General features: G+C 34.5%; 3 protein-coding genes and 1 pseudogene across 3 annotated transcripts; all 4 read right to left on the reverse strand.

Annotated features, from left to right (window-relative positions):
• Positions 1-13,733: 13,733 nt before the first annotated feature.
• On the reverse strand, positions 13,734-22,677 carry LOC132055274 (phosphoinositide phosphatase SAC2-like). The gene is made up of 16 exons (XM_059447008.1): positions 22,074-22,677; positions 21,201-21,405; positions 20,944-21,109; positions 20,159-20,381; positions 19,834-19,910; positions 19,355-19,542; positions 19,184-19,281; positions 18,953-19,086; positions 18,719-18,847; positions 18,049-18,370; positions 17,608-17,729; positions 17,392-17,505; positions 16,630-16,806; positions 15,901-16,077; positions 14,889-14,997; positions 13,734-14,219 (listed from the first exon to the last, which is right to left on the reverse strand). The coding sequence occupies exons 1-16, from the start codon at positions 22,167-22,169 to the stop codon at positions 14,100-14,102; spliced, it is 2,457 nt and encodes an 818-aa protein (XP_059302991.1). The 5' UTR covers positions 22,170-22,677; the 3' UTR covers positions 13,734-14,099.
• A 6,483-nt stretch (positions 22,678-29,160) lies between these two features.
• On the reverse strand, positions 29,161-34,888 carry LOC132055275 (GDSL esterase/lipase 5-like; annotated as a pseudogene).
• Positions 34,889-35,876: 988 nt separating this feature from the next.
• On the reverse strand, positions 35,877-37,204 carry LOC132055277 (uncharacterized). Its single transcript, XM_059447010.1, has 3 exons — positions 36,483-37,204; positions 36,222-36,314; positions 35,877-36,077 (listed from the first exon to the last, which is right to left on the reverse strand). The coding sequence occupies exons 1-3, from the start codon at positions 37,011-37,013 to the stop codon at positions 36,012-36,014; spliced, it is 690 nt and encodes a 229-aa protein (XP_059302993.1). The 5' UTR covers positions 37,014-37,204; the 3' UTR covers positions 35,877-36,011.
• A 2,455-nt stretch (positions 37,205-39,659) lies between these two features.
• Positions 39,660-42,543, reverse strand: LOC132055276 (ethylene-responsive transcription factor RAP2-12-like). Its single transcript, XM_059447009.1, has 2 exons — positions 42,229-42,543; positions 39,660-40,865 (listed from the first exon to the last, which is right to left on the reverse strand). Exons 1-2 carry the CDS (start codon positions 42,458-42,460, stop codon positions 39,979-39,981), a joined length of 1,119 nt encoding a protein of 372 aa, XP_059302992.1. The 5' UTR covers positions 42,461-42,543; the 3' UTR covers positions 39,660-39,978.
• Positions 42,544-72,089: the final 29,546 nt, after the last annotated feature.

Here is a 72,089-nt window from a genome sequence, read left to right on the forward strand (position 1 = left end):
TACAAAGAAATAATGGAGCGATTGTTGTAAGGATTTTAAGTTCTCACGTATAAAAAAACATCATTTAATTACTTAGAGCCTGTTTGGATAGGCTTAAAAAAAAGCAGCTTATAAGCTGTTTTTTTTAAGCTAAGTCAAATGGGCCAACTTATTTTTTTGGGCTTCTTTTAAGCACAAAATGGCTCATAAGCTGGCCAGCCAAACACTCAAAAAAGCTAAGCCAAACGGGCTCTTACTAAGATTATTGGGAAACGTAATGATCGACGATATTCTCTTATACAATTTTTCATTTGGCATTAAAAAAAAAACGCAATATCTGAGTGGAAATAAATTGTAACTGAGGGTAAGTCTGTGGGGAGAGAAACATTAATTAAGGGTATACTTGTTAGTGTCATCTCCAATGGCAGTGATTCATCCGATAACAAGTCTGATGAATTCACGTCGTCGACCAGCAAAGTAGTTGAATTTAACTCTGGTTCCCGCAACTCTCTATATGAGTGGATGAATGCATTTATGCGGTGCTGCAACGGGTAAACTTGAGTCTAGCTACGGCGCCGGCGAGTCTCAATATGAGCTTCACAACTGGAAACTCAAGTTCAAACTACAATTGAATCTAGCAACGTATTTTCCAAAGGATAATCCAGTTGAAATAATGTGGGACGATGACGGAAATGAACCTTCATCATCGCTTATCAACTTCGACTATATTGCATATGAGGAAACGGTAATCGATGACGTTGATCGGGAAGCGATAATCAATAATGAGGACAATATAACTGTTAGGATATCAGTAATCTACATGTGTAATGGGAATTTTTTTTATTTTTGTGTCATATAGGAGATTAAAATCTTTAGAAATCGTTTAAAACTAAAAATTATTAAGAATTATGCCAATTTGGACAAGGAACGGGAGATTGATGGTGTTGCCACCACAGCTACCTCGCCGATTTTTGTTGGTCTTGTTGTAGCTACCCATTTAACTTCTTCAATACTACTAAACTGTTTTCCAGAAAGACAAAGTAACATGTGACATTACAGAAATTACGAAAAAAAGACGATGAACATATGCGAGGGTTTGAGACGGTTTTAAGAGAGAAAATAATCAAAGTTTGGGCTTATTTCTATTGTTCGTCTGCCTGCGGAAAGTGGACTTGGATCTAGGGGTGGTTACGAGGCAATTCAGTCGGACATGTGCTTAATGATTCAGCTCATCAGTTACCGAATTTTAGATGTACTAAATTCTAAATGCCCTGACAAAAAAAAAATTGATTGTTCATCAGCTTAATGATTATCTGTTAAATGAACAAAGTATATAAATCTACATCTTACCCAATTAAAATAATCTTCAATTGTCGCGGCACCTTCTTAAATAATAAACTACATTCAATTTTCAACATCCTTTTCTCCTTTGGTTGTTTATTTTGGACCGGATATTATTCCAAATCACATTTTAGGTTTAAATTAAATAGTGGTATATTCTAATTTTTTAATCCAAGATCAGAACCCATACCGAAGAAGAAACGGAAAAGGTCCATATATTCCCGCGTACTATGCGAAATTACACGGATTTGCCCGTCGTTTAAAGGTCAATCCGCCCATGCCCCTAACGTTACAATATGGGCCATACATGCCCTTAACACTAACAAAACCCACTAAAAGTCGGATCCCTCTTTTTTTCCACCCAAACCCGTGACCCGGCCCAAAATAACTGGACCCCCCCCCCCACCAAATATAACCCATCCGCCTCTTTCTTTTCCCTCTCATTTCCCTCTCTCTCTCTTCTTCACCTCTTACTAGGGTTTTGTCGCCGTTTCAAATTTTTCTGATCGAAGAAGGGGTTTTGTTGCTGTTTACGGTGGTATTAGTTAAGGTATGAGTTTATATATATCTATTTCGCTTTTGTATGCTAGTTAAGGTTTTTTTTAACTGTTTGTGTGTGGGTTAGGTTAGGGTTTATATTCTATGCTAGAATCAAGTAAAGTATTCTTCTTTATAGTTGTTTACGTACCTTTATATACTAAAGAACACATATTTGGTCAGTAAAGGTGAGTTTTTTTTATTGTTGTGGTCCTTTAAAGTTGATGATGTATATTCTATGCTAGAATCATGTAAAGCATTCTTCTTTATAGTTGTTTATGTACCTTTATATACTAAAGAACACATATTTGGTCAGTAAAGGTGAGTTTTTTTGGTTGTTGTGGTCCTTTAAAGTTGATGATGTTTCGGTAGTTGGGATAGATATTTGTTTATGGCTGTATTTACTGATGTGGTCCCACATTTGTGTCTTTTTCTATTGTTTTCATGTGTTGTCCGTGAAGATGATTGAGAAAGTGGACTTGGTCTTCCACTATAGGGGTAATTGGGTCTTTTCACATGGCATAGTCTATAATAAAAAGCTGATTCACACTTTGTCTGGTTGTGAAGCTTGTATGATTACTTATAAATCTGTGTGTGAAGAATTTACAAAACATTGTGAGTTTAGTGTTGTAAAACAACTTCTAGTGACTGGCCCCTCGGGGAGATACTACTTGGTTGTTGATGATGATGGTATAAGGACTTTACAATGCTTATTCTCTAAAGAATTCAAGGCTATTAACTTCTTTGCTGTTGATGTATCTGAACTAAAGGTCTTTGCCCAAAATATTACTCATCACACAGAAACATTTTCCATAGACCTTGATGTAGCCTCTGAGTGTGAGCATAGTCTTGGGGGTAGTGATCAAGAAAAATCAGATGATTTTGAATCTGATTCTGCAGAACTTGAAGGGATTTGGAAAGAAAGAAAGAGGGTTGTAACTGATAAGTTGGAACAATTTAAGGAATTAAAGCTAGGTATGACTTTCAAGGATGTGGATGAAGCTAGAACTGTAGTGAGCTTTTATGCAATGGTCAATAAGAGAGGGTTGAGATTAAAAAAACAGATAGAACTAGGGCTAGTTACCACTGTCAAGATGGTTGCCCTTTTAGATTGTATATCCCAACAGATAACAAACATAACAGCAGTTCCTTGAAAATCAAGACCTTTATTGATGAACACACATGTCAACCATCTTTCAGGAATCCTAGGGCTGATCAGAATTCTTTGGCTCAGTTGCTTAAGAGAAAGGTTCAATACAATCCTAAGTTCAAGGTGAAAGACATGAAAAGGGAGTTGGAGAATCTTTTTAAATTAAATATGTCACAGGCTAAGGTCAAAAGGCCTAAAGGGGTTGGCCCTTTTGAAGTTAGAGGACAGTTTTTTTTTATGATTAAATAAACTTGAGGCTTATGGGCAAGAACTTAGACACTCTAACCCTGGCACTGATATTGTGATTAATACATCAAGAGGTGCTCTTGAAGAAGGTAAAAGAAAATTTCTGAGGATGTAAATATGCTTCAATGCATTAAAGTTGGGTTGGAAAAGTGGGCTGAGACCATTGATTGGAGTTGATGGTACATTTCTAAAGGGTAGATATAAGGGTCAGATGTTAGTAGCCCTTGCTTAAGACTCCATGAACCAATTTTATCCACTTGCTTGGGCCGTGGTTGACAAAGAAACTTCCATGACTTGGACTTAGTTTTTTCAGTGTTTGAAGCTTTCTTTGGAACTAAAAGATGGACTAGGGGTGACTTTCATCTCAAATATGCAAAAGGTAACAGTTTCAATATTTTCTTTACTGTGCAGTTTTTAATTTTTTGATTGGTATTAACTTATTTATGCTGTGAAGAATACATTTCCTGAAACTCACCATAGGTTTTGTGTGAGACACATAGAGGCCAATTGGAAGAAAAAGTGGAGAAGTGGACAAATGAAGAAGTTGATGTGGTGGTGTGCTTAGAGCACTTATGAAGAAGAGTTCAAAGACCAACTAAGAAAGTTGGGTGAATTATCTAAAGAGGATAATCATTCTGCTGCCAAGGATCTCTTACATTTTCCTCCTCAAGCTTGGTGTAGAGCATATTTAGACACTCGGCGTAAAAATATAATGGTTGACAATAATTTCACTGAGTCATTTAATTCATGGATTCTTCAAGCTAGAATCATGCCAATCATCAAGATGCTGGAGGAAATTAGGATAAAGGTTATGGATTTGTTAGTTAAAAATGAAGATGAATTCAGGTGAATTCTTCACTGTTCAGTTAAAACTTCAGTTCTGTTTGATTTTCTGTTTACCTTAATCTATTATTTGACTATTTTTAACATGAAATGGAGGGATGGCTTTAGTCCACAAGCAGTAAAGTTGTATAATGACTACAGGGCAATTGCTCATTATTGCAAGGTTGAGTTTAATGGTGACTTTGGCTATGAAATATATGAAGGTGATGATAGGCATATTGTTGATCTTTCTCATAAAAGATGCACATGTAGAGTTTGGCAACTATCAGGAATCCCTTGCCCCTATGCTATCAAAGCTATGTTGTATGACAAGGTATCAAATTAGTCTATTTCAACGCGTATAGTTTTTTGGTTTTGAAGTTGTATTAAGTTAACTAATTAGTGGTATTTATTGGTTTTGAAGGGTGAAGCTGAGGATGATATACACTAGTTCTACAACAAGGAGGCATATTCCTTGACTTACAAGAACAAGTTGCAACCTGTTAGAGGACAACGATTCTGGAAAATTACTGAAGCTCAAGCCATGGATCCACCTGACATTGCCAAGACTGTGGGCAGGCCTAAAGTCAAAAGAGATAAAGTAGCTGATGAAGCAAGGAAAAGGAAGGGGGAGTGGAGTCTATCAAGGAGAGGTATTGTTATGACATGTAGCAACTGTGGTGATGTGAACCACAATGCTAGAGGTTGTTTCAAGGTAAAATAGTCTTTTAATTTCTCTGTTCAGAATTTATTCTTGACAAATTTTTACCTATTTATCCTTTGATAACAACAGAAAGTTGGTGAAGAGGGTTCAAGTAAAGGAAAGCAAAAGGGTGCCTCAAACATTGCATCATCCTCCACACAACCACCACAAGACTTTGATGCCTGGTTGGAAGAATTCTTCAACCATGATGCTGCAACTGAACCAATGACACAAGCCTCCTCTCAAGCCTCCACACAATAATCACAAGCCTATGGTCCAGATATTAGTCATGAGAAAGATCCAGTGCTCAGACCCTCAATTGTCTCTGAGTCACAGATAATTCAGTTTACTGAAGGTGCAGATGGAGTGTCAATGCCTAAAGACTTGCCTTATTAACCAACTTAAACAACTTGGGCAAAAGTGCAATGCAAAGACTTATACCTGTGCAAATTAAACTCAAGCAAGAAGAAAGAGGAAGAAGATTGGATCAAAAGGGAAAGAAGCCGCTATACCAGAATCTGATGTCTAACAAGATGTGTTGCTGCTTTTTGTGATGGATGTTGTGAACCAACCTATAAGAATTAGGTACCTTTTTGGACAAATGTGTAATGATGGTTGATGGATAACTTAGTTTATCTTAGTTTAACTTAGTTTAACTTAGTATTTGTGGATGATGGATGTGGAGAACAATTGCTTTTTTGTGAATTCACTGTCATATTTGACATGTCGACTGTTGACATGTGAATGTGAATATGAATTTCAGGTGGAAGTGCTGCATTGTTAAGCATCACCTTTTGTACAAAACTATTGGTATCATCCTTTGAATGCAATGGTTTATTTTTCAGATTTTCTTGGTAGTTGATGTTTCTGTCCAGTTTTGGCAGTTAACTAATGTTTGTTGAATGGCAGTTTCTATAAGTGTGAATATGTTGAATTGTATTGAATTGTGGTCAAGCATTTGACCGATAGTTTAGAAAATTTATGGTCAAATATTTACGAGGTAGTCAGTATTAGCTACTTAATAATGGTGGTCACTAAATGGCTTTGACTCACAAGTCATTATAAATAGGGATGGGCAGTTCACTAACATACAACACTCAGAATCTACTACTTTCCATTTCTAGGCAGCCACTCAAACAAACATGAGTAGCCTTCTAGTGAGTTTTGAGAAGAAATTGACAAAATCATATGTCGACAAAGATGATTTCATATTTCCGAATTCATTCCAAATGATGACCGTGGAGCAGTTGTTCTTTATGAAGGGCTTGCGTACCATATGACATATAAAGTTGGTGCGTATAAGCGACTCTGTCAAGGTTGGAAGGAATTTATCGATGCTAATGGACTTAGAAAAGGAACTGTATTGTGTTTTCACGCTTATGACGCTGACGAGCACATAGCCTTCTTTGGAGGAGATCATAGTGATAGACTAGATCTCCGTGTTTCTTTTTAAGTATTTTCTTTGTGAAATTTCTTTTCGAATTAAATGAATGCAATCTTGGTTTAGTATGTGTATAAAAATCAGTCTTTGCAAGTTTTTGTGTGAATGTTTTGATCATGAAATCTGATGTGAATTTGTATAAACTCTGGTGCTCTGTTTTAGTATATGTGTGGATTTTTATGTTTGGGCTGCTGCTGTTGTGAAGTTTCACATAGTTAAGGGCAGATTTGTTCAGACACGCATAGTGTAGGGGCATATCTGATTCTGTAAAAACAAAATCGATTTGCGAGATTTTTTTGGGCTGCAGATCATGTTTCTCTGTTTTTTGGGCATTGGTCTTGAAGGCATTGTTTCAGAAGTTAAGTAACAATACGGCACAAAAAAACAAAACTACAAAAGGATCAAACTTAAGACACAAAAACAAGAACATCAAAACATTTGCAACTAAACCATTACATTACAATATGGCATAATGGAACAAGAATATGAAGGCTCAAAAACATTAAGGATCAAACTTTCATTCCATTCCAAACATCAAGACATTTGCAACTAAACCATTACATTACATTGCATCTAAATAACATAACTACAAAAGCCACAAACCAAATGTTCCAACCATTACATTACCTTACCTTACCTTACATTTCATCAATTTTTCAAATCTTCCCTCACAACGTGTAACAAAACACAAACCAAACAAAGCAACCCCATAATACAAGACAAACTTTTCCCCACAAATTCCAAACACTTCCATCACTAGAAGAAGCATCAACCACATCCACTACTTCTTTAAAATCTTCATTATCAATAGTAGAGGAAGCCTCAAGCTCATCCACTACGTCCTTAAAAGTCTCATTATCGATAGTTGAAGAGTTAGCCTTAAGTTCATCTACAATTTCCTTAAAATCCTCATTATGAATTGTTGAAGAGTCGGCCTCAAGTTCATCAACAATTTCCTTCAAAGCCTCAAGTTGAAGAGAGTCAACTTTATCTTTCAAAAGCTTGTTTTCATTAATAAGAGCATCATTTTGCCTCCCCAAAATATTGTTTTCACTAATGAGAGCATCCTTTTCAGATTTTAATTTGTTGATCACTTGGATAGCTCTTGCTGAATTTTTTTGATCTTCCCAGAACCAGTACCCACAAGATAATGGCTGCAACCAAACATAAAAATAAAGACAAAAAGAAATCTATCACAAAAAAAATTACATGATGAAAAAGAGAAGAAATAACTTACATCGGGCTTATTACACCTGAAAAAACGTGTTACATCCCATAATTTCGTACATTGGGACGTTTTAAAATAAACGCGACAAGTTAAAGACAAGACTATTTTAAGATACGAAGTAGAGACTTTAACTTCCAATTTTGTTTCAAGTCACAAAATGCCCATAAATTTCGTTTGGTATAGAAGCACTAATGGAAAGTTGGGATTAAATTAATCATGTTAGAGTATTGAGTGGGATTGGGAAGACAAAACAAAAAAAAAAAACAAATTTCCACTTTTAGGGCATGTTTGGCCGTGCATTACAATGCTTTGGTCAAGGAATCTTGACCCAAAATTAGTGTAATCCACGTGTCCAAGTCAAGGAGGGGAACATATAGACACAAAAATCTGCTCACTCCACATTTTCACAAAGTCATTTCAACATTCAAAGTTAGAGAAAGTAGAGAGTAGAGAGAGGAGCTCTCGGCTAAGACCTAGCCGAGAGTGAGGTTCAAGAATTTCTTCAAAATTTCAGTTTTCTCCACCAATTTAACTCCTCATTTAGTGTATAATAATGTGTAATAGTTGTTGAAAAGAAACAAGGAAGTTTAGCACCTCAATAGAGTTGAAGTTTAGACCAAGGTGAAGAACAAGATTGAAAGGTAAGAATGTTTATTGTTCTTGTGTTGTATGATGATTTGAATGTATAGTTCATGCATGTTGTTGTTGGATTGTTGTTGTAGTTGAAGTAGAGAGTGATCCGTGAGTGAGGTGAAGTCATGATTGATTTCATTTTGCATGTATTGTTGATGAATTGAATATGTATCAACATAGGTAAATGAACAAAGATTGTGTGTTTGTTTGTGATGTTGCATGTTGATATTGGACTGATTTTTGTAAAAATTAAAATGATCCGTTTGCCCTTAATTCTAATGAAGTCATGCTTAATCTTCTTGTACATGGATTGGAAGTGAATTGAATGTGTTGTAGTATGGATAAATGGATGAAAATCATGAAGTTGTTAAAGGTGTTGTATGCATGTGAGTGAAGGATGCTTTGGTTGGATTTAGGACTGCTTTGTGTCACATTTGGATTGTTGTTGTTATGGACATTGTGGTGTATTGTAGACATGTTGAATATGTGAATTGAGGTGTTAAACAAATGAATTATGTTGAAGGGTATAGGCAGTCCAACACCATGGATCAAGCTTTTGGTACTAGAAGTTAATTTGTGTGTGTTGAATGTTGATTCTTGTTGCAAACATTTAGTGAAAGTAAAGTGCAATGATTCAAGTTAAAACTGGAATGAATTGTGGGCTGTTGTAAGAATGAATATGATGCTAAAACAGTTCCAAGAATTGTGAAAGTAATGTTGTTAAACGTGTTGTTGTCGTTGTAAGTTAAAACTGAAAACCGCAAGTGAAAATGGTATTGTGGTATGTCGTTTGGCGTGAGTTTGGGACTGATTTGAATGATGTGCAAGCTGTCCAAAGTCCCCTAAGTCATGTTAAACAAGTTTGGAGTGATATAAGAAAGAATGATTAGCAATGTTAGCTTGTAGCACTAGTTGGTTTGAATGCGAACGAAACGTCGTCTAAATGTTTGAAAGGGGTTGTGAGCGTCGAACGCGTATTAAATTCCATTGTAGACTAATTGTAGCTCTTGATATCTTGATATAGGATAAGTGCTATTGGGCAACAAGTACAAGTTATAATACGACTAAACGCTAAAGGTATGTAAAGCTGACCTTTCCTTCTTTTGGCATGTCTTAGATATAACTAAGTTATGATACGCTACGAGCCTTGGGGGTAATTCTATTCCAAAAATCTGAATATGTTTATGATGCAGATTTGCTTCTTGATGTTGGCATCCCTAGTGTGGTCAAGCTATAGATCGTATGTTTTGATATGATTGGATTTGAAATGCTATGTACACGGTTTGTTCCGAAAAGATTTTATGTCTACAAATGTCCATAACTTTTACGGCCGAACCGGATGGCGTTGATAAGCGCGTAAACGATTCTTATTTGTTTCTTGACATTTGTATATTTTTAACGTAGTCGAATTATGGTCCTTATGTCTTTTGTATGACAAAGTTTCAAAAGTTGCCTAAAAAGTTCATTTTCAAAAAGTTTTGCTCCTAAATGGTTCCGAAAAACTACGGCGTACGACCGTAGCTTTCATATGGTCTCGGATAGCTATGGAACGTTCGTAGAAGTTTCTATAACGTATAATGATTATGATTTTCATAGGCGGGCCCGGATTTGGGTTGACGCTCGTCCGTGGGTCCCGCGACTTTCTAAGTTTGGTTCTAACGACCTATTTTTGAAAGAACTTAACATGACTATCTTTCTGATCCCCGAAAAAGATTATATATCTATTTGTTGAATCTGAAATGATAATTCGTATGCTTATGATTTCGGTACGTAATTATGGTTTCTGAAATTCGGTTTGATATGTTCCCGAGTGATATTCGGAAGGAAACCCGATTTGACTATTGTTTCAGTTTTGAAGTAACAGTTGTTTTGATTATCTTCTTGGGTCTTTGTAAGTGTTTTGCATTGCATATGGTATTAACCGGGGTTCCCGGCCGCGTATATTTATATAATTGTGATATTAACCGCCGGGTTCCCGGCCGCGGTATATTTTTATATCTCGTGATCTTAACCGCCGGGTTCCCGGCCGCGGTATATTTATATATTTGTGATATTAACCGCCGGGTTCCCGGCCGCGTATATGTGATATGATAATGTGAGGACATGGTGATGTGATATGATATGTTTGATTTTCCCGTATATATGACACAGAAATGGTTCTTTCGAAAAGAAATGTTTTCACTTATGACACTTAGTCCCATTATGGGCCGGATATTATACGCGGCAGCGTTATACATGATTTGTACGTTCGGAGTAAGCGTTTGGGGTATTCTGACTATTATGTTTGTTCTCTGCACCTCGTTTGTATGATTTGTATCTCGGATGTAAGCACACTGGTATTCTGGTCATTATGCTGACTTTCTGTACTCCGTGCTTCAGCATGATTTTGTTTACGGTATCTCATGCTTTACATGCTCGGTACATATTCCGTCGACCCCTTTCTTCGGGGCCGTTTTCATGCCCGCAGGTACAGACGCCCCGATTTGAAGATCCGCCAGTTTAGGATACTTACTCTGCTGCTTTAGAGCACTCCTTTGTTCCGAGCCACACTTTGGTACGTATTTTTCGTTGTAAATATGTATATATCTATTCGGGGGTACGGGCGGGGCCCGTCCCGTCATATGATTCCGTTGTTCCTAGAGGTACGTAGACATGTATGTGGGTTGTGTCTAGTTTGTTCGGACGTGTATGCGTGATATGTGTTGTTTTGGGGCGGTCCCACCGCCACGCAGCGACCTTGCTCGCTCGCCTATATATATGTATATTGATCTGTTGGCCCTGCGTGGCCTTTGTTGGTATTTCCTGCGTGCAGGTTTGATTTGGATAGTAAGAAAAACAGAGGAAACTCTGCCCAAATTTTTCTAAAATATTTAGATTATCACCTACGGTTTGTGTAATATATGAGGTACTGTGTGTTAGTTACGTATGGGTGCCCAGCTCGGGCGCTAGTCACGGCCTACGGGGTTGGGTCGTGACAAAACGTCTACCGGGATTATTTGGAGTCCAAGAAGTTAGATGGAGTGCAGCAACTCCACATCCACAAACCCTACCATGGCTATTTGAAGAGCTCGAATTTTGCGACATTTCATTAGCAGTAATAGAGCAAAATCAAACAATAGACCTAAACTACTTAAAATGTCACTCAATCTAAGGGGAATTTACAACTCTAATTCGAGAATAGGAAAGTCACCATTGAAGATAAATGTAAGAGGTGAAGAAGAGAGAGAGGGAAATGAAGGGGAAAAGAAAGAGGCGGATGGATTATATTTGGTGGGGGGGGGTTATTTTGGGGCGGATCGCGGGTTTGTGTGGAAAAAACGAGGGATCGGACTTTTAGTGGGTTCTGTTAGTGTAAGGGCGAGTATAGCCCATATTGTAACGTTAGGGGCATGGGCAGACTGACCTTTAAACGACGGGCAAATCCGTGTAATTTCGCATAGTACGCGGGCATTTATGAACCTTTTCCGAAGAAGAAAAGCTAAGACCTACGGCCTTATTGGCTAATATTCTAGCATCATTATCTTTTTAATCAATATGAATCTTTCCCTTGTTCAAAAATAAATAAATAAAAATATTTTTATTAATAAGGGTGGAAATGTAAATCCAATAATTCTCAATGGACCAATGGTTAAAACCAATAAGAAAATTGAGCACCCAGTGCCGATAAACCGTTAAGTACAAAATTCCAAATTGTTTCCTTATTGTTAATCCGATAATCCAATACCAGTAAACCAATAAATCTAGTTAACGTTTGGATCATCGGTCAGAGTACATTTTTGAACAACTGTACTTTGACTGACCTTTAATTTGTAAAATATATAGCAAATTTATTTAGGGTTAATTATACTAAGTACCGTTATAATATGATATTAAGACTTTATTATAATTTTAATCATTCAGACTTATTCGAACTCATTAAGTGGTTGAACAAACAAAAAACACTTAATGATAGAGATTTCAGATTCAGATTCAAAAATCAAGCGCAATGAGCGGTATCTTAATGATTAAGATTTAAAATTTAAAAGCAAACAAATGAAACCCACAGCATAACTTTCGCGATCGCGACCTTGCAAGTCTTTGTCCTTCTTTATTAAGATTAAGATGCATGAATTTGAACATTAAGAAGTGCATTCAAATTTTGATGTATGAATCTGAACACTAAGCCCCCGTTTGGCCATAAGAATTATTCACTTTATTTCGGAATTTTTTTTCACTTTTTTCCGGAATCAGCGTTTGGCCATGAAAATTCCGAATACCAAAAACTCAAAAAACTTAATTTTTTTTAAAAAATTCACTTTTTTCGCTTTTTTACAACTACATTTCACCAAAAACTACAATTTCAAAAACTATGGCCAAACACAACTCCAACTCCAAAATTCCAAAAAAAAAGTGAATTTTTTTTTTGGTATCTATGGCCAAACGGGGCTTTAAGATGCTTTAGTAACTAAGTAATAAATAATTAAGACTATTTATTTTTGAACATTTGAATATATAAAACTTATCTTTATTTAAAATTTTATAAATATAAATTTTTTAAATAAATCTATACTATATCAACGATGATTGCCGTGCGTGCTGATTAGGGATTGTTTTGGCTGATGGCGATGGTTGTGTATACTAACTAGCGGTAAATGGTAATGATATCTGGCGTAGTGATTGCTGATAATTGTTTATGATGATAGTTGGGGGTGGCAACCGATAATATTGTGAAGGATCCATCCAACTAAAACAAAGGAGGAGGTTTTAACGTACCATTAACATTGCCCTTGGTAAGCAATTACTGACAGAATGCATGTTTTATTTGTTTACAGCTAATACGACGAACACTACTTTTGGACTAAGACTTGATGGTGAATTTATATGAGACTCAAGTAATCTTCTTTGACTAATGAATGAGGGGTCGTAAGCACCCTCTACCGCCAACCCGAAGGTTGTAGGTTCGAATTACCGAGGGAGCAAAAAGGGGAGCACTTGAGGGGTAAAAAAATGAATTGAGTACTTCAACATGAATTATGCAAAGGGAGATTAGAAAACACAGTAAAATGGCCCAGACTCTGACTCTAGCCTCTCATACAACCCGCACCTCAAATCACCTTGCCTGCGACTTATTAAGCAGACTTGCAGTTGGAATGAACCAAAAGTGCCGATTGGAGAGTAGAAGAATGTTTGACAAAAAATATTGTACTTTGTCACACACATATCATCTTCATCATCATGGCACAGAGAAGAAGGGAACTAACAGAACTGTAACAATGAACTCCAATGCACCAGAAAAAGATGCTAAAATATTACTTCACCTTCAGTCACTTTCTTCAGGCCGTTGGTGTTAAAGAACTGATCCAACAAAAACGAGGAGCTGAAAAAACAGAGCAGAAATGAATAGAATATGTAGCATTATTCAGGTACCTTAGGCACGGGGAACAATCTGGTAGATCCATGAATCTGTTGAATGATTGACCACAAACTGAGTCCCGACTATATCAATTTTACTGAACGCAACCTTTGGCATAACAAGGATGATGAATTTGCTATAGTACTTAATCTCATATTCTACCTTACATCAATCCCTATTGCAATTGAAACCTCACCATACATAGGAATCTAAGTTTCTTCTCAGCTACATTAAACAACTATAACAATTCAAACCATGTGATACGATAAAGATCAGCTTGTATACAGAAGAAAAGAATAATGGAGCTCCAACGTATAAAAATGTAACAGATATTTACAGAACTTGAACCTACAAAAACAGTTAGGTAGAAAATGAAGAAGTGAAAACAACTGAAAGAATCATCTGCTTCTATTTACTCTGTACTTTCTATATCGTTTTCTAACGTGCTTCAATTTACAATCTCAACAGCTTTGTTTAGGCATATTTTCTATAACAAAAATCATTCTTGCCCTCTAACCTAATCTTCATCACCTGTCATTTATTCCGTAAGTAATCCACATCCTTCGGATGGTTTGATTGAAAGTAATTGCCTGAAAGAATACAGCTTCGAAGAGACCGGAAATGATCTCAAGGGAAAAGCATATCTCCGTTGATAACCCAATGCACAAACTTCTCAGAGAATTCAACAGTTTCTTTACTACTTCCTTTGGCATCGAAACTGAAATCTCCACTAGTCTGATCCTCGCGCTAAAATAACAAGATTGAAAAGGTAAAAGGAATTACTCATGTGCATCAGTATTTCTTATTAGAGATGCAGAAAGAAGCTAATAAGAAGTAAGAGGCAGAAAATAAAAAGGTATATTCCAGATTCTTCCTATTCTTAACTAACTAGAGCTTCCAGCTAAAAGCAAGATTTCTTTGTCCTCTTAAGTTAGTCCCAAAAAGAATGACACCGTTTTATATTTAGTACTCCCTCCATCCCATCCCAATTTATGTGACACTTTTTCCTTTTCAGTCAGTCCAAAAAAGAATGATACCTATCTATATTTAATAATAATTTAACTTCAAACTTCCCATTTACCCTTAATGAGATGTTTTATCTACACAAATATCTATGGCTTATTATAGACCACAAATTTCAAAAGTCTTCCTTCCTTTCTTAAACTCCATGCCTAGTCAAATACCTCTCACGAATTGGGAACCGGGGCAGGGGGGGGGGGGGGTAACAATTTAACTTCAAACTTCCAATTTTTATCCTTAATGAGATGATTTATCGCCTCACAAGTATCTATAACTTATTTTAGACCACAAGTTTCAAAAGCCTTCCTTTCATTCTTAAACTCCATGCCCAAACAAATATCTTCACATAAATTGGGACGGAGGGAGTAATAAACTATCGGCTTTGTGTGGACTGACCTTCAAGCTTGATGCAGATTCAATTGCTGAAGAGCTTGTTTCAGCTTTAGATTCAACTGTTAAACCATCTGAAGAGAGGGCACCACATGGTGAGCATATGATTGTAGACCTGCATGAATAGAGCTAAGTGTCAAATTCAAAGACCCGAGGCAGAAAATGCTGGCCTTCTAGGATGTTTCCATAAGAATCCAATAACTAATCTACAAGGATAGAATTACTAAAACGCAAGTCATACTTCCAACCAACTAAAAAATGGCAAAAAGGCAGTATAAGTTCAACTAAATGATGACGGCCAAGAAAAATGAAATACAGAAATCGGTGAATGAAATAAGGAGAATAATAAATAACAGAAAAATAAGAAAAAACCCATGGAACAAGTCATATGGCCAAGGAAGCATCAGATTTTAATCTCAGTTTGACTTGGCCATTCATAAGAGCAACTTATTTGATCAGAATAATGAAAAGAATGCTGTAAAAGAATTAAATACTCTTCTCTTTTCTAATCGTCCTGTGAAGATAGACGTTCAGACTTCAGAGAATTGAATTTTTCATTCCTTTTATAAATAGTTTGTTTAATTTTCCCTTTTGCCTGTACTAGGTATTAATAAGCCCGAGTAAAAGAGTATCCAAATGCACACTTCACATTTTCTATTTCACCAAGAGTTGACGGTTTTTCCCAAGTAGTATCTGAACAATTAAACTACTGCAAGAAGTCTATCCTGGGTTCAACACAACCACCAGCTTCCTACTTCATTTTGCATCATCATCTCAGTAACTTAGCCAGATAATTCGAAAGTCAAGGCTGAACTCTAGCTAATTCTTTATAGAGTATCCTCAAAATTATTTTAATGTGGGATATTTCAATGCAATAAGTTCATAAATCTTAAATTTTGGTCCTAGCCAAAGTTTTGTGGTAATATTGGTGAGAGAATCAATCAAGCAGATATTAGTGGTAAACCAAGTATGTGGATTCAACTTCTATCAAAGCATTGATAATAATGAAAGAAGATACCTCTCGTATGTTTCTTCTTCACATGAATTTCCAGATGAAGAGAGACACTCAATATCTAGGAAATTTGAAAAATCAATTGAATCAACACGGTCACGCAATCTAACATTTTCACTGCCGAGACACTGCCCTAATTGCATATCCAGGAAAAGCTGTCTACCAGACATTGAGGGTGTGTACCTATAAAAAGTGAGACGAGCACCAATTTACTAAGAGACAAAACAAGAAACAAGGCGAGAATGAAATAGTATACATCCCCACCAACAGGAAAAACAAAGAGAGGAACCAACACAGAAATTGAAAAGAGCCAATAAGAATCTTAAAAGTGACAGCATTTGGGTAGCACACATTTGTTCGTGAATATTATAGCCACTAACCTGCTATTAACTTTATTTTTCAAAAGCATTAGATGTGACACTAGGCAATAAGACAGTCCTTAAGAGAGAAGAATTGTTTAGTACGTGTATTTTAGACATGATTATAATAGCCACAAACCTGTTATTAGCTTGTTTCTACTAAGAAATTGTTACACAGTCTTCATTGAAAAGATACATATAACATTCAAAAGTTGCAATGTTTTTGTCGATGGAAGTATGAAGGAACCAGAAAGACATACAACTCTAACAATGGTTAGCACTTAGTATCCACTCAATCAAAGGAATTTTGAATCAACTTATGGATTCTGCTGCTCCAAAGTAAATCTATGCAGCAAAGAAAATTTGAGTAAGCTACCTGGCAAACGAAATATCAGTTTCACAAGTTGAGATTTCTGGGGTGGACTCGGAAAGACCCTTACTACCACCTTTTGCACTCTCAGGCAAAGGTTGGTCAGAGTCAATGGTCTGCTCTGTGTCAGTCTCTTTGACAGTAGATAAATTCCCTTCTGATAGGGACCTTTTAATAAACGACCTGCACATGAAGAAACGGCCTCAGTACTAGCTTTGGAGGATTTTGATACTCTGTTCTGGCTTAATTAAAGTATTTTTCTCTTTTGGGTTGTGACTAGAAGTTGAAAAACCATAATCAGCTTTTCATAAGTAAATTCTCTGTGTACGTCACTTATTGACTTTAATATCCATCTTAGTAGCAGAGATAAAGGCCAAATTTTAAGGTAACTTGATTATGGATTAGGTGAGAGATACATACACAATGGTTGCAGTATAGTACAGATTTTTAGCCTTCAGAATGTATCACATATATAGAAGCTGTGAGGTCACTTGATGCTCAGTTTTACAACATCACAACTCAAAGTACTCAACTGTCTTAAGACTGAAATGCTCTCAACATAATATAGTATTCCATTTGATTTGGATTGCAAATTTCAAATTACCACCATCAGAAATGATGTTGCGGCTACAATATTAATCAAATCAGTGTTTCTTGGAATTTTAACACTTCAATAACAAAATACTCGATATTCAAAAAATGTGTACTAATACAAGTACTGACACTGAGGAGTAGACAAGGGATGTGTTAATTAAAGATCAGCTATACCTAGAACTCTCCATGGCTAAACTTGATGCATGCCCCCCAACATTATAGTGTTGGTCTGAATCCAATTCCCAGAGAGCTGGCTTACCTTCTTGAGGCCGGAAATGTCCCAAGAACCTGGAATTAGGACCACATTACTTTTATTTATTTCAAAATTTGCCTTCGTTTGTTGAAAGAACAGATACAAGAAACTTATTACGAAGAAATTAATTCACGTACACATTAATGGCATCTTGTTTCTCGGCGTCCATGTAGGCATTACTGTAATAGCGCTGAATCGTTCTAAAGAGCTCTTGAGACTGAGTTGCTGCTCTCCACTGGCCTCGTCTCTCTGAAAATATCTGTTAGATCATATCCATCAGTATAGCATATGGAACCGCTAGACTTTTTGTACTTTTCAACACATACACTAACTGGTAGAAAGTAATATGCTGATTTCAACAAGGTTTTCATAGATAAATATTTCAATCATAGTGAAAATGAATGAAGCTAATATTTCCTACTTTAGAAAAGAAAAGGATTTATTTCACTGGCAAACTAATCACAGATTTGAAGTAACTTAAAGATCTTTGCACACCACCAACCTTTTACTAGAATATCCACCAGCACACTACAAAAATAAATTGCAGAATTTTAAGTGAACAGGCAACATAAAATTACCTTGTTATGTGCAGCAGACCCTCCATATTGTAGTGCAAGTGTATCACCCATTTCTTCGTAAAGTTTCATTAGATTATCTGCTAAAGGGGAATCTAAATCAATGTTCTCCACGTCTATAAAGCCTAAGGCATGCAGCTGATGGCCTAGGGAAACCAGCCCATAGGCAAATTGTGCAACATTTGTGCGATCCAAACAGTCTATGCAATTAGTTCGTAACACCCCTCTCTGTAGTGTTGAAAGGTTGACATGGTAATTGTCACTAGTGGAGTTTGCTTCAGCTCTCACTTCACAAATGTCTTGTCCAGCTTGATCTTCAGTATTGCTACAGAGAGACGAACAAATCAATGCGAAAAAGAAGAAGAATTCAGATGTGGTTATCTCACATAGGAGAATTCAATTGTTTAGGCATCAAATAAAAAATGAAATTTCAACCAAACACAAAAGAAGTAGTATGTCCAGCTGCCTGAGGTTCAAATTGCCTAAAGCTCAAGTTACAAACACATTTCAAAGGAGAAAATGTCAACAAACCACAATAGAACATTTGAGCTTTTAAGCCAAAGTTAAGTGTTGGAGGTACTCTCCTGATTAATAAAGCTAATTTGAGAACTATCAACTCTCATGAACTGAGAAAATCAAATCTCTCAGGGAGGACTTTGATTGCCAAACTTACTCAATGGACGAGAATTTTAGCAATTTCCCAGTCTTTGAGGCAGGGATAAGTTGACAGTGAAGGAAGCCTGTTAACTCCAACGCATTAGCAGCCACCTTGCCCAGGAGTGTCAAGACATTTGTAGCTTTGCTGGAAAAGAGGTCAAATTGTCAGCAACCCATCAGACTGGCATACAAGAAAAGGAAAAAATAACAAGTACAACCATTTGCAAGCAAAAAGACGCAACAGGCAAACCTTTTAGAGTGTTTATTTAGGTCCCAGTGAAGAAATCTCAAGTGGTTCTCCTCAGACAGATCTTTATTTATAAACTCAATAGCATTGGCAAATGCTGCACGAAGAATTGTTTCTCTAGGCCTCTTCTCACGAGTCTGTTTAGCAGAAGGGGAAAGATGAGCAAGAGAAGGTTAGACAACAAAAAATAAAAGGGTGACATAAATTGGATACAAAATCTCTGATAAAGTTTACCTTAATCAAATTCAATATTATAATTGGATTTCCATATCTCTTCACAAGATTCTCAAAGTGACGTTTAGTGGCTTCAAATTTCAAGTCATTCCTAGAGACTATAAAAAGAAACGGTCATGAAAATTGAGTAAATTGGATGCCTCAAAAATAAAATAGGTATTTTGTTCATACGTATGATGGCAGGCTTAATATTCAAACGTGAAGTTTCTTGCGACCAGAAAAGAGGTATTGAACCCCGGTTCTGCACAACAGCACTTATTTGTACTGGGCACCCATCAGCCACATTATCAAGCACAATCTGTTCCGTTTCGACATCATTTGCTACACGACCCTTCTCATTTACACCTCTTTTTAAATATCTACATAACATAAAAGGAAAAATAACTCAACAACCAGGAGATGAACCAGGATCAGTAACTGAAATATTCAATTTAAAGCTACTTATATGATCATACAAAGACCATTCAGATGAAAGTAATTGATAACACTCTTTTGAATTTTCTTCATCTATCCATTCAAGTTAATTATAGGTAATGCCAAGATTACTCAAATGGCACACTATTGCCAGAGTTACTTCATCTACTAGAACTCGATGAGATAAGTCACCATCAAATAAAAATGGATACAATATTTAAGTCAATTAGACAAACCTGGTACCAGCATAATGACGAGATCGTCTAGCAATTAGGGTCAACATGAAACTCCTACCAGAAAGAGAAAGCGTAACCTACAAAAAACAACAGCTCTATGATAACATGTTTAAAAGTATTATCCTAGCAATGGCTAAATATCCAGGTCATTTAGTTGGTAAAGCCATCATGAAACATCATAATACTAAAGTCTGAATAAATCATCAACTTATACAACAAATAACTTGGTATCATATCCAAAAGTAGCATTTTCCCCACTACGGTGAGGTCAAATTTAGATTTTCTTTGGTTTCAATATACCTGAACAATTTAAAATTGAAAATACCTGTTTAAAGAATCCATATACTAGAGCGACAGTCCAAAGAGTATTTTTGAGCTGATGACGAATTTCTCGTGTTAAGAACTCATTCCATACAAACATTGTGTCGTAAAGCGTGAGTCCAGTCTCACAATTGTTCAGGTTCTTTTGAAGACTAAGCATAATGTGATAGGAGTAGCTAAAAAAGAAGTCCCTTGTGAGATCCACTGTGCGCAGGAGCTTCTTATATCTATTCCAAAATAATGGGAGAAAAAAAAAAAGAATAAACTCCAAAAATGAGTTACTAAATCAAATTTAGTACCTAAAAGAGGAAAATAAGAAAATAAAGAAATGCTAACATAGGAAAATATGAATGAACAAAAAAAGCAAACACGTGCCACTGAAATCCTGATGATACCTCGTCTCACTCAACATGTAAAAATAACATCAACACACCACTGTAGTTTTCCTGTAAAGTAGTAGGAAATAAACTGCAATGGGCTCTACAATATTAAAGCCACAAAATGTTCATCTATAACGTTCTCACTATAGTCTAGAGTGTCCACACAGCTACAACACTGCAGGGGTATTGACAAGATAGTATAGAGGGTACCTCAAAAGTGAGACAAGTTTAAAGATTACAAAATTCAGAGCCGTCCAAATAGAAGAAAATAAAATAAAAATAAAACAACCACATCTAGTATAATGCTCATAAAGATACAAGGAAACCAGAAGCATTTCTATTTCCATTATAACGTCTTCTCAAAAGTACTATGGACATTTTACATTTACATGCAGAATTGACAAAAGACCTGTTCTCATTCTTAGAATAAGGCATATTGGATAGCACAGTAGAATTGGGAATTGGAAACATCTCGCTCTTTGTAATAGCATAAACTGCATGACCACATATCATTCCAATCTTCCTTCTTTTCGTAATAAGCAACATGTGATAAGGTCCCAAAAACTTTACAAAACCTAAAATCGAAAAAGAATTATTAGTTGCATTACTTATCAAAATAAAAAATCAATCTCGAAAGAGAATGGAACTTTTAGTGGTATAACATACCAACAATTCCGTAACATGTTGAAACGAATTTAAGCCCTCCACTTGATATGTTCCCTTCATGTATTCTTTTAAGAAGGTCACTACATTCAAGTTCTGAGTATGTGGCAGAATCTTCATACATGATTAGCTCTGAAGGCTCTAATCTGTCGATCTTCAGAACTTTCCAAGAAGTTCTACTCTTATCCCTTCCAACCATATAGAAGTTCTGCGACATGTGAAAGTAGCGTAGGTTAACTCTTTTGACAAGCATATATAAGCAAGTTAACTCTCTTACTTAAACTTGCTATAATAACTTCATAATCATCATTCATATTCAATATCAAGTACCGCGGTAGAAGGAAAAAAGGAATAACTAAGAATATGCGACTACACAGGTACATGCACGCACGTACTTAATATGTTGTCTAGGAATCTCGTAGATCGAATGCACAAAATAAAAATGGAATAAGATTACAACACGCACGACTTGACTGAGGGAAGAGAGGAATTTTACTTCAAGATGCTTACTTGAGCAAATGTACATATGCTCTCCTTTTGTTTTTAATCATTTGCTTTGGAGATATTGTTCTAAATTGGAAAAGCCAATTTGAATCGAAATCTTAACTAAGCAAATCTTAAACCAAGTACATAAATCTTGCCCAACCAACAAGTTGGACAACAAATTTGTAGGTACAACATAACAGATGACCAATTCCAGACCAGTGAAATTAACATCTTCATATGCTAGAAATTACTAACTACATGATTTAAAGCTAAAAAAAATTCCTTCAATCTAAAATTGGAAATGAAACATAGAGCAGAATCCTCATATTTGGTAACATAAACAAAACAAAAACAAAATAGAGGAAGTAAATCAAATAGTCAAATATATACCGAGCTAGTCTCATAGAGCCGAAACTTCTGTAGAAATAAAGGTCTGGAATCGTGTTGCTCATTGTTTTCAGCCTGTTGATTGTTTTCCCAACCCATTTTTCCGATCCCGAGCCTCAGGATCGGCAAATTTGTCTCAGTTGAGCATAAAACAGGTCAACTCACTTGCACAAACTTTACCTGCTAAGTTACTTCTCCAAATATAACACAAAGACACTAATAATATTCTAAAATCACAAGTGAAATACTAGGAAAAACTAAACTGTGTAGTGAAAATGAAAAGGAATCAGATGTGAACAACAAGTAAAGCAGAAAAAAAAGGGAAAAAATGGAGCAAAAGAGAAGTCAACACAAAGAGAAACTCTAAAGAGATAGAGATAAAAAAGATGCAAAATAATTTGGGATATTTTCAGATCGGAAGAGGTAAGCAAAGACTAGAGCTCCGGCGTCTACGTCCACAAAAAAAAAAAACGCAAATATTACTTATGTATATTTTTTCAATTTATTTGATTTGTACAGCTAAGGTATAACGAAATTTCAAAAAAAAATCGTAGTGTATAAAAGCCTTCCATCACATTGTCTTTAATTCCTTAGTTGTCTTCCCTTTTTTCTTTTTACTTTTCTTGGTCAGCAATTTGAGTAATATATATGGTGGTCTATGAGGACACGAAATTAGAAAAAAAAAAATAGCATATGTTAAAATTATTCTTATGATTTTGTCTAAATGTGACATAAAATTAAAGGTGTAAAAAAATTAATGCTAAAAAAGCATAAATAGAATAATATGTCATTAATTTAGGAATATACTAAAAAGACAAAAAGTATTTTATAAACTGAACATGCAGACTAAATGCTATATTTTTATAATTATTTTGCTTGTATGAAAATCGAATTTTTCCACTTCCATGTAAGTTTTCAAGTTACTAAAAAGACAAAAATTATTATATAAACTGAACATGCGGACTATATGCTTTATTTTTATAATTATTTTGCTTGTATGAAAATCGATTTTTTCCACTTAAATGTAAGTTTTCAAGTTACATTTTCTTCAAATTAAGTCAATATTTTAAGAATTATATCATAATTTAAGGGGAAAATGGAGCTTTTTTAGAATCTAAACATCGCACTTGGGAGTTGCAATAGTTATATTGCAACTTGCAAGTTTAAATTCATATCAAGCATATATATTTATTCTGAAATGTAACTTTCAATGCTGTATGTAACAACAACTTTTATAATTTGCTAAAAAACACTAAGGTTGGTATAACTAACTGTGGTAAACAGAACCGAGGAGACAAGTAACGTAGGCATGCTCACAAAATGATTGTTGACAACATGATCGTAAGACATTTGAAAATGGGACTGATTCCTTATAGAGATAAAAATTGACCTATGATTACTTTAATTAGCATTGATTCTACTGTGTGGAGAAAGTCTTTGGAATATATATAACAACTTGGAAATGGTATCAAGGTATGCATAAAATATGGCCCCTCCAGAAGTCGGAAAATAATGCCAAATTGTCAATGAGAATATACCTATACATATGCCATCCAATTATTGATCTTATTCACTGTTTAGCCGCCAAACATCAGGATTTGGGTTTTCCCTTTTTTTCGCTAGTCAACTCTGAGAAATTTAGGATTTTTTCGCGTAAAATAGATCCGCGCAATATAAACAATAGAAGTGTGTACTAACTGGATCGAAGGAAAAGGTTTCCTATACAATCTCTAGCCCAAGAATCTCTCTCCTACTTCATCCAAGCATAGGGGAGCCGTGCACTTGTGTCCATAGATTGTTTCAAAAAGTGGCATGCCTAAAAAAGTTGCCCTTTCTCTAAAGAGATTTGTGTGATCAACGACTTTTTTATGTTATGAGATTTCGAAGACTAAATTTAGCTATCGACCTCAATCATCAAGCTGAAAACCTTTCTTCTTAATTGATAAGGTAGATTTATAAGTCACGTAATGCGATTTAAGCAATGCATTTGCTAAATTTATACTTACATTCACTCATTTTGAACAATTGAAACCCCTGTCATACTCCTTTAATGTCTCTTCATTTTCGACAACAAATTAAGCCTCACCACGGATTTATTCGCCTAATTTTGGCAAAGATTCAATTTCAAACTCCTTTATTGCATGTTATTTTTTGTTTGATTTCATAGTCCTATTTCGTCCGATGAAAAAAAGTCATATCAGTAAGTTTATAACATATTATTTTCTTGTAGACGTATAAATCTTGTTTACTGTTTGGTATTATTATTATTATTGTTATTATTATTATTATTATTATTGCCTTTCCTTGGGAGAAGTATCAAAAACAAAAACTAAAGATTCCAACTTTTATACGTAACAGTTGCTTGTGCTATGGATATTTCGTTTATTTGTTTATTTTTTCCATTTAGCTATGTGATGGTTGTTGGTGTGTAGGCCTGATTTAAGTGAATTTTATTCTAGCTTCAATTATAAGTTGGAATCAATTATATGAATCATCATTAATTAATTATATTTTTATTTTATGTTTATCTTATATGAGTAATATTAATAAAAAATATTAAAAGTTTACTAAAGTTAAGTCATTACTCAATTTCAAATGCTCACAATTCGATAAAAAAAACTAATTATATAATCGAATCAAAAAGAAAATGAGAAGTAAATTTTTTCTTTTTTCCACAAAAGTAGAATATAGTGGAAAGGACATAACTCTTTTTTCTAATTTAACCAGTTACAAAGCTCTTTCGTCCACGCCATTTTTACAACAAATTACAAGCAAGAAAAAAGAGGGTGCAAGAGATGTTAATAAGGTGGCAATAGTGACGGGGAAAATGTGTGATTGGGAATATTAGTTTGAGCCGACAAAGGATAAGCACGTGCCTTGAAACAAGTGGTTCATCGACACAAGCAATTATTGGCAAAGAAAATGCCACAAAGTGGTAGCGGCGGGTTTCGCTGGGTCCGGCTAATGGTACGAAACGAAGCTAGTATATGAAATTTATGAGTTTTGAACTTACAATTCACGTCATAACTTATTTTGATTTTTAATTTAATTAAATAAATATTTATATCTAATAATGCAAAATTTTAGCAATAGTTAATGTGCTCAATTGAATCCGCATCTAACATTATAATTTTGCCACTGGCCGAACTGGACCTTGTTGTGGCGTTGCCTCTAACCATTTAAAAAAAAAAAAAAAGGTAAATCAATGCAATTTATCATGGTTAAGTTATTTTATAATTATGGTTAAGTAATGTTGAATATATTCAAATACATGTTATACATTCATTGATTTGGTGTAAACCCTCGTGTGGTAAGTTTTTACCATATTTATGTCTACTTATAATTTGATAAGAAGAAAATGATGCTATTTTTTTTAGTATTCTTGTAAATTTGATGTATTATTTTTCACTGATTTCATGTGAAAAATAAACAATAGTAATAATAACATACCCAGTGTAATCTCACAAGTAGAGTCGTAAAAAATAAACATATAATTAAATTATCTTTTGTAAAAGTTTACAAAATAACTCTCTCTGATATTTTGTTTACCATTTGTAAAATAGTTGAACTCATTAAAAGATTTGGGGAAGTTGTAGAGAACGAACGACATTTCTCATTAAGACGCCATGTGAAATGAGAGAGAACAAATTCGATGAAGGGAAAGGAAAACGGAAATAGAAAAAGGGAAAGTGGAAGAAAGTGAGTTTCTTTCTGTAAATTGGAGAATTAATAGAAACAGAAAAAAAAAAAAAAAAAAACCAAGCTTTCATGTTTTAGTTTGTTCCGTTTTTCTTGTTTCTTCTTGGCAAGAAGCAGTGATATGTTTATAAATTCTTCGAACTATACGCATTTCAAAACTCACTAGTATAATACTGAATCCTAACCACTTGAACAATAATTTAACTCCGTTTACCATGATTTTGAGAAAGATATTTTGAAGATTTCTTTTGTTTGGTCATAAAATTTTGACAAGTTTTGAAAATAAATCTTCAAATCCCAAATTCTGATTCAAACCTGTTTTTGGACTAAGATCTATGTTTCGGCTTTTTCAAATTTTTTTCTAAAAGACTACCCCTAACTTTTGTATTTATAAAAAAGGTCCATCTATTTATGACCCAACTAATTCTATTTACCATGTTCCTCCATTAAAGTCGTATATACCGTGTTTCACAATTAAATCGGTCTCTTCTATAAAGTGAACGAGCGAAGCTGTGCCCAAACAATAGAAGAAGAAATCCTAGGAAAAATTGCTCTGCCAACTGTGAAAATCCGTTAGTGGATCTTTGTATTGTAATTTAAATTATAGTAACTAGTAAGTGTGTTATTAGCCATTGTTATTAAAATATCATGTTCTACATAATTTGGGTTTGCAAGTATGTGTGTTGTATGATTGGGTATTCTTGATAGTGTTTACAACTCATAGGTATAAGTAATATTTCAACAACAATAACATACCCAGTTGAATCCCACAGTGTGGGGTAGCGGAGAGGTTAAGTGTACGCAGACCTTACCCCCACCTTGGAAGGTAGGGAGGCTGTTTCCGAAAGACCCTCGGCTCAAAAGAAAATAAAAGAAAACAAGGGAAGAAAGTCAAGTACCGACAAGCAAATCAAAGCAATGCGAAAATGAGAAATAACAAGAGCAAAAAAGTCATGATAAAATAGCATGGAAAGACAAGACCCAACACATAAAAGCAGGAATCAAAGGGCAATAAAAAGTAGAGCAAAACTACGCCTACTAGTGCGACAGAAAAGCGAGACTGCCTACTAGCCTTCTATCCTAATTTGAGCCCTCCACAACTTCCTATCTAAGGTCATGTCTTCGGTAATCTGAAACTGCGCCATGTCCTACATAATCACCTCTTCCCAATATTTCTTTGGCCTTCCTCTACCTTTCCTAAAATCGTCCATAGCCAACCTCTCATACCTCCGCACTGGGGCATCTATGTCTGCCTCTTCACATGCCCAAATCATCTCAGCCTCACTTTCGGCATCTTGTCCTCCACCGATGCCACTTCCATCTTATCCCGGATATCCTCATTCCTGATCCTATCTCTCCTAATGTGCCCACACATCCACCGCAAAGATTCTCATTTCCGCGACTTTCATCTTCTGCACGTGAGAGTTCTTGACTGACCAACACTCTGCCACGTACAACAGAGTCGGTCTAACCACCACTTTGTAGAACTTGTCCTTAAGTTTTGGTGGCACTTTCTTGTCACACAACACTCCGAAAGCAAGCCTCCATTTCAACCATCCTGCACCAATACGATGTGTGACATCATCGTCAATATCCTCATTTCCTTGTAAAATAGACCCAAGATACTTGAAATTTCCTTTCTTTTGAATGACCTGGGTACCAAGCTTCACTTCCACATCAGCCTCCTGAGGTACGCCGCTGAACCTGCACTCCAAGTACTTTATCTTGGTCCTACTCAACTTGAATCATTTAGACTCTAACGTCTGTCTCCAATCCTCTAGCTTAGAGTTAACTCCGCTACGATCTCGTCAGTCAAGACTATGTCATCTGTGAACAACATACACCATGGCACCTCACCTTGAATTTGTCGCGTCAATCCATCCATTACCAAGGCAAATATAAATGGGTTAAGAGCTGATCCCTGATGCAAACCCATCAGAACATGAAAGTGCTCCGAGTCTCCTCCTATAGTCCTTACCCTGGTCTTGGCTCCATGATACATGTCTTTGATCGCTCTAATGTACGCCACAGGTATACCTTTAGCCTCCAAGCATCTCCACAGAACCTCTCTTGGCAATGTTTCATGTTTTCCAAAACAAAAAGTGAAATATGTTTTGAAAAATTATGGCCAAACACATTTTTAAAACTTAAAAAAACTTTACTCAAATCATGTTTTTCATTTTTTTTTTTTTTTTTTTTTTTTTTTTTTTGAGAATCTATGACCAAACGCTAGCTTGGTACTCCTATCAGTTCCTATGGGATAATACAGAAACAATAAATTAAGAATGTAGATATGTGTATATTTCTTCTTTCTTCTTTTATCTTCGACTATTGTGAATAAATTGTTAGCAAAAACTGCGGAATACCACGTTGTCTGATTCATTCATTGTAAGTTGTAACAGACAGGTGGGATTGTGAATAATAAATAATAGAGCACATAAAAAATGAGAATGCAAATGTTAGCATCAAGACTGCAACTTGTTGGAGCTTAGCAACAGTCATAACATGCTAATTTTAGACTCAATTTTCTGGGTTAAGGTTGTCAGCATCCTCTTCTTGTCGGGTCTATTTTCAAGAACTGGCCCCCATCATGCTCGTTACATTGATTCTTGCAATGAAAATTCTGTCCTTGTTTTGGATAAGAGTAGTAAATGAAGTGTTTTGGATAAGAGCAAGAAATGAAGTCTCCATGTTCCCATTCCATCTTTACTGAAATATAAGGTCCAAAGCAATTTCCAGCAAAACCCAATTAATGATTTGTCTTAGTAGGCGTTTGGACATGGTTTGAAACCATGAATGAAATCATGATTTGAAATCATGTTTGGACATGCAATTTGAATTTTTTAAGTTGTATTTTTTCTTATAGACATAAAAACCTCACAAGTTATGAAACTATTAAAATATTCTCAGTTCTTATACAATATTATCAAATGAGCAAGTCATAGCTCATAACAAAATTAATACGCTACTAGAAAGCATTTCTAAAAAATACAACATCAATTGATCAAACTTTAGTTCAATAAAAAAGAAAATTTAACATGAATAGTAATATAACTACTCTTTAATATAATCCTCCCACATGGTAGACATAAATAAAGTTGGTGGGAGTAATTGTTAAAAATATCTACCAACTTATGGATCTTTTTTTACAAAATATAAACCTATGGGTCACGTTTTATATTTAAAAATTTTGAAACCCCAAATCATGTCTTTTTGAATGATTTGGGATTTCAAACCATGAGATGAAATACATGTCCAAACGCTGATTTCATCTCATGATTTCAAATCACATGTCCAAACACCTACTTAGAGCTCTTACCTTTTGTTTTTAAAAATTCTTTTTTGGATGAAGTTGCATAGTAACAACTTCCTTATCTTATTTTTCATATTACTCACATATTATGGATGGCAAAATGAAATTGTCTCTTAAGTGATCTGATGATATATAAAAATTATCATTTGATTTCCCTTGTCATATCCGTAAGCAATATATTTGGCCAAAGTAGACTTTGTGCACGTCTTTGTATTACCCTTAAAACTTGTGATCTTAAACATTTGTCACGATATTTCTATAAATGCAATTCTTTAATTTTTAAGATTCTCTTTTTGCCCTTAATAATCCATGCTTTTGGTTCAAAATAATGTTAGGATTATAACTATTGACAGATAATCCCACCTTCTATATTGGAGAGAGAATTTCATGATTTTAGCTAATACCACAATCAAACACTGCACAAATCTAATTACAAATTATATATTGGGATAACCCCCTAATCTCTATCCAAACAACCACTTATCTCGTTTGGTTGGGAACAAGTTATCTCATGATTACGTATTCCGGGATTAGTTATTGCACCCTCTCACATGGATATAAATAACATTACAATCCCATAACTAATCCTGTGATTAGTTATACCGTGACTTTATCCCAACCAAACGTGAGATAAACTCATCTCAAATTTAATCCTGAGACTATTTATCCCTTATACCAAACGAGCCCTTAAAGTTAAAGAATTTCCAAATACATATAAGTGTCATGTTTTTTTTTTTTTTTTTAAAACAAACTAAAAAATAATACTATCATATAAAATGGAACTGTGGGAGCAATTGTCTTTCAACTCAAATTATGGATCATTTTCTAGAATAGAAGAATTCAGGAAGTTACTATTGTGACGCAGTGCTATGCTCATAGAAGTTAATGAATATCTGTATTCTGTACTCTATGCTTCTGTACATAACAATGATGTTAGAGGCATTGAAAGAGAGTCTTGAGAGTAGATGGCCCTCCTATCAAGGGACCATTCCACATTTCAGCTGCCATTTGTTGGTAAATAGTTTGAGTTAGGTGATAGGAGTCCCAAAAGACATGCTTATTTGGGCTTTTGCAAACCTCAAATTGCTTCACTGGCCTCTTTCCTCCACAACTGTATATTCCTCTAAATCTTCCTGTTCCACAACAGGCTCTTTTCCCTTCCTTTAAACCTACAAGAACATGTTTGGTTCTCAATTGAAACAGCTCATTTAATTGTTTAAGAGCTCATATTGCAGAACAATTCTGGATAAAATTATTGAATAGTGTAGGAGTAATAGATAGTCATGTGTTTGATAAGCACCTTTTAGTTATGTTGCTCGGACTTTTTAAAATATACTGTCTGGCGTGTATTCGATCCTCCAAAAGCTATACATTTTTTGAGAATCAAATACAGGTGCAACATCATTTTAGAGGGTCTGAGCAACATAGCTTTTTAAGTTAAATGACTGCAATTTTCCTCGATCTGTTTAACAAATTTAAACTTTGGAAGTATCATTCCATAAAAAAAAAAAAAAAAAAAACAATGGCGAATGACTTAGGAGTTTTATTTAAAGAAGAGTATTTCAATGATGGCAAAAAATATTAAGGATCAAATAATAAAAGTTTTCGCTAAACCAAAAATAATTATAAGCCGAAAATCATAAATTTAGGGTAACCAAATTATAATTTTGACAAATTTTAACTCATAAGTACTTTTAATATTTATCGAAATATAAGGATAAGCCAAAAAAAAACATATCTTATAAGCTAAATTAGTGCATACCATGTCTAGAGGGATGGTTCATCCTTTATCTCAAACTACGGTTGTAGTCATAAAGTGAGTACGTGAACCCTTTGAACTTTTTTTGCAGTCTTAGGAGAAGAATGTGAAGCTCAAGATTATGTAATTTTGCCAATTTTGAAGCTTCTTCCAAACACCCATTTTTGGTTGGAGGGTTAAGCATTCTTAGGCCTGGTAAACATCCCAAGTCACCCAAATTCAGAAACCCAAACTTCCTGCCTCCATTCTTGTATATCTCCTGCGTAAATTTCATTATAGATTTTGAGTTGATTACTCATAATGTATTCAAGTAACAAAATTGTAGAAGGAAGTCCCGTTTCTTCGTTTTGTAAGAAATACATATACATACAGAAAAGTCACTTTATTTTTGTAATTACATACACAAAGTCACTTATTGCAATTAAGTGATATTTTCGGCTACTTACTTACGTGACAATACTGTTTACTGTTGCCAAATTCATATAACATCAAAGAATATCCATCATAACCTATATAACGAGGATATCCGATCCGCTGACCCGATCCAATTACCACTGACTTGACTCGTTTGAGCTGTAATTGGATAGGGTCAGGGGATTGGATATATTTATCCTGGTTATAATGTGTGTTGCTTAATGTTTTGTAATTTGATAATGGTAAATTATTGTCATGTCAGTTAAGACCACCCGAGTGTAATGAGTCTTTTGTTTGAAATGACAAAAATAGAATGGTCATTCTCATACAAAATAAAGGAAAAATAACTTTTTGGATATAATTTTTATTAGTTGAGTGACCTTCACCGGAGACGAACTCTTGAATTTTACTTACTTCAACCACAGTGGTCAAGTTGCCAATGACCATTTGTACGTATTGGGTACGAGAATAGGAAGTTAGGACTGTTGAATTGGTCAAAAATGGACTTAAGTAGTCATTGGTCCCAATGCTAATCAAGTAAACACTACTTCTGAATATCTTGTCCGATTTTGAAGAGCCCAACTTGTTTCTCAGCAAAATTTTCACCTTCTTGTAGTTGTTCACTTGTGTCTTCAAATCAATCACCTGAAGAATTTGAGAGTAAAAACAAAGAAGTTCTGCATAATGCACTTTCTTATGAAAAAGGCTGACACACTAGAAACAAAATTTTACTTGTAAGCATTCTAGGGGGGTGGGAGGCCATAAATTTTTGTTTCGTCCAACATCAGTGTGGACGTGTCGAAAGTCCAAGATAGCAGGGTTTTCGTTTTTGGGCCTGGTCCGTGGCCCAAGGATTTATTTGCTACTTTACGACCTTTATTCGGTCACTAAAAAATTTAGTCCATATTAGTCCAATGAATTATATACTCCCTCTGTTTCAATTTATGTGAACCTATTTTCTTTTTAGTTCATGCCAAAATAAATAATCTTTTTCCTAATTTGGAAACAAATTCACTTTATGAAATGATTTACAACCACACAAATATTCAAGACTTATTTTGAACCACAAGTTTCAAAAGTCTTCACTCTTTCTTAATTGTCGTGCCTAGTCAAATGGTTTCACATAAATTGAAACGGAGGGAGTATGAAGTTTTTGTACAGTGTCCTTCGAAGGCACTGGTCTTCATTCTAAACCCCTCGTATATGTTGTCTTTAAGTTTGTCCCTGCAGCTCAGTTAATGAAAATATCTAGACAGGCTTCGCTCGGCATAAGCTCAACATGATATTTATCTTCGGAAATTGAACTTTTGCCTCGCTCGCCACAAGTTCTGTAGGAATTAATTTATGCGGCATAAGTTGTGTAGCTTTTTCAGATTATGTTGATTGTTGAAAGTTTGCCATGTACGGCATAACTTGTGGGATATTATGATACATATGCCAAACGAAATCTTAACTTATGCCGCGCGAAAAGTCCTAAAGGGCAAAAATTAAGGATCACCCGGAAATAGGGTATTTGTGCAAATGACCCGAATTAAATTTCACCTTTAAAAGTAATTTCTTTTTCCAGATAAATTTAACTTTGTGGATTGAGGTACACAATTTAAATAAAAGCACAAAAATGGACATTTAATTTGTATTCAATTGGTCTGTAGCCTGATTGATAGACTAGACAGTAGACCGAGAAATTTTATTCGGTTGTTCTTTTTTGTACAGTTGCTTAGTAAATGAATTTTTTTTTTAAATTTTTTTATGATTTATAGATCCTTTAGACCACCGTCTAAAGATTTTCTTGAACAAACTGAAAATCGTATGAGAAAATGTTAGACTTTGATCTAAAATTTTGTAAGCTATACAAATGTTAGACTACTACATATAATATTTTCTGTAATATTTTAAAAACATATAAGCAAACATTAGACTCGAGTTTATATTAAGCGAAGCAAACACTTGAATGGCAGGGACAAATAGAAGAATACGATCAATGCAGTACTTGAATTTGCACTAAGCTAAGAAATTTATCATGTATGCTAACTATTTATTACAGAAGACTTTTAATCAGGTGAAGTGGTAACCTCAAATTACATGCATTATATGAGAGTGGGACTAGTTTTTTATTCCTTATTGACAGTTGCCCATTGAATTATAAGGCAGATGATGAATGATAATTCAATAACATGATAAACATGAAGTTTCTAGAATCATATGCGGCGAGACTAACTACAAGCAAATAGAATATCAACGCAATTAGCGGCAAGTTAACTATTTTCTCCAAAGTTGGAAGGTCTTTTACTTTAATGGTTAGAAAAAGTACAATCTTGTGAGTTCTTGTTTGATATCTATCGCTATTAGACGACATTTATTTTGCGTGGTCCTAACTACCTAACCTGCTGTAACAGAGTAATATATAGATATTACACTATCAATGTACTTAGAATAATTTTAGTAGAGACCCAAGAAGTGAAAAAAACGTACTGCACCCTCGAAAGTCTGGACAAGAGAACCAGCTCCAGCTGATGCAAAGTTTGCTCCACTTACGTAGTTGTCCTCTTCATTCCCTGGCTGCAGAAACGGTGGTGGCACTGGAACGTTTGCATATTCAGCTGTCAATGAATGGAACCAAGAACACACGCAGTCATATTTGTCAATTCAATTAGATCAATAAAACAAAGTAACCAAAAAAGAACTACAAAATGGACTTTGAGTTTAACCAACCTCAAATTATATAAGCACATAACAGATATATATCCTCAATCAATGTGGACAGTTCACACATACGTTTATGATTGAACATTTGATGTATATTATATGTATATTTTATACTTAAAAACATACAAAACCTGTACATTTGTTGGCTATTTTGTAATTGTAAATAAATTAGATCACCAAAAGGCATTAGATCGTAATTATCTCAAAAATATATTCAGAAAAGTAGACCTTGGGACTAACTAAAATAAAAAACTTGCTCATAAGGTGAAAATTTGATCATATAAGAAGACAACAACTAATTCATTCTCTAACCAATTTGAGACACTTAACAGACTAATTAGGATAAAAATTTACCAATAAAATCTGAAATCAAACGGCCGTCAGAAAATCTTCCAGTAGGGGACTTGAAGTAAGATTGTCCATAGGGCCAGAAATTGGCTTGGTCAAGAGTGGATGTGTTGATGTAATTGTTGTTTCCCACATCAAAATAGGAGTCACCAAAGATGAAGAGAGCAGCTCCCTTTTCTGGCTTTTTGCATTCACTGATATGGAGGCTGTAGGCTGCACCAATTCTCAGATATAGAACCACCATGACTGTGGTGAAATAGCTGCTTATGGCACCCATGGGATTATTTGCCATATTGTTTTTAGCAAATTTGATTTCTCCTGACTTGTTTTATGGAGACAGAAGAATAAACCCTTGATCATGAAACAAGTAGGACCTCTTTATTAATTTATGCTAGGTACTAGTTAGCTAGTTAGCTAGAAGGATAAAGAACTGCATGCATTTTTCTGAGTTTCTATGATTACCTACGCATGCCACTGTTTGACTAAAGCCAGCAGCCAATTTTCCAATTTGGTGTTGACATTTAAGTTTTGTACACACACAAAAAAAGAAGAAGGAGGCATATATAGGGGGCCCATTTAAGAAGAGGGGGGGGGGGGAGTGAGTACAGTTTTTTTTTTGTTTAATACTTTATAAGGATACGAACCCAAAACATCTAATTAAGGGTAAAGAGACTTCATCCATCCGATGATAACACAAAGTGGTTAGTCATTCATAAATTTAAATAAAAAATAATGAAACAATTGCATGGTTATAACGTTACATATGGGTCGGTGGTCCGATCCTTCATTGTTTAGGATGATTAATTCATTCATGTTGATACTTGTTTAAACACCACTTGCTTCATCATCCAAGCCTTGTTGACTTTATTTTCGGACTTCAACGATGTGAAAAAAGTTGTAAAATCCAACTACTAATTGCTTGTCCTTTGAGAGATTAAAGTGGTTAAGAATGTTTAAATTCTAACAACATGAAACAGTCGTCGATGCCGCGTAGATTGACCAGTATGAAGACTAATTAACGTCGACAGTAGACATTTTTGTTGACGACACAGAAAAGCAGTTCATGTGTAAACAAACTTTACTTTTTATGCTTTTTGGTTTGGTTTCAAAAGGCTATAAAAAGCTCCGACATGGAACTTAAACAAAATCATTTGCAGTTGTAGCATTTTGACTGTCTAATTCAGACTTATTCAAACATCTCTCACATGTTAGAAACGGCACGTTTTCCTAATTCCTCAATCACCTCCAAATAGCAAATAGGAGTATGTGGTACGTACAATGATCAAACTTATGTTGCTCAAAATTCTTCAAGTAGCAAATCCAACAATACCACTGTGTCGTAGATATACATAAGCGTATCCCCAATTTGAAGTTTATGGATTCTGGATTTTATCCCTTTTGAGTTATTGGGTTCAAAATTATTAATTTGCACATATTAAATGAATTTTTAAGATAAATATAAAATTTGGACCAAAGCTACTGAATTTTGCCAAACCTGTACATTCTATTCTACCTGGCTATGCATAGATAATAGATCTACTACTTGGTAACACATAAGATTACACTATTCATCCAAAACTGTATTTAATTTACACAAAACTAAGGTATTACAAAATAATTAATGAATTCATGAGTGAATATGTAAGTAGCATTTACAGTTCAATGTCATTCAGAGTGTATATATATATATATATTCAGTGCTCTAGATGTAAATAGAGGCAGAGCACTTGTTGGAGAAAGTTCCCTTGATGTTCATTGGAAGAGATATCTGCAGAGGCAGAACGAATAAAATAGAAGAAAAAAACTTGTTATTAACGTTATAAACAGTACGTGCGTTTCAATATAAAGTATTACATATTGTAATAGTTAGAATCATGAACAGGTAAATGATATTCAGGATAATCGTCCATACCGTATTATATTTTGCTGCTTTCAAGCTGTAGACTAATTGGTTACTGAGTTTAATATGGTTTTGGTCAATGTTTATGTCGCACTCCACCGCAAGCTTCAAAAAATCGAAAGAAGAAATACAATTATACATACTAACTAGAAAATCTGTACATAACTTATAGCATAATTTTTTTTTTTTTTTACTTTATCAAATCGTCAAAAAGATAACTACGTGTAACCGTACGTCCACAAATAAAATGATAGTACTGGAAAAAGCACAGACCTTAACCTTGGGCAAGTTGACATTGAGAAGTTTTACTTGAGCTGCAACATCACCCAACATGCTTGCCAATATAACACTTTTCGTGGAACTTTTTTGTTGCAATGATATATTAGACAAAATTTGTGTAACATTCACGCAGTAAAAAATTGCTCGAGCCTCCAAGGTTAAGTTATTGCTATGTGGAGGTTGATAAAATGCAGGAACTTGAATCATTCCGATCACTACTCCTCCATTAAATACGTGAAACTGCGTCGGTCTATACCTTATGCCAGCCTTGTTAGGATTTTGCGCAATCAGTGTCAGACAGACGACAGATGAAAATAGTGGGTCAGAGCCCGAATTCGAGAGGTTCAACTTGTAAGATTGTACCTTTAATGTTTGAAGAGAGAACACAGGCTTTTGGGGCTTCAAGATTAAGAAGAGCATAGAAGGAATCGCCACTACCACAAGGGCTATCAAGAAAATGAGGGTGAAAAGAAAGAAGAGACATTTTTTGAAGGAAAATGAGTGAAAATAATATGAAATATCCATGACATGAAATGAAGCAAATCATTTTTGGAACTTTGGTATGGCTTAATTAGTTTGCTAGCTCTTAAATGGGGTTATGTAATTTGAGTTTATAATATTAGTGAAGCCTTCAATTGGAAGGAGGAATGTGATGTTTTTCTTTCTAACAGTGTCTTTCTGATCCTATATTCCTTTCTTGAACTTAAAAAGAATTATGCACTCTTGAACTTAAAAAGAATTATGCACTTGCTTTCTTCTTCTCTTTGTTTCTCTGATTGCTTTATTCTGGACTTTCTCCTCAAAGTGAAACTTTACATATGACTAGTTCTTTCTCCGCCACCTTTGCTCATAGCTAAGGTACGGGTTGGGCACTTGGGCTAGGATCAGAAACACTTGAGTTGGGCTTAGATGGGCTCTCATGTGCAAAGTGTTGGCGTTTGCACAAATGGTCTTCTTTGAGGTCACTATTTAATTATTTTTTCCTGTTAGTTTAGTGGGGGGCTTAATTTGGGATAAGGTGTACAAAATATCGACTTTTCAGCCAGTGTAATTGAAAAATTGTTATTTCAATGAAGTTTCACCTGTCGAACTTAAAAAATTACTGTAAATTAAAATTTTTACGGTGATGAAACGTTTTCTCACTTTTTGAAGCATTTTCGGCCAGTGTCATTAGTTACAAGGACCTAAGGAGCACGTTTTATCTTCTTAAAGACATATGCGACTCCATACGATTGACTTATCCCAAATGATATATGGCACTGCCTTAAATAGGCATATACCAAGATAGCACGTCCCCTTGATCTTGATTCCTGTCATCATTTAAATCACACATTTAATTAAGGTCAAATCTACATGTAATTCGTAAAATGTCATAGGTTTGGGATTCTCAAGTTTGTTGTCATTTAGCTTATATGCTCCAAATAAATGTCAACAAAAACAATAGAGGGTATTTTAAGTTGGTTAAATATGTAGTACTTTCTTTCTTTCTTTTGCCTTATGATGAAGTAAGATCGATCATTTTGATTCCATTACCTTGTACAGAGGTGACACGACAAAGCAAGCTTAACTCGGCCTGAGATCAGTTCTTGTTGTGCCAAGTACACGTGCCTTTGCCTACCTTTTTAGCTATTTTGAGAGATGGAGGGGGTAGGGGTTGGGTTTAATTAATTTTACTAGTACGACTCCCAACTTTAAGTTGGTACAACGTAAAACAAACTCTACCCTGGCCCTCGTGCTTAGATGTTTCTCCTAATAGTACTGTAATATATCACGGGCAATCACATATCTCCAAGAGTATCTGGTGACATCCAGAGCAGATTAGACCCCACTTTTACCAGTAGACACTATCACACAACTCTTTCATGTTCACAATCATAAAACAATGACCACGAAGAAGATAGGTTTTCTCCACTTTTATTTTAATCGGATTTTGAGTTTGAATTTTAAAAATGAAGATGTTCTTTGTAGGAAATATTCTATTTTTTTTTATAAGTCATACGCGATATATGAATTCACATTAATCTGAGTCAGTAAATTTTGATACCAAATAATTGTAAAGAAATGGAAATTGCTTTATTTAGCCTCACCCACGCTACCTATGATTTCACCTCAATAACCTGTCAGTCACCTACCCACCAATAGCTCTCCCCACACCAGTCATGTCTTTACGTAACCTACCTTGTTTTCATAACCTCCTGAGAGGATAGCCAACTTGCCTTTTTCTTTCTTTTCTTTAATAATGCACCCAATGACATTTGGTTTGCAAACAAAATTATAACAATAAAATGAATAATTCTTGGATTGTGATTGGATGTAGTATGAAATTATACCAATATTTGTGGCATGTTCTGCCTTCCAGGCGTAGTAACCAGTTGATGAAGCGTTCATTATTTTTACGCAATGAGAATGGAGGGGCATGTTCGAGAAGATACATGGTCAAGGACTACTCGGACCACAAAAATAAAAGCTAAAGAAGACTTTGATTTAATTGCCGACTCAATTTTACTCCTTTATTCTATTCGATCCTAACTTGCGTTCATCCCCTTCAGACTACATTTTTGTATTATACAAAAATGATATACGCAACTCACTTCATTTCTCAATAAAATTTTCTTCTAATGCCACCAAAGTAAGACATAATTTTTACACAATGGTAAAAGAACTAGAGATGGGACTCTCATAGCGATATTCACATAGATTCCAGCATGTACATTCAACTGAACTAGAACACTCTACAAATCGAAATGATCTTAACGTACTCCGGATCCATTTTCCCCAAAATGCAAAACTTGTTTTTTTTTTAAAAAATATAACCGATTAATCTTAAACAGAACAATATCTACACGCCAGACGCCATGCATTTCCTTGCTAAAGGAAATACAATTTATTCGAACAAAAATGAATAGGTCGCAAAACATTTAGGAATATGTAGAAAAGTGAGTCCCAACAGACACTTATGACGCATCTACGCGAACAACAAGGCCCTAGAAAATGCCAAGGCTGATTCACCAATGCACTCACATAAGTCACCCAACTGGTCTGCCAAGTTGCAGTATTATTTTAGTATTTTTTTAGTCTGCATATGCAATTGAGTGAATTGAAAGAATAGTCCCATGTGAAGAAGCAACTTGTAAACACCAACAAAAGTAAGCAATAGCAAGCATCGAGTTCTTCATCAATTGTCATCATTCATACAAGTCCAAAATTCCAAATTTAAAACTTCAATTTAACATCTTGAGTAGTTAATTAAAACCTAATTACCTATGTACTGCTCTATCACCAAATACATATTGAGCGCACAATCCATGGCTTAATCATCGTTGTCTGTGGATCATCGTTCATCCACCACCAGACACACCTAAAAGAACAAGTCATAACAGAGATTTAATTAACATATCAATAAAGAGCCTTTCTTGGGAGGCAACAAAATAGCAAAGTTCACTCACATGAAGCCTTATTTACAAAAACTAGGCAAGGCAGGCATGTTTACTTAAAAGACGCCTCCCATTAAAGAAGGAAAATCATCAAAGGACCATAAGTCCATAGCATTTACAGCATCCTGAGTTGCACTTGTATTCAGCAAAGTATCAACTGATGCGGCGTCCCAGTTTCCCTCTATATATGGGAGTTGAAGGAACTTCATCTGGGATTCAAACGCTGAAAGCTCTTCAGATAGGTTGTTCACGGTGTTTCCATCATCAGCAACGGGATTGTTGGTGGAAGATTTCAGCTTTTTCTGAGGATTGGCGTCTTCAACAAATTGAGCTTCATTAGTTTCAACAGCAGCTGACAGAACAGATGATATCTCCGGGGTCCTGGAGCATGGCTCTCCCCAACCAAAATCAGAGCACTCAAAAGAGTTACTTCCTACATCAGAGTTGAAGTAGATATCAGCACCAGCTGAGGGGGCAAATGAACCGAATCCTGAATCTCCACTGCTCATATCCTCGTATCCATACTGCTTTGTCGAGGGTTTCTCTTCAAAAAATGCAAAAGAATCATAATAGCCACCATCCTCAACGTTGTTCATGATAGTTGTGTCGGGCTGAACAGAGTCCAGGCTCTCCTTAGGAAGGACCTTCTGAGGATTCACCTTAACAGTGTGTCTTGATGCAGGCGCTGGAGCTTCATCAGGAAAGTTCACCTTAGCTTTCTTGCCTCTGATCCTCCTAGCCTCAATATCATAAGCTCTGGCAGCTTCTTCTGCAGTATTGAAGGTTCCCAACCAGACACGAACCCCTTTCCTTGGGTCACGGATTTCAGCTGCCCACTTACCCCAAGGTCTCTGTCTGATCCCCCTATACTGATTCTTCCTCTTTCTCTTAGAGGATATATCAGCATCCTTGTCTGAATCAACAGTTTTCACAGATTTGGAGCCTTCAGATAACAAAATGAATTTAAATATTTCAGTCATTTATAATTCCATCATAAAGTATTAACGATAAATCCATCAAATACTAAGCTATATAGATAATCATAAAAAATAAGAAGCCTCTGATAACACTGGTGCTAGATCTTACACAAAATCAAGCCTTTCCAAAATCTCTCTTGGTATCATGATTACAAACAAAGGTGGATCCAAGATTTGAACTTCATAGGTTCTGGATTTTAGAACAGCTATATCAAGTGTTAGTAGCTAGATTCTAAATTAATTTTTATACACACTTAGTGAATTTATTAACACATACACAGGGTTTAGGCTATAACTACCGGGTTTGGATCCATATGTTAAAGCTTACCTCCTCCCCAGATTAAAAACTACGGTACTGAGAAGCCTAGATCTATGGGTAATAGCTAAAATCATCATAAAGGTGATCTTCGTTTAGATTTTTCTGTACCATTTAGCAAGCAAATTGGATCAAGATGGGAAATATTGATCCAAACAAACAACATAACAACAATTGTGCTTGATTTTTTTATAACTTTCTTCTATTTAGCTTAAAAAGTATTCCATTCACGAAGTTTCCCAACTAAAACTCAATGCAACTATGTCCAATTCGATACATCTAGGTGACAAGACTTGAATAATAAAGGTAGAGGCTAAAAGGACAATCAAGATTGATTTCCTGTTCTGGTGTCAGCAAGCCCTAAACTAAGAGGTATAATCAAGGCTTCTCAAAACATGAATGCTTATACAGATACCAATCTTTTTTTTGCACTAATCATTCTTTTAGCTAAAATACCGTCTTGGATCCTTCCTCTTTTTAATTACATGCCACACATCTTTTTTTTAAGCTAATCAAGAAAAAAAAAAATAGCAACTTTTATGCCTCCGCGCACATTTTCCTTATAACCAAAAAGTTACCTCCTTTTGTCCACTTGAATAAATTCAAACGTACTATAATAATAACTTCACTAGCAGAAGCAAAATCTCAATCCAGGCCAGTTATAGCGAGAATAGTCGATATAAATCAAGTACCTCCTCCATCCCAATCGGAGGTCCCAATTTATACGACACACTTTCCTTTTTCCGTCCCAAAAAAGTATTGACACTTTTCTATTAATTTTTTTTAATAGGTAACCAAATGACACTTCTCTATATTTAGCAGCAATTTAACCCTAAAATTCCAATTTTAGAGTTAAATGAAATGATTTCTAGCTAGATCATAGGATTCAAAAAGTGTCTTTTTTTCTTAAACTTGGTGACAGATGGAGTAATTAAACATACATGGCCTATTCTCTTAGCGCAAAACTGACAAAAGAAAAATAAAAATCAGAGAGGAAAGAGAAAAAAGATTACGAGTAGAGTGTTTGGAAGCAGAGAAGGCAAATGGCTTGACATCGTCATCATCGGACAATTCCTTAAAGTCCTGAAAATCAGCCTCGAAGTCATCAACTACTTCAGATCGCAAATTACTCGGATTTTTCTTCTTCATACTCAGATCGGCTCGACCCCATAACAACTCAGCAGTGAGCCGGCGAGAAGTCCGGTTCGGGGCTATGAAATCAGAAATTATAGCACCACCACACATGATTTATGTTGTGTTTTCGCAGTAGAAAGGAAAAAGATTTTGCAAAGATCTTTGGTTTTGATGATTTAAGGAGAAATGTAAATCTTTGGCTGCATTTACAAGACACGATAACTCTCTTTTATAAAGGCCCCAGAATGATGCCGAAAGCCGACAATGTTTTTACGTTGATGCCCCTTGGACTGGCGGTACTTACCCAAATTGCCCTTTTATGCTGAGGGTTAATAATGTCATTACAAAGTAAGCCTCTTATTTTTCTTTTTAAGGTGTATGTCTAATATATTTGAAACTAAAACTAAATTCATACTATTATAAAAGATTTATCTTGTGTTTAAAGAAAAATAAATATTTTCTAGAATTATGATAGACGGTCAGTAGACAGTCGGCGATTTCTCTTTTTCCAAGGAAGAGCATGGCCTTTGTTTAGCATAGTTCTAATTGTGCATGGTTCCAATATTATTATTATTATTATAGCAGTGTCATATTCTTCATATTATCACTACTGATGCTTCTTTTACCTTGGCTATCTATATTATATTTAATTTTTATACATCTCTTTTTGTCGACATTTTTATCATAATTTTTATTCGCATATTTTTCTTTCTAAACTGATTTCGAAATATATTTTTTCTTAAGCTGAGAGTTGTTCAGAAACAGTCTCTCTATACCCCACAAAAGTAGGCATAAGGTCTGCGAATACCTCATTCTTTCTAGGCCTCATTTGTGCGAGATCACACTGGATATGTTGTCATTGTTGACTAGTATTATTTTAGAAAGTAATTTTAATTTTAATTTTAGTCAATCACTACAAAATGATTTAAAAAATAATTTGAATTTGCATTGGGCAGGTACACTGGGAAAATAAAATGCTTTCTATAAAAGATTTTCTATTTTGCATATTGGAATCTGGATTAACGTAAAGCACACACTTATTCACCTTTCTTCTCGTCCATAATTAGCGCAAACAGCAAATTTAACTAGAACGTTAAAGTTTGTGTGGTGATTTTCTTGAGGGTAAAGTGTCATTACATCAGAAATAGAATGTTCTGGACTAGCCAAATCATTCAACAAACCATGAAGACAGGGGTCATGCTCGCCACACAACTTGATTACGACTTTTCTACCATGGTAGGTTAAAATTTGAAGTTTCTTTTTTTTTTCTTTTTACCAACCCCAACCTGTGGAGTAGATACATGGAATATAACCAAATTTGACTGAACATTTACTTTTCTTGAATGAATTGCCTAAACTTATTCAAAGCCTTTGCCGTTTCTAAACATGGGCTTTTGGACTAGCTAAGTATAGTGATTGGATTTGAAATGGATTGCCATTTCAAGGATGGGCGGCTTGATTTTAATAATAAATAATGGTCCGTTAAATTTGTGGCTGTGTGGAAATTCGTGAAGGCAAGGCCCACCGCACTCTCAATTTAGGGTAATTGCGTGAACAGATAATAGATGAAGATATATGTTTTACTTGGGTAAAATGTGATTCGGACTTTGATTATTCCCACTTGTTAATGCCAGGATGCACGTGTTGAGATGCATAATATTGTTATCAAGGGCAAAATGGCCAATGTATAGTACAATTTACGAAAATGTGCCTATGTTATGCATGATCATGACGTGGATTATGATCACTACAAGAGATTGTATTCGAATAATAATTAAAAAGATTTTTTAAAATAGTAAACTACTTATTTACCCACTTTTTACATACTAGAACTTTGCGAGTATCTTCCTATACTGTTTAAAGTGAAATTAATACCTCTAAACTTCCACGAATAGTTACAAGCATAAGCTGAAGTTTGTATTGGTAAATTTGATATTCTCACGAAAACCCCTCGATGATTATAGTTTCTTCATTTTAATTTATTTGTCTTAATTTGATTAGACGCGAAATTTAAGAAAGTAAAATAAGACTTGAATAATGTGCCTATGTTATGCCGGATCATGACGTGAATTATGACCGCTGCAAAAGATTGTATTTGAATAACAATGAAATAGTAAACTACATATTTACCCATGAACTTGTTCAAAACAACTTTTTACACACTAGAACTTTGCGAGCGTCCTCCTATACTGTTTAAAGTGAAATTAATACCTCTAAACTTCCACAACTAGTTACAAGCATAAGTTGAGGTTTGTAAAAGTTTGTATAGTATTGGCAAATTCGATATTCTCACGAAAAACACTCGATGATTTTATTTTCTTCATTTTAATTTATTTGTCTTAACTTGATTAGATATGAAGTTTGAGAAAGCAAAATAAGACTTGAATTCTCTGCTTGTTAACTAAAAATTTGTGTAATGTATCAAAATTTTCTTTAATGTTATGGTCATAAATATAACATGTGAAATTTTAAAATTAAAGAGTTGTCAAATTAGAAGGATTTCTTTTTTTAAAATAAACTAAAAAGGAAAATAAGATGAAGGAAATTGAAGTAAATGGAGTATAATTCTTAATCTATGTCGTTACCGTATTCATTTTAAGTCTTAAAATTTCACTTGTAGCTGCTGGGTCAGTCTAAACATATTTTACTGGCTATTTGTCCTCTTTATCCGATTCCCTCATATGAATTATCGGAGCCGAGTGAGCGGCAATTTTTTTTTTTTTTTTTTTTTTTTTTTTTTTTTTGTGAAGAAGTAAACGTGGAGAGTAGTACCACTCCCTCCGTTCCAATTACTTGGCCATTTTTTTTTGCACGCTCCGTAAAAGATTATAAATAAAATATGTATTTTACTATCTTACAATTTTATCTTAATTTTATAAAAAATAAATAATTTGAAACTATATATTTTTAATAATATGATAAAATAATATGAGACGGAGAGTAAGATTAACCGGAAGGAAGAACGTGCAAGCAGCTTTGGATGTTGCCGTCTTGGGGTAGAAAACATGGGTCGTATTGACTGGCATATCAAAGAAGTCAGCGTCTAAGTTGTAAAATCTGCGTGTCTACTGTAAACGCGGAAAAGACCTTATGTAATTTACTAATTATTAGCTTAAACTGCACTGTATTTAGTTGAAATTGAAATCATTTAAGTTTGAGATTTCGCCCTATTAGTATGTTTTCATTATAAAGTTTCATATTGAAGGCTGAAAAGTGGAGAAAGTTATGCAAAAACCTCTTAAATACTTTTAATTATGAGTGTTATTTTGATAAAAATAGTTTCCATTTTGTCCAAACTGAATAATACTCCCTCCGAATTAAAAAAAGAGTTCACTTAGCCATTTACACACTCCTTAAGAAAATACTAATAGCCAGATAAAAATAGATAATTTGACTAAACTACCCCTAATTAAATAGGTATTGCGATCTGATCATATAACACTTAATAAGGGCAATATGAAAAAATAAGGTTAATATTTTCTTGATTTACTAAGTGGACTCTTTTTTTATCCAAGAAAAAAAAAGCTAAGTGGACTATTTTTTTGATCCGGAGGGAGTATCGTACTAATGAAGAGTATTTTTGGATTGGCTTAAAAAATACATGAATCTTAGTAATGCCCATATGAATTTAGTTCGAGTGAGAGATTGTCGGGTGTGAGAATAAAACTTTAGATAATAACTGAAAAGAAGAGGAAATTACATATGAGGTCTAAAGACTTCTAAAAAATCGTGAGAGCTTAATTCTAAGACAGACAATGTCACTATATTAAAAACATTTTTGGAATGATTTAATCCAATATTATTTTGTTATTACAGGTTACTTATCGCTATTCAAATCACCGACTTCATCAGTTACGAACAATTCAGTGAGTAAATCATTTTTTAAAATCATTTTTTTTTTATTATTCTTATTCTTATTGTAATAATATTTATTATTGTATTAAGATGAAAGCTTCCCTTACATCAACTGGATCAAATTTTACATATATGAATTTATTTTTTACATTATAATTGTCGACTAATGAGATTATATCTTTTGGCTGTGGCTTAGGGTAAAAATACTACTGTAACTCATATTGAATATTTATACCAAATCATTAAAATAGACTTCAGCAGTTTTAGATTACAATTAAAATCATATTAACATTTTTTGATATCACTTAACATGAAAAATGTGTAAAATACATATTTTATATTTATTAAGTTAATATAAATATGCGACGCAAATAAATTTTTACGGCACTGTCGGATAGACTGATGGTACTATTTCTTTATGCTGATAATGGGGAAATTAAATTGAGATGCGACAAAAAGATGGAAGGTACTACACCAACAAAGGATAAAAAGGAAAGGGCACCCTTTTCTTGATGACCCGAAACGCGAGTTATGTGGTGGCTGAGGTTGAACCGTTGAGGACCTGCATCCTTGCAGGCCGGGTTCATATCCCAATGTCAATAAGTTTCTTGTCAAAGCATTTAGGCCCACTTCACTATTTTAATTAGGAATATTTAAAGTAAAATTACATAAATAACTACCTTATTATAAGTTCTCATTATTAATAGCTACTCTTTTCAATATTACGATATATATAGCTATCACTTCATTAGTTTATGTATTTGGACACATGTATTTGAAGGTCTTCAAATACATAACTAATCTGTACATAATAACTAGATCTCTTAAATTTAGATATTAACGATGGTGTTTATTAATAGATAAAATAATATCTTTTTTTAATATCTTTCTCTCTTCCCTTCTTTTGGTAAGGTAAATTTTGTTCCAAAATTTTAGCTTTTATTTCTCTCTCCAACCATAATTTTCCTTCTCTCTTCCCTTCTTTTTGTAACTAAATTCAAAATTCAAAAACATTAATAATAGAATGAAACACAAAAACAGAGACTACGATCACTCAATCGATAATTCGAAAAATACATGATTTGTAACTTCAAAACACTTAAAAAAACAATTGTATTTAAGTTTTTATTGAAAAATTCAAATGCACAAATACATTCAAAATTTATAAACGAATTAAAATGACTGTGTATTTAATTCGCAGTTCATCACTATTTCAAATACACAAATACATACAAACAAATGAGGTCACTCATTGGTTCAAATACACAAAAACATGCAAACATATGCATCACTGGTTCAAATACACAAATACATATAAACATTCATAAACGAATTTAAATGACTGTGTATTTTATTCGCAGTTGATCATTATTTCAAATACACAAATACAGACAACGAAACACGTCACTGTTTCAAATACACCAGTACATAAAGCATTCATATACAAAATTGAATGTATGTGTATTCGATAAACAATTAATCACTAGTTCAAATACACAAAAATATGCAAATATATGCATCACTAGTTCAAATACACAAATTACATACATATTAATTAATAAAAACAAAAATAATAGTGTAGAAAATCAACGAATCAAATAACATTGAAAGCCATTGAGGCATCAAGAAGGTATGTTAATAAATGCTATATTTTGATGCCAAAAAAAAAATAAAAAAATCTAGCATGTTTAGCAGAATCTGCAATAACAATGATAGTCGTTGTTGAGAAGAAGTTAGGGTTTAGTGGAAAAGAAGAAGTTAACAATAATAGCCGTTGTTGAGAAGAAGTTGGGGTTTAGGATTTAGTGGAATAAGGAAATGGAATATGGTTGAAGAAGGAAAGGGAAGCTAAAATTATGAAACCAATTTTAATAATAGTCAATGCCTATATTAAGGGATTTGTTTAACCATGTATGTGTATAGTTACTGATATAGTTATGGATGGTAAATTAGAAAAGTAAATTTGTTACTAAATATAAATAACTAAAAGGATAGTTATTATTAATAATTAGGTCTCAAAAGAAGTTACAACAAGTAAAAATTATTTAATCTTCAAGTATATACTCCATCAGTCCGAATTTATGTGGCGTCATTTTTTTTAATCTGTCTCAAAAAAATATTACTTTTCTATATTTATAAATAATTTAATTTTATAAAATAATTTACAATCACACAATTATATAAGATTTATTTTAAATTACACATTTTATTTTAAACTCACTCTTCTATATAGTTATTAGTTATTAAAATAAAATGTGTGTTATGTTGGTGTGTGAACTGAAATGCCTAGAAATTGACGTGGCACAATTACAACCATTGAAGCAACTGAGGACGTAGATATACATACAAAAATGATAAAACGCAAAAACGAAAAATCTAATTAAATAAAAGATTTGTAACAAAACTACATGCAAGATATTTCTTTTCTTTTCTATTATATATAAAGGGCTAGGAGGACCAACACAACAATATCTATTCATACTCAAAACTTTACAAATTATACACATAATAAATATTTGTACCAAAAACTATATAACTTGTACACTTTAACTAATTGCTTTCTTATTTCGCGTGAACATGTCACAATGCTTAATATTTGTTCACTTCTCATGTATAGATGCGTGCACTTTAATTTTAATTCTCCGACACATTTATTTCCTCTGTGCACTTTTACTTGTTCACTTTTGACGTTTCACATTCTTTAAGAATTAATAAATCTCACATGGACGTATGTCATAGTATTGAATATTTATTCTATTCTCATATCTACACCTATGCACTTCAATTTTAATTCTCCGACACACATTTATTTCCTTCGTGTACTTTTAGCTATTCACTTTTGACTTTTTACGTTCTTGCTGAATGTATTTACATATGTCATAGTACTTAATATTTATTCTCTTATCATGTATAGATACATATATACATTTCAATTTTAATTCTGACACATTTATTTTCTCCGTACACTTTTACTTATTCACTTTTGACTTTTCATGTTTTTGCTGAATATTTATTCTCCTCTCATGTATAGACGTATGCACTTCAATTTTAATTCTCCTGCACAAATTTATTTCCTCCGTGCACTTTTACTTGTTCACTTTTGACTTTTCACTTTCTTTAAGAATTAATAAATCCCATGTAGACACATGTCATAGTACTAAATATTTATTCTCTTCTCATGTATATACGTATGCACTTCAATTTTAATTCTCCGAACATATTTATTTTCTCTGTGCACTTTCACTTGTTCACTTTTAATTTTTCATGTTCTTGCTGGATATTTATTCTCTTCTCATGTATACATATATGCACTTCAATTTTAATTCTCCAACACATATTTATTTTCGCCGTACACTTTTACTTATTCATTTTTGATTTTTCATGTTCTTTAAAAATTAATAAATGAAGTACTCCCTCCGTACCATATTACTTGGCCACATTGCTTGACTTTTCACGTTCTTTGAAAATTAATAAATGAAGTACTCCATTCGTTCCATATTATTTGGCCACATTACTATAATTGACTTTTCACGTTCTTTAAGAATTAATAATTGAAGTACTCCTTTCGTCTCATATTACTTGGCAACATTACTAAAAATATATATTTATTTTTCTATTCTATATTTTTCTCATATTTTTTTATATTTCTATTATATATAAACGCCCAAGATGAACGAACACAAAGAACAATAAATTGTACAAAAAGCAATTGAAATTGTACTCTAAGTAGAGATTAACGTGTGTATATTTCAAAAGTTGAACATTAATTCTACCTATTGTGTGTTTACTTTTTAAGTCTCCATGGGTTCGCAGTGTCTCAATTGTCCTTTCATTTCCTTCATTTTGCATATACTCCCTCTGTCTCAATTTAAGTGTGTGCATTTGACTAGATACGGAGTTTAAGAAATAAAGATAGACTTTCAAATCTTGTGGTTCTAAATTAAAAATATGCATAATATAATAAAATATTCTTTAAATCTTGTGATTATAAATATGACATGTAGGATATTTAACTTATTAACTTACTAAATGTAAAAAGAGGCTGATATAACCAAAATAAGATATTAGCAATAATTGAGAAATTAAGGTGAAAAATAAGAGGAAAAGAAAAAAAATATGAAGACTCACTAAGAAAAATTATAGTATCCTTTGCAAAATATACATATCATATAGATTAACTAAATTAATCATGTTAAATCCCGTGCATCGCACGAGCATAGTTTGCTAGTATATTATAATCTCCATTGCCAGCTTAAAACATATGGTTTTTCTGTTTGACTGAAAATAAAGCAGACAACGTAAATCGCATTCTAAATGAGATTTACGGTAAATAAACGCAAAGCACGTTATAACATGTAAAATTGCACTGCAAGTAGGCGTTTGACCAGAGAATTTAGAAACCTGATTTATGATAGATTCAGATGCTCTAAAGTATTTAAAATATAACATGCCACTTACATAATGTTAGGGTTTTATCCCGATTTTCTTATAAAATTTGAGTTTCATATTTCTCTTGAAAGAAAGTTAAAGTATTACCATAATCGCAAAATTTTGTACATCTATAAATTGAAGACATCCTTCCCACAACTAGAACACAGAAAAGCATTCACAATGTAGTCCTTAAATAGTCTTGTTTAGGGGAGATAATTCTCTCAATAGGTTTTATGCTTTTTTATATTATTTTTCCATATGTAGGTCAAGTTACCAAATCCTATTAGAATGTTATGTTTTTTTAGTCTATTTTTCTTTATCGTTATTTAAGGTTTGCAATTGATAGCTTCTGCATGACGTCCTGATTATTTCGATCCCAATACATAAAGGGACTAAAAGCATATATTTTAATTAATTGAAGATCAAATATGTTGAGTCATATATTACAAGGATAAAAATCAAAATTTTCAAATATGTTGAGTCGTATATTACAAGGATCAAAATCAAAATTTACTTAATATCCAAGAGACTAAAAAAGCTATTTTCCCTTTTGTCATTTTCTTCTATTTTCCGGTTTATCGCCGCTTGCTGATGAGTGTGTCTTGCATTGTATGTTTGTACACTACTTTCATTCACAAGACGCCACCGTTGCTTCCCACTCTGCAGGCTTTGCGCCTTTATTTGTTCAACAAACGTAATACTAGATAATGGTTCAATGTATTTCTTCACATAACGTTATCAACATTTCCATTGTGAAATGTTTCTATTTAATGTATAGCTATTTCCCCCGCCAATAAGTTCATGCAATAATTTTATCAAGTAAAAGATCAAATTCCAAAATATTAGCAAGCTTAATTTTACAAGAACAATCTGCATATATAGTTTTAGAAAAATAACACAATAGTACGTATTATGAAATATTTCAATTGATATGTATAGCCAGAAAGAATTACAATGAAGGAAAAACAAAAAGAAATATCCTTTAAATTTATACTTAAATCAATGGAGAATATTAAATCTAAGCCCAAGGGTACCATAAGTTAATAATACAGTGTCATTTATTAAAATAACTGAGTCGACTTATCTATTTCGAGGATCAAGGGGCCAACAACACTAAATACTAATGAATCATATCAGCATACATGTAACTTATTAGTATTATCTTGTGTTGCTTGATCAGAACAAGATCCCCATCACACACAACTAGGACAGGCAACCTACATGATTTCCTTTTATTTTATAAACTAGTTAATTTGTCCGTAACCGCGCAGAATGAGAAGAATGACAGAATACTTTTCGTTAGAAATTCTATTATAAAAATTATTTTGACTAATTAAATAAGTAACCTAAACGATAGAAACCACTATTGTAAAGACGGGTCTAAAGAGATAGCTCTGTAGCAAAAAAAAAATATTTAACAAAATAATATGCATGAGATTTTTTTGGCATTTAGAATTTGAATACTACATACAACAATAATTTAGCAACATTTTAATCTGCAAGATTCTTCTACAATGTTGAAAATCATTGTCAACAAAGTCAAAAATGCACCCTCCACATTTTCCACTTCCAACACATTAAGTCCCTAAGAAGAACAATCCCCCTTCTCACCAAATTCTTTAGCATCCTTGGTAGAAACATCTTGTCACTCCTCTGCGAATTGTAACTTTTAACCTCCGCAAATTACTTGCTTTTTTGTAATGTGTTGATCTTCAAGATCTGTTTTATTTTCGATTAAAATGATCGCAATACTTCTATCAAAGATATATGTAACAATTCGGATGACAGCTTTTTATATATCTGCAGATGACAAAGAAATGACAAAATCAATTATACAAAATTATTAAGTATCTATTTCACTTATTATCGAATATAAAATCAGTCTTATGATAGTTACTCTTGTTTCCTAATTTATAACAAAAGATTCATGAATATTTTTTTACAATTAACAAATTTTCGCTGTTACAAAATTAAAGAAACGACCTTCATATATATAGCTGAAGAAAGAAGTACTCTCTTATTGAGAATTAAGTGAAGCAACCTAGTATAGTCTTGAGAAATCCAGTAGCATTTTGGTGTGATCATCCTTTAATCCTTATCCTCCTATTCTTCATGACACCCTCAAGAATTTTTTATTATCCTCTGTTCCTTTGTCTATCAGAATTGGTTCAATCACATGTAATTAGTCCTTTGATTTGATGAGGTCTTTTTTAGACTCTATTTCATCATATAATAATAACTTTTAATGGTTACCATTTTGAATTTTTAAAGAAGAAACTAATAAAAGAGGAGGAAATGAAGGTGTAGTTAAGAGCATTTAGATTGAGCAGTTGCAATTATCAATGCACATGACATTTATTTATTGAAAAGGCTAAATGCAATCAGGTGGTGACTTTTTAAGAACCAAGAGTATTAGTCATTTAATAATTGAATAATGATTGCATTAAAATGAGGGGAAAAAGCCAACAAATGCCAAAAAAGGAGAAAAAGAAGAAACACAATAGTTGGTCATTGACGGGGGCACATCACTTGGCTACGATCAACTTTATATAGATATATAAAATATTAGTTAATTTAATCACGTTTCGTATGATTATAAAATTAAATAGATTAAGTAAGATTAAGTAAATTTAAGAAATGACTTTTATTGTAAATTAAGCCGAGAGAAGTTTCATATATATGCATAAAAAATTTAATTTTATGTATTGAATGAATTCTAAATTATTCATCTCCAGCTTAAAATTTGAATGGTTGGATTAAAATCTTTAACAATTTTTTCATGAAGTATCTCTTAAGTGAAGTTATGATCAAGAATATAACTTAAGCTTACATGATAAAATTTTAAAGATAAAATAAGATAAAACCACCTTAATACTAATCAAGATATGAGTCAGTTTAATAGTTTGTTTTTCTCTTTTTATTTTCTTTCTTCACTTTTTCATTTTATCTCCATCCGTACCCATTACTTACTCTAGAGGACATAAACTTTCATTTTAATATTTGATTCAATTTCTTCACTTTTTCATTTTATCTCCATCCGTACCCATTACTTACTCTAGAAGACATAAACTTTCATTTTAATATTTGATTCAATTCCCCCTTTTCCTCCTAATTTTTAACTAATGGATCCTCTTACCATCCCAAGACCTCCACCATTATCTTCTATAAATTCAAAGAGACCACCAAATGAGAAAAATGGTAGAGAAAAAATATCAAACTCTCCTTTTTAAAAAATGAAAGGTACAAATCTCTTGATCTATATCAATTGTTTTGAACAACTTTTCTCTTTTGCGCAGCAACGTTAAATAATTGATTCTGAATTCTTTATTTTTTGTTAGTATTTACTTGTTCGATCAGTTCATATCAATCGTTTAAAAGATATGTAATTATTCGTGGTATTTAAAAATTGTGATATTTTTTAAATTTGTGTGATCTTTTAATGTTGGATTTATGTTTGTATTATGTGATCTCGTCATGCCCGTGACTACTTTGCTTCAAAATGCTACAATAATATTCCGCTATAATATACTATACACTTTTTAAGTACTCAAGAACTTTAAAATGAGATTCTCCATTTTTCATGCTTAACAAACATATACACCAAGTTCAGAAAAAGAACACGTGAAATTTTCAAAGTTTAATCGTTTGACCAAGAATTAGCACGATAAATGAAAATCTTTATTGTAGAGTTTAAAATATTCTAGTGAAAAAAATATAAATCATAAACAAAATCATTAAAATTGAAATATGTCTGACCTTTTGCAAAGCAAAATGCATGGCGTTTGTCAAATGTTTTTGGATCAACCAATAGGCAGAAGGATAGAATATTGAATTGTTCATGGTGGAAGTAAAAGTAAATCTTGCAAGTTGCAACAATACATGGGTCTTCTTTATATATAACTATCCCAACAAAAACATGGCTCTTGCTCTCCTCCCATAATCCCAACAATACATGGGTCTCTTGCTATCCCTCAAACACGTTCAACATATATTTATTTCTCACTTCATGATTCATGATTGCTACTATTAAATATTAAATGTCATAACTGCAGCTACAATAAATTATAGCAAGACATTATTTTCTTTCTTTTTTCTCCTTCTCTAGTGTTGTTTTTGAAGCATAAAAATAAGGGGAAAAGACAAAAAAAGGAGAAAAAAGATAAATAGGAATGGTGGCCATAGAGAGGTGCCACATCACCTTGTTTATGCCTAGCTTTATATTATATATAGATTGGTGAATCCAAAATCGGTAGACTAAACAATGTGACGTTTGAATTCACTAATTTGTAAAACAAAATGAAATCTTACACAAATTACGTCGTCGGTTATCTTGAAGCAGAAAACAATTTTTTTTACCATCTTTCTTCTCTCCTATATCGTCTAGTATTACTGTTATTTTGTCTAGATGTATATACAAGATTTGAGATCTTAAATCACCTGACATGTCAAAGTTTTCACCGACACAAAATGGAAAAAAGGGGGGGAAACTATAGAAGAAGATTCTTACAAAAACATTTTACTCATACGACAAAATATGTCTGCATGAATTAGACGGGACATGATGAACAAGACTTGCTACTTGCTAGCATGTGAAATATCGGTACATATTATCACAAGCAAAACATACAGTTTGTTGCTAATTTTTGTTATATTTTTCATAATTTTATAGGTATATGATAGAAACGCATGAACGAATTAAAATAAAAAGAACAGAGAATTTTGCAAGATATCTAAAATCTGAAGCAATAAAGCTCTACATTATGTCTATACAAGAAGCTGAGGCAATACACAAAGTTGATCCAGAGTTATGAGTTTATGGGTTCTAGGAAAAAATATTTACTATATTAACGGATTTTTTAACACAAACATATTGGGTGTTGCTGAATATTTAACTGGAACTCTACCTCCGCCAGTGGCAATAGATTGAACAGATTATTCAAAGAAAATTTATATGTTAAAGTTTGAACAATATAAAAGGACACAAGCGCCAGTGATAAAAAGTCTAGTTAATTATATATGGGACCAATTATTTATAAATTGTTCAATGCATCTAGGCCTAATATTGCCAGACATGATTGTTTCTTATAGTTATAAACAATGTACCGAGTTGTCGCTGTATTTATCAATTCTTTCAAATTATTTCACACGTAAGATAAGGGATCGTTTTTTTTTTTGGGGGGGTCAAATTTGTTGTAGCAGTCATCAGATATTCTTTTGATCGCCTCTGAAAGGGTCACCACCAACAAACAAGTTGTGTACAGCAAGTTTTATCATCCAAATTCTAAATTTTATTTACGAGTTGCCATTTTTATATTGGGTCTACACTCTACTAGTATAACAATTTGAAATATTATATTATTACCAAATGGGTTGTTCATATTTTAATGAAAATATGTCCCCTAGTGGTAGGAGAAAGCGCTGTGCTTAGCGTTTTTTTCCAATATTTTGTTGGAGAGAAATAATATAATACAGTAATAAAGTGTACAAAAACTAAAAGAGGAGTATTGGACCGTCGACGAGTAGCAACATATTTCTGAAATGTTGTAAGAACTGAGTACTGATTCATTATTCACCAGATACCTGGTGTAATTTTTCTGAGGAAACAATCATATAATTAATGTCATTTTTTGTTTCTCATCCCGTGTCCAATATTCGTATTGGGCACCCGACTATTCGAATTCGCACCGCACAAAATCAATTTAAAAGAAAACGCTCCTGAACAAGATTTTTCCATAACCAAGATTAATAATGTCAATACAGTATTTTAAGTGCCTGTTATTTTCTCTTTTAAGGTGCGTCTAACATGGAGGCACGCAATTTTTTTTCCAAGTTCGATTAACTTGAAAAGTGGAATAACTTTTAATTTAGGGTTGAAAAAATGATAATTTATTTTAAATTATGAAACATATTTTTTTTAATATATTTTCTTAAAAGAAAAAAGTGGCCAAGGGTTGTTTTTCTTTACCATACATAAATTTTTTATACTGTCTCAAATTTCTTCTTAATCAAGAATTTATACTACGTCACTTATTCAACACTTATACATTGTTTCAAGATGTTATTCTCACCGTCATAGAGTAATAAAGTTATCTATAATAACAGGTATCTTCATAATGAATTTAATATGATAACCTAAAAAATTAGAATTGTAACGTACTGAACTGATTTTTTTTAATGGGAAAGGGGATTACAATGTGGAGATTCGAACCATCACCAATAAGGTGAGAGTTCATGTAGCCAACCAACTGAGCTACTAGATCCCTACGTACTGAACAGATTAGATTACTAACAATGTAGTAATTTTTTTCTGATCCAAGTATATACAACCAAAATTCATTTCATAAACCTAGTGAGGATAACCCCGGGCCTAGACATATAGTAAACGACAAAGGGCCAAAATACTTCTAACCGTAAAGAAATGGATCACGGGCCTAACTCAAACCCAAATCTAATTTGTGAGAGGAGGATTGCCTGATTCAATATCAGGAGTCCACCCAACCCTTAAATCACCGATGTGAGATATTTTAACATAGGGAAAAGGGCCTGATTTACCCCTCTATTATTGGAAATAGTCCACATTTACCTCCCGTTATACTTTCGGCACAAATTTGCCCCTACCGTTACCTAAGTAGCAATATTTGCCCCTATTTTTAACTGTGCTCCATGCTGGCCATTAAAATTTCACGTGGCCTGACATTTGGATGAGGTGACATGCCACCTCACCACCCTCTCCCCTCTCCATTTCTTTCTTCTACCTCCAACCAAAGCCACCTCCAACCACCATTGAAGCCACACAATTTCTGCAAATTAGATTCAAGTAACTTAAAAATAGATCTGCAAACCCTAAACCTAAAAAGAATTTCTTCTTCCCATTATTGGGAGCAGCTGCCAACTACCCTCAAACACCGGAAAACCGCCGCAACCACACCACCAAAACAACCTTAACTCCGGCAAACCCATCTCCACAACCACCACACGCCACTGCCCCGTCCTCTCTCTCTCACCTTTTCGATACACCACACCACTGCCTCAAGGCACCACCACCCCCAAGACAACCAAACAACATTTTTCCCCTCTCTCTTCCATCTCAACCCAATGCCAAACACCACCCATCTCCGCCACCGTTCTCTTTCTCCTCCCCCTTATCACTGTCACGAGCTCCAACTTCGGCGAACTCGCAACGCCGGAGAACACCACACCCGATCTGCCACCCAACAGCCTCCACCACACCACCACTTCGCCACCAAACTCCCTCACTGTCACTACTACTGCTGCGCAACACTGTTTTCCGACGGTGAGAAATTGCGTGTTTTGTGAAATGGGTTTGCATTTTGGAGAAATTGTGTGGCTTTGGTTGGAGGTAGAAGAAAGAAATGGAGAGGGGATATGGGTCGGGTTAAATTAAAAGGGTGTGGAACTTTATTTTCCACCGTGGCTTTTTGAAAATATTACAATTGCCACAATGGACTGGCGTTAAAAATAGGGGCAAATATTGCTACTTAGGTAACGGTAGGGTCAAATTTGTGCCGAAAGTATAACAGGGGGTAAATGTGGACTATTTCCAATAGCAGAGGGGTAAATCAGGCCCTTTTCCCTTTAACATATACTATTAAAAATGATTAATAAATACCATTCATCCACCTTTTGATCTAAAAATATCCCTATCTATTTTCTTGGCTAAAAAATACCCCTCAAACTAACGACCTATAGTACATGTCAAAAACAAAATTAAAAAGGTACTGGCACTAAGGTTAAAAGACAAGTGGGCAAGTGGTTTCTATCAACCTCCCTAATTTGCATCCTTACTCATATGAATTACTAGGAAGAACTAATAAAATTTGACTTCTATTTATCTCTATTACATAATTAAAACTAACACTATGCATGCTTATCCAAATTCTGATTGACTACTAAGCTAACGCTGTTAATTTGACCTTAAGCTAACGTTTGACCTAAGGTGCATAATCTTTTGAATAAGTGGAATTTAATAATTAATTAGATGTTAATGGTGCAAGTTGGGCAAGTAAAACTTTTCTTGGTGGATAGATAATCAATTTCTCTAAATTACCACTTGTCTTATGGAATATATTTAACATTTTATTCACTTTCGATCCCATATAGCAAAAAGCTGGCACATAGTTTCTTTACGTTCGATCCTATATAGCACGAATCTAATACAGTGTAGATACAATGTTTATTTTCAAGTTTTTGATCAAAGCATGATTATGTTTTGTTCTTATCATCAAAAGCGATTGTTACTTATTTCGTGGTGTATCTTTCACATTATATTCTTTGCTCCTTTCCCCCCTTCCAAGAAAAAAAAAGGGGAAGAAAAAAACATCAAGTTGTACTACTTGCTGCCCTAGTAGTAACATATAATATTTCGATTTCATAAAAACACAGCTAGCAAGAAATAAATGGATGTCCATGTTATTATTACTATTTGGAGAGTATACTATCCTATCAAAATCTCTGGGAATCTCATTGTTCTTTTATACACTTCATGGACCACTTGCTGCTCCGATAATAATTTGTTTGTCCACATGAACATGAACATGATAAGTTTGATTTTAGTTTTGATGTGTCCTAAAGGATTTACCTTTTTTGAAAGAAAAAAAAATGTTTAAGGTGGGACTGTGAATAATACGGAAATGTAAAATATTGTCCCACAAAATTTGCACATCTAGGAAATGTATGGAGGTTCGTCTATTTTCATGTCTCAATTACCGGGCTGAGTTACTAAAATGTCCCCTTTTAAAGTCTCTCTTTCGGATCTGGTTCAGAGTCTCTTTCAGATAACGCTAAACTCGTGCTAATGTTTTGCTTATATATTTCTCAACCTTACAAACAAAAACACAGGTTGTTGTCTAATTTTTATAATAACTTACAAAATCTTAGACTATGGTTTAACATTTTCTCATAAGATTTTCAGTTTGTCTAAAAGGATCTTTAAACCGTGGTCTACAAGTTCCATAAATTGCAAAAAAATATAAACAAGATCATTTACTAAGCATTTGTGACAAAAAGGAATAACTGAGAAAAATTTCAGTAATTACCTCGTTATCATGGGGTGTTCGTAGTTTTGGAAAATTAACTAGTTCTAATGTTAATGGTGCAATCCGTAGTAATGCCCTTATTTTGGGGTGGTCTTTAATTTTTGCCCATCAAAATGAAAGTACTTAACTTTTGTCCTTCGCCTAAAACCTCAGGGTTCCGAGTTCGAATCCCTGCTTAGGCGAAAATAAAAAAAAAAAATCGCTACGCAGAGTTTGCAGGCAAATTATGCCTAATGGGGCAGAGTTTGCCTTAGAGTTTTGCAGGCAAACTATGCCTTAAAATGGCAAAACTCTGCCTTGCTATTCCAAACCTCTGCCTTGCGAAATTTCTTCTATTTTTTACTGAGCTGGGGTTCTAACCCTGAACCTTGGGCTATTAGGCGAAGGACAAAACTTAAAGACCACTAATTTGAGGGACAAATTTTCTATGTTCTTGGCCCATAACGGATTTAGTCGTGCTTCCCATGAGTAACTTTAGGGCAATTTGCATGTTTAGGGCAATTTGCACGATCATGCTTCATACGGACTAGTCTTTGATTTTTGTCCCTCAATTTGCTGGTCTTTAATTTTTGACCTTCGCTTAAAAAGGTAGTCGAAAATATCTCGAGATACTGGGTTCGAGAATCAGCAGAGTCAAAAATAATAATAATTTCGCAAGGCATGAGTTTCTATGAACCTATGCCTATTCGGGCGAAGTTACATAGAACCTATGCCGGAGACGGCGGATTTTGCCTTGTAAGACAAACTTTGCCTTATAAGGCAGATTTTTTGCAAAAGCCTTGCCTTGCGATTTTTTTTTTTTTTGGACTAAGCGGGGATTCGAACCCAAAATCTCGGGATATTTTTGGCCACCTTTTCAAGCGTAGGATAAAAATTAAAGACCAGCAATTTGAGGACAAAAAATTAAAGACCACCCCAAAAGAAGGCCAATCCGCGCAAAAAATTGGTAACTTTAGTACTTTGGGCCGACAACTACAGAAGTACAAAAGGAGGCATGACATATTTCATGGCCCACGCAAACTGAACCTTTTTATGGCTTTTCACATTTATTGGCTAAAGTTGGGCCTGCTGCATACAAATTCTCCTTACTTATATATGGCTATTGGGCACAACCACTCTCTATCTTTCATGAATACCATGAGTCCCAACAAGAGTCTTAATATCATATTGGATTTATGTATACTTGCATACAAACTCTCCTTTACACATACAAAAAGATTGGGTCAATGACCTTGTTTTACCCCAAAATCGGATAATAAGTTGAATTTGTAAATGAGGTATAGGATATGTGGCACTTTAATCTATTTTTTGGTGAACAAAGATGTATATGTAGGTTTCGCTTATGAAGTGGACTAAATATGAGTTGGTGTGCTAAAAAACTGAATAATGATATCAGGGATTATATGTTTAAGTTAAGATCTTATATGTATTCTAAGTAATGTTTGAATAAGATGATTCAATGAATTGCTTAAGCTGGAAAACCGGACCAAAGTCTCAGGGAACCAAAGAGAGAGGGAGATTTTATATATATCTATATTCAAAGTACAAAGCTCTTGGATCTAAAAAGCCAACCCTAAAAAATGAGAGAATGCCTCCTATTTATAGTTTTCCTCTATGGGCCTCCTATACATCATGGGCCCCTTTTTAGGATAAAGAAAACCTAATATGGATAAGGTTGGGTCGTACGGTCTGACACCCGTTGTCGACGAAGTTAGGGATTTCCACACGTGGCGAGCGAATAACCGATTATCCCGACCAACGGCCACAATCGAACGGTCACGAAGAAATCGTGCTAACGGTCACGCGGGCCGATTTTCGCTATTCTAATCCGCAAACGGCCACAATCAACTCGGCCATATAAGGATCGGGCACGGACACCACGATAAGGAGTTATCTCGGATACAACGAATTCAAGCAAAGCTTCGATCGACACACTACCGTTCGTTCTTCTTCCTTTTTATCGATCCCGAGTTTCGCGAAAAAAAACTTTACCCGGTTTGCTTACCGTATACGTATAGTCCCCACACTTTCCCGATCGAGATCATATCGGAGTAACGGGAAGGGATGAATCGTGCAACCGGGATCACGTTGGCTCGTTCTTATCTTTTTCGTTTTGGGCGAACAATTGTCATCTCCTTCTGCCATCTGCCACGTGTCGTACCCCGACTGGTCCGAGCTCTGTAACCGCCGTTACTCACGTCCCTTCAAATCACGTCCCTTCAAATCACGTCCTCATTTATTACGAGACACGTGGCGCTCGCCGATTGGTCGGGATTTTTAACCGCCCAGTCCCATGCGTGTATATATAACCTTCCATGTGCTTCCTTCTTCATTTTACTTTCTCTATTTTCACCATCTTCACTTTAAACTTCTTCACTTCACTTCTGTTTTTCATTTTATTTACCATCTTCTTTTTCATCGTTGATTCTGTCATCTTACCACCCAAATTTGCTACTTGAATTTGCTTGCAAGGAACCTGTTCCACTCCAGTGTCGCTTTGCTGATCGTTTTTTCCATTTGTGCTTTTGTTTTCTTTACTTCACAGTTTCCATCCTCTTATCTTCATCCCTTTATCAAATTTTCAAACTCTCCACCCATCACAAATGTCTGCCAACACCGAAACCACTTCCCAGGATATTCCCTCGGTTTCCTCCCAAGGGGCTGAGCCGGGTCTCGGCCCGAAGGGAAAGAATGTGGCCGAGCCTACGGCTTTGGATATCGTGCGATCAAACCCAACTTCAACAAAGAGTTTGAAGCAGAGAAGCCTTCATTAGTTTCGGATAGAGGGTATGACGTAAGGCGATATCCCTCTTCCATCACCGAGGATAAGCTTGACCAGGTCCGGATTGATTGTGGATGGGATAACCGTTGTCATACCCTATTTTAACCGGGGTCAAAATAGTTTACAACATCCGGGTAATTCCGGGGTTAATTAAAGTTAAGGAGTCGCCACCTAATTATTTACGGTGAATTAGGACACCTAAAGTTTATTAAAGTAGTTATCTAAAGTTAACTCTGTTTAAGGTCTGCGAAACTTAAGATTCTAGGTAAGGGTTCGATTAGTCTAAAGGGAAGGTATTAGGCATCCTTTAAGACCCATTAACAATGGTTAACCGGCCGGACTTATGATTAGTTAGGCTAAGTATGAATATAGTGTTTTAAATATTTAAGAAAATATCTTTAAAGTATTGCTAAAGTTATAAATAAAAGTAGAATATTGTTTAAAGTAAAACTTGTAAAAAAGTAGTGATTGCATAAAGAGTTTAGTTAAAAATAAACTAAAAGAAACGGAATGTGTAATGTTCTTATGTATTTAGAATATGAATTACGCCAACTAGCAAATTAAACGTATTTGTAAAGTTATTGTGAGTTAATGTTTTAACAAAAGATGTATTTCAAGTGTTTTAAGATAGTAAGAAATCTTGATTCTTTTAGCTTAAAACATATAGTCATGCTAATTAAAAAAAGTCATGTAGGAGTAAATGTTATAAGCGTTATAAATCATTTTGATGTAAAAAGGAAAATAAAGCTTGTAGAGTTAATTGATGGTTCGACTACCCATTACTAAACTAAACCCCTTAATTTTCTAAGGTTTCTAAATTAACAAATAAAGTGTCAATCATACAATAAGAGTTAATTGCATAAAAGAAGATAAATAAAATAAAAATGGAGGCATAAAGTGATTTCAATGGGCTCGACCCATTTAAAAATGCTGCCGTCATTTATTCTTTGTTGGGCTGACTCAAGAGAAGTTATGTTGGGCTTTTAGCCCAACGCCAAATGCGGGAGGAGACGACGAGTCGCTTGGACTCGTATGCGATGTTCATGCATAAGAAAGGAAAAGAAAAGAAGGGATTAATATACGATCAATGGATAATGTTAAACATGTAAAATATAAACTCAAACAAATCAGCAAAGCGTATATATATTCTATGTATATTTGAAGTATGCCTTATGTATACATAGGTATACAACCTCACTGCCTTAACAAAATCGAAGCAATTGTAGGTACATTGAAATATTCTAACCAGCTGATTATGCTAAACACAGAGAACTCAATCATAGATATTTCGAAACAGTAGCAGCTAGGCCTAACAAACACTACATTCCCATCACGTGAAATATTTGTTTCCTTTAAAATCAGTAGTTCCTTAAGTATAGCATTGAGATCATATTGTAGCAGCCAACAATTAACAAAGAAAAACAGCAGCATAGGAGATTATTATGATGGTAACCATAGTTCCAAACAACAAACATTACAACCCCGCAGATAGGTAGCACAGCAGATTGGCATCATTTTGTTCAAAAGAGAAACTTCAAACACAAATCAAGGCAAAGCAGAACATTCATCAGGGGATTGATAATCAACAAAGGTGTACAACAACAATTTTGTTTTCCTGACAAGCAATTTCAGTATTCTATCCTATTCTAATTAAAATAGTCTCAACAAATAAGTACTGAGACTCACTGATCACATAAATTAACATGAGCCCCAATGAAGGAATCCAAACAGAGATGAAACTAGTTAAAGTTGACTGAAACTACAGCAGTTCAAAAGGGCAGGGGGCAGCAATTCAATACTTCACAAGACATTTATCAAGTAGGGCAATCTATTAACGATTTAGTGATTTTAATTTAATCAGGGACTGCCTATAGTTACTTAACAGCTTCTAAGCAAGCAGTAAGAAAAGAAGTTAAACAAATATAGTCGAAGTCATTGCAGCATACAGGACAACAACATGTACCAAACATGATGGCCATTTTGACCGTAGGTGAGGCAGCTAATTTCCCCTCGAAGTGTAGCATTTGTTTTATCAAAGTAGTAATATTTCATAGCAAACAACAAACAGCCACAATTCATAATAGATCAGCTGAAGCTTTCAAACTGCACAAACTCTTATGCTGAAATGGTGGTAATAATGCAGTGGATAGTCAACCAAAGTTACAAAGCAACAGCAAAGAGAAGAGTGGTAATGCAGACAGTGATGATTAATCCGAGAACACAAGCAAGGAACAGCAGGCAGATTTAAAGGGAAGATCATGCAGTAACATATAGAAAACAGGAACTGAACACGCAGCATCATTGAGTGTCAAAGGGAAGCAACATTCAGGCAGTGTGGGCAATCAAACACGACTACTGGATTCATGTTCAAACATGACACATACAAATGTCTGGTGACAGAGGAATGCACCAAGGGAAACAAAGAGGGTAGAGATAACAGGAGGTAAGTAAAACAACCACAATCATGAGAATTGGGCAGAAGATTTAGTAGTTTCTGTTCAGAGAAAAAAGAGAAGAAGAACAATTGGAGAAGATTTCTAAACATAGGATGCATGCTCAAAAGCAGGTCACAATACTGAGCAAGATGAAATTCCATGGAGGCCATATGACTACACTGAACAAACATACAAAGTGTTTTAACTAGGATAAGAAACAAGAGAGGAGAGGGTACACAAGAGAACAAGTCAAAACAGGAGCAAAATATTATGCAATAGCCAGAAGGAAACAGTGGCTCAGAGCAGCTTGGGTATGAAGCATATGTAGACATATGATTAAAACAGGGCAGGCCTCTCATAAGACTCAGATGTTTAGTCCTAAGTAAGCTACTGAAAAAAAAGTCAAAACAAGTATAAAGTAGTTCAAACAGCATTTAGACACATGCCAGACCATAAATCACCAATAGAGATCGGGTAAGTGCACACATATCGACTAATCGTTTGTATTTATGGCAGTTTTATGTTTTGGCACAGAGAAACTGAAGACATTTCAGTTCAATCTACATGCACACATAGCGTAGATCTGTTTTATCAAATGCCCAACAACAAACACATTCTTCCTACAATGCAATAGAGTCAAGCACGGAGGTATACTTCACAGATTTTAACGATATATTCACTGAGCTGAATTTGACTTCACCAACTATCAACAAATGATTAACATAGAACTTTCTGTGTCTACGAACCAAAAAGGGTGCTAATGGAACTGAGCATAAAACGTAAACTATAGACCCAATCAAATCAGTAAACCACATCGACAAACCATATAACCACTTCGTTGTATCTATCCAAGCGGGTTATATTTATATCAAGGTATATCATTTGAACAAATAGAGTAAAAAGAAGGACAATACTGATCTGTTTCAGTCCTATGCATAATATACATAAGATATACACACCTTGGTGTGTATATCAGATGTATATCGAATGTATATCCACTGTATATTTCACATATGTTTGACTTTAAATAGATTCTAGGTTCTGGAAATTAATCTGAGCATCCAAACTGCGATATACGTCTTTCAAATTCACTTTAGCAGTCTATATCTTAACAACTCCCAAACATCAAAACAAATCACATGACGACAAAGTAACTAAATAGCTAAACCAATAGCAGAATAATCTAAAGTTCTAACTGAAGCAGAAACTAAAGACGAAAACACTAAATGTATCGAAGTTTACCTGTTTCGTGTGCAATGAACTGAGGCGTCGGGTCTCCAATCTACACTCGATTTTAAAGTAACAGGAGAAGGAATAAACGACTTAATTTCCTCAACTGAGTATTCTCGGGTATAGTAAAAGTGTAAATATTTAAGAAGGGGTTCCGGCGACTGAAAAAGAACTCGATTTGAACAAATTCAAGATTTTGTGTAGTAATCGAATAAAGTTGAATGTGGTAAAGTCAGTTGTTCCCCAAAATACTGAATCAATTCCAAAAAATCTCAGAAAATCCCCCAAAACTTTTACATACTCGACTCCGAAATAATAAAAGAGCAAACAGAAATAAGGTTTTGAATTTCGAACTGATGTCAAGAAACAAAATGGAATTTCCCCAAAACACTGAATAATCCCCTCCTCCCTAAAACGATTCAACACCGATTATATTTATAGGGTTTTGTTTGTATTAAAGTAAAGGGAGGAGCGTATGAGAGAGAGGAAGCGGGGGACAGGCGTGGTGGAAGGAGCGTGAAGCGTGGGGGGACAGCAGTGAGTGGAGGGGAGCGTGGTGGTGGTGTCGGGTGAAAAGGATGAGGGAGAAGGGAGAGGGTCGGCTGGTGAGAGGAGAAAGAGAGATGAAGAAGATGAAAAATGAAAGGGAGAGAGAGAGAAGGGATTAGGTTAAAGGGAATGGGTTGGGCCGGACCGGGTCGGGTCGGGTAAAGGGGAATTGGGCTGGTCTGTTGGGTATTTTAGTTGGGCTGAAAATATGGATTGAAAATGTGGGTTGGGTAATAAATGTGGTTGTTTATTTGGGTAGGAAAATAATACTGTATTTGTATTTTGGGCCATTAATTTGGCTGGAAATTGTGGATCCTTCCTCCGCTATTTAATTATTGTTGGGCTTCTAATTTGATAAATAATACAATATATGATATGTGAAGACAATTAACAATTAATATGTAGAAAATAAGGATTTAGCAAAGTGTTGTCTTGTGATTAATTTGTGAGTCCGAACCCGAAAATGAAACGATGACTAACCGTTTAAAATTTGCGGTAAAGTAATGCTCATAATGTTGAAAATAAAAGTAACGATATTAATAGTAGTAGTAATAAAAATAGTGAAAAATAAAGTATTTAGCTCGTCGAAAATTTAGAAACCCGATTAAATTAAATAAAGGAGGGACAAAATTGGGTGTCAACGATGCCCTCTTCGACCGGAGACGATGTAAGAGTTTTCGGGCGAAGAAGTTGACGTAGTAGCCAATTTTGCTCCGACCAACAAATACGAAACTCGTTGAGAGAATGTTATTTATGGATTTATAACTTTGCAAGGGTTGTGGATAGGTGACGAGAATGGAACATATGCTTATAGCCTCCTAATTATAAATGTGGCGCGCAACACACCCTTTAAGTAGGACTACTAGACACGATGTAAATTCTCAAAAATGCCCCGGTGTTGAGTTATGGAAACGCCGGGATGTAGAAGGAATGTAAGATTGTGAAAAGAGTTGATTGAAATAGAGTATTAGTAGGGAATATGGAAGAAAAATTGACCTACGTGGCACGTGTTTGTGGACGTAGGCGGAGTTGAGTTCGAGAGTAGATCCGTGACCCTTGCTTGTGAGTTTGATATTCCTCTTCAGCAAATTTGCCCCAGTTCACTGCGTAAGATAAAGTTCCACGTTGCATTGTGTCTCGTAGGTTATATTTTTACGTCAAAACTAAATTCATGTCAAAATCGATAATACGAGTTTGGTATAAAGTTGAAAGTGTAAAACTTATAAAGAGTGTAAAATGATGCTAAATATGAGTGTGAAAGTGAGGATGAAGATGAAATGCCGCAGTGTGGCTTATGATGAGGCTTGAATGAATATGTGCAGGTGGCTGTGGCCATGTTATCTCTGGTTGTCTTCGGGGACTTGAATGATAAATGATGCAATAATATCTCCGTGGAATTTAAGGTAAAGTCGTTAAAGTAGGTAAAGTAGTAAAGTGATAAAAGTAAAAAGTAAAGTAAAAGTGTAGCCGTTTGGCTTATGCATGTGAGGCTGTGTAGCCGAATGATGTCTCCGGTTGTTTTCGGAACTTGATGATATGATATCTCCAATTGTCTTCGGAGACTTGATGAAGATTCCCGTAAAGTCCGGGGTAAAGTCGTAAAGTGGGTGATGTCGATGTCTCCGGTTGTTTTCGGAGATTTGATGCAAATCCTGTAAAGTTCAGGACAAAGTAAAGTGAATGATATCTCCGGTTGTTTTCGGAGATTTGATGTAAATTCCCGTAAAGTCCGGGGTAAAGTATGATGTCTCCCTGTAAAGTTCGCGGTTTAAAGTCGTTAAAGTATGTAAAGTAAATGATGTTTTCGGAGACTTGATGCAAATCTGTAAAGTTCGGGATTTAATGTTTACGGTTGTTTTCGGAGACTTGATACAAATCTGTAAAGTTCGGGATAATGTCTCTCCGGTTGTTTTCGGAGACTTATGCAAATCCTGTAAAGTTCAGGATAATGTCTCCGGTTGTTTTCGGAGACTTGATGCAATCCTGTAAAGTTCAGGATAAAGTAAAGTAGATGACGTCTCCAGTTGTCTTTGGAGACTTAATACAAATCCTGTAAAGTTCAGGATAAGGTAAAGTAAATGATGTCTCCAGTTGTTTTTGGAGACTTAATGTAAATCCTGTAAAGTTCAGGATAAGGTAAAGTAAGTGATGTCTCCAGTTGTCTTTGGAGACTTAATGCAAATCTGTAAAGTTCAGGATAATGTCTCCGGTTGTATTCGGAGACATGATGCAAACCACTATAAAGTTCGGGATAAAATGTAAAGTGAATGCAAATCCTGTAAAGTTTAGGTGAAAGTAGGTAAAGTTGGTAAAGCAAACGATAAGGTAGAGATAAATGATAAGGTAGAGAGTAGAGTAAGAGTGTAGCCGTACGGCTTATGAAAATGAGGCCAGTATAGCCAAAAGATGCCCCCTTGTCTTCGGAGACTTAATGATAATTCCTACGGCTTAGTGGTACCTCAGACATACCCAAGTATCGACAAGATTTGTTCGTCTTGCTTCAAGTAAAGGTTTTGAACTATACCTATCCTCATGTTTCAAGTGCCCTCACTAGAAAGAAAGTCCCTTTCTCACACATATTCAGTATTTTTTTTTTTTTTTTTTTTTTTTTAAAAAAAAAAAAAAAAAAAAAAAAAAAAAACTTTGGGACGTCTAGAGAAGTACACTCACACTCAGAAGGATGTTCAATGCATGCAAGTGTGATACTATAGGCTTGGCCGTCATGTAAGTATCCACTAATGTGAGAACCCTTGGCATAGAATCACGTAGGGCTTGTTATGGGGTTGTAATGTAGGCTTGGGGAAAAGGGTAGGATATTATTTGGATAAGGAGTGACTAATCCTTCCCTGAACGTTGCACTATGTCTGTGCTTGGTATTTGTGTGCTCTGACACTGATCTGCTTCGTTTAGTGTCTCTTTCTTTGTACTTGTACGATTTCCTTTGCAAGTTGGAGCCGCCCTTTTTTTTTTTTTTTTTTTTTTTTTTTTTTTTGAGTTCGGGATTGTATTGCCCGAGACTGTGGGGATTAAGAGAATTGACTTGGGTTATATGCCCAAAGTCTTGATGCTAATTCCGGGTTGTATGCCGGAGTGTGAAAAAGAATAAAAAGGAATAACGGGTTGTTTGTCCGAGATCCCGAAATATTTTTATTTATTTATTTATTATTATTTTTTTTTTTTTTGGACTCCTTCTTGCTTTGGAGGTCGTTCTTAGCCTTTGTTTTCTGGGACGGTCAAATCCCCTTTTTTTTTTTTTTTTTTTTTTTTTTTTTTTGAAGCTTCAACTCGGATCTCTATCCGCGGTTGCACGTTTTTAGTGCGCTCGGGAGGTTGGGCCAAGAGAGTGATAGTGCATGTAAGCACTCGAAATGGTATAGGCTTGTGGTGTGGTTGTCAAAGAAAAGGCTTTAGGCTCGAAAGGGGAATGCTAGGGATAATGTCATTTGGTAGGCTAGAAAGGCTCAAACGGGTCAAAGAAGGCCTTCGATCCTTTCCTATACCAAGTGTTACTCATAATTTCGCCTCAACAGACATTCAGGCCAAGTTCTAGATCACAATGCAATGCAATTGAACGCTGTCTAAAGCTCACCACACACATGCACATGAAACAATGAGGTTAGATTTGTTCTTGTCTTACAAGCAAGCAAGAGAATTTTTAAAGTGTCACTTAAGGTATGAAGAGAGGTACCAAAAGAATCTATGGTTTACCACGAAGTCGATCCTCTCCCTTGAATAGTCCATATTTAGGCACGGTTATCCTCAAAACATGCACATGTAGAGTATGGTTAGTGTCACTTGGGTCACAATTAATAGCATGTACAAACGATTAACAACAAATAAAATAATCAAACAAGCACACAAAGCCTATTTAAACTAAGTCTATTATGGTTAGAACCTAAATTATCCCCAGCGGAGTCGCCAAGTTGTCATACCCTATTTTAACCTGGGTCAAAATAGTTTACAACATCCGGGTAATTCCGGGGTTAATTAAAGTTAAGGAGTCGCCACCTAATTATTTACGGTGAATTAGGACACCTAAAGTTTATTAAAGTAGTTATCTAAAGTTAACTCTGTTTAAGGTCTGCGAAACTTAAGATTCTAGGTAAGGGTTCAATTAGTCTAAAGGGAAGGTATTAGGCATCCTTTAAGACCCATTAACAATGGTTAACCGGCCGGACTTATGATTAGTTAGGCTAAGTATGAATATAGTGTTTTAAATATTTAAGAAAATATCTTTAAAGTATTGCTAAAGTTATAAATAAAAGTAGAATATTGTTTAAAGTAAAACTTGTAAAAAAGTAGTGATTGCATAAAGAGTTTAGTTAAAAATAAACTAAAAGAAACGGAATGTGTAATGTTCTTATGTATTTAGAATATGAATTACGCCAACTAGCAAATTAAACGTATTTGTAAAGTTATTGTGAGTTAATGTTTTAACAAAAGATGTATTTCAAGTGTTTTAAGATAGTAAGAAATCTTGATTCTTTTAGCTTAAAACATATAGTCATGCTAATTAAAAAGTCATTGTAGGAGTAAATGTTATAAGCGTTATAAATCATTTTGATGTAAAAAGGAAAATAAAGCTTGTAGAGTTAATTGATGGTTCGACTACCCATTACTAAACTAAACCCCTTAATTTTCTAAGGTTTCTAAATTAACAAATAAAGTGTCAATCATACAATAAGAGTTAATTGCATAAAAGAAGATAAATAAAATAAAAATGGAGGCATAAAGTGATTTCAATGGGCTCAGCCCATTTAAAAATCTTCTGTCCGCTACATCGTCTTGTTTGGCCGACTCAAGAGAAGTTATGTTGGGCTTTTAGCCCAACGCCAAATGCGGGAGGAGACGACGAGTCGCTTGGACTCGTATGCGATGTTCATGCATAAGAAAGGAAAAGAAAAGAAGGGATTAATATACGATCAATGGATAATGTTAAACATGTAAAATATAAACTCAAACAAATCAGCAAAGCGTATATATATTCTATGTATATTTGAAGTATGCCTTATGTATACATAGGTATACAACCTCACTGATGCCTTAACAAAATCGAAGCAATTGTAGGTACATTGAAATATTCTAACATCGATTATGCTAAACACAGAACTCAATCATAGATATTTCGAAACGATGGCAATTAGGCCTAACAAACACTACATTCCCATCACGTGAAATATTTGTTTCCTTTAAAATCGGTGATATAAGTATAGCATTGAGATCGTATCATACCAACAATTAACAAAGAAAAACGAAAGATAGGAGATTATTATGATGGTAACCATAGTTCCAAACAACAAACATTACAACCCCGCGATAGGTAGCATCAATTGGCATCATTTTGTTCAAAAGAGAAACTTCAAACACAAATCAAGGCAAAGAATACATTCATCGAGATTGAT

The sequence above is a fragment of the Lycium ferocissimum genome, chromosome 5, assembly GCF_029784015.1.
Source record: "Lycium ferocissimum isolate CSIRO_LF1 chromosome 5, AGI_CSIRO_Lferr_CH_V1, whole genome shotgun sequence".
Taxonomy (NCBI): domain Eukaryota; kingdom Viridiplantae; phylum Streptophyta; class Magnoliopsida; order Solanales; family Solanaceae; genus Lycium; species Lycium ferocissimum.

Coding starts and splice junctions, on each gene's coding strand:
- LOC132055274 (XM_059447008.1), bottom strand. CDS start 22,169: ATGGGTTGGGAAAACAATCAACAGGCTGAAAACAATGAGCAACACGAT. Junction 18,848..18,952: donor CTAAATAAACACTCTAAAAG/GTTTGCCTGTTG, acceptor CCTCTTTTCCAG/CAAAGCTACAAATGTCTTGA. Junction 14,220..14,888: donor AATCTGCATCAAGCTTGAAG/GTCAGTCCACAC, acceptor TTGTTATTTTAG/CGCGAGGATCAGACTAGTGG.
- LOC132055277 (XM_059447010.1), bottom strand. CDS start 37,013: ATGGATATTTCATATTATTTTCACTCATTTTCCTTCAAAAAATGTCTC. Junction 36,315..36,482: donor TCAACTTGCCCAAGGTTAAG/GTCTGTGCTTTT, acceptor GATTTTTTGAAG/CTTGCGGTGGAGTGCGACAT. Junction 36,078..36,221: donor AAGCAGCAAAATATAATACG/GTATGGACGATT, acceptor CTGCCTCTGCAG/ATATCTCTTCCAATGAACAT.
- LOC132055276 (XM_059447009.1), bottom strand. CDS start 42,460: ATGTGTGGTGGTGCTATAATTTCTGATTTCATAGCCCCGAACCGGACT. Junction 40,866..42,228: donor TGCTTCCAAACACTCTACTC/GTAATCTTTTTT, acceptor TGTTATCTGAAG/GCTCCAAATCTGTGAAAACT.